Below are 63,349 nucleotides of genomic sequence, written 5' to 3'. Positions count from 1 at the left end.
TGTCGTTGGTTGATGTGGTTCATAATTGTTTCTCGTTTCTCGTTTTTTTATATAGATTAGACCGTTGTCCTATTTGAATGGTTTTACACTAGTCATTTTTGGAGCCCTTTATAGCTTGCTGTTCGGTGTGAGCCAAGACTCCGTGTTGAAGGCCGTACTTTGACCTTTAATGGTTTACTTTTTACAAATTGTGACTTGGATTGAGAGTTGTCTCATTGGCACTCATACCACATCTTCTTATATCTATAAATAATGACATTTATAAGAACACATACATGTAGTTATCGATAGGTACAATGTGATAAACATCAAATCAGATAAGCAGATTATTATACAAGTGACACCCATATAAGATATTGTATTTCATCTACGTTCAAGGAGATTTTATGTCATCGGATGATACTTTAATAAAACAATCATTCTCCAACGTTGATTATAGACGATTAAAAGAGTCCCTTTATCAAGATTTTGATCAACTTTATAGCATTGTATACAATGTGTAAATCACCCTAACCTTTGTAGACACATAATTCTTTTGAATATACAACGAGTATATGCTCCAAATTGTAATAGTCAAGTGCTGGAACAAATGACAAAAACCTTTCATTATTAATTCTTTGATGTATTCGATCGGAAATTGAATTCATGCATGTGAAGGAAAGTTTCACGCGATCACATGGTTACAATAACTGTGAATCCTTTTATTTTTACCACACTCGACTCCAATCTTAATTGACTAGGATTGCGAGTTTTCCTACCTAAGGTTGGTTGTTATCTCCGGGCACTCCGGCTTTCTTCATCAATAAAAACCATCCGCCACGAAATAGCACGAAATGAGTGTTGAAAGTGGCGTTAAACACCATCCAATCATCAATTTTATTTTCATGCGTAGTTATATCTAAATATGGTGGAATCATGATTGAACTACAGCAAATAAGTTCATCGTATTTAGATAGACAGTTGATTTACGGAATGGTATGTACATAAATATTTTCATATAAAATCGTTTTAAAACAATTGAATCTCACAGTTGATTATGACTGACTGTTTTATAGTGTCAAATGTAACAAGTGGTAATCGTGAAAAGACGTTTTGTATTTGCTTTATTGAACCTTAAAAGTAATTGAAAATAACACTTGATGTAATTATTTCTTCCAACTAGTTAATTTAAATGTAATCCGATTGATATGTACAGGTGTAATACACAAAACAATTTAAATGTTATCCGATTGATATGTGCAAGACAAATACACAAATAAATTTAAATGTCATCTGATTGATATGTGCAGGTGGAAGAAACACATCAATTTAAATGTAATTTGATTGATATGTGCAGATGTAATAATCGCATCCGTCGATTTTAGTATTTATTTTTGAAGCTGAGAGATTCAATATAAAAAAAAACATCTCTTGAAAGACTAATGGCGTAATAATTACGTTAGTGTTAAAATTTATTACAAAATGAAACAATTTTAAACCGCGTCAAGACTTATTCTACTGGTTGAACTTGTGAACTTGCATACTGTAGTTAAACAATTCACTGTTGTTGATAGTTTCATGACCATTATCAATAGAAATCAAGGCCGTATACATAAAGCTACTTAAGTTAAGATTTGTTCCGAACGGAAGGATTTTTCTACATGTCCAACGATAAATTAGTGTTACGATTGGATTTCTTTACTAAAATGGTTTTATGCATACGGGCCCTGGCTGATAGTTTTCTCATTTGAAATGTTTTGCATTTGTCATCTCGGAGCAATGTATTGCTCACTATGCAGAAAGGGTTTATTCTCATTGTTGAAGGCCGTACGGTGACCTATAGTTATTAATTTGTATGTCAGTTAGTCTCTGGTGGAGAGTTGTCTCATTGCAATCATACCCCATCTTCTTATTTTTATGTTGACGTTTCTGTTATCCTGGTTATTATGGATGAAATATGTCAAAATCCAGGAACAACAAAATAAAATTAAAACACGATTTTAAAAACTATCGTCAAACATTTGATGGGGTAAGAATTGAATGCTTCTTTTTGTAAATGTATTGGGGTGTAAAAGCGTTGACCTGAAGTTAATTTTGTATGAAGCGCGGAGTTTCTGATAGTTGAAAAAAACAGAAACAAATATAAAGACTTGTAATATATTTAACTGATTTCTGAATACCATTCGCTAAAATTTAGAAATTCAGGTGAAAATTGCAGTGTAAAACGGCCATGTTCTTTGCATATATTACACAAATTATCAATAAATAGAAGAAAAAACACTCATCCTGTGCTAACATTGAATTTGAGATTTTTTTGTAGAATGATTGTCATAGAAAAGGAGGATTCTTGCTAAAAATGACAATACTGTTGGTTCTTGAAATCTTTAAGTTCAGATCGTAAGTACTATATAAGATAATAGTAACCAGTATTTATATATCCCTATTGATCACAAATTCAGTTTTGCAGTAAATTATCTATGTTTCCTAGTACAGATTTGTATTTTGTATAATTATTGTTATCGTGTTGTGATTTTATATTAGTTTAAAAAAAAACTACAAACTGAACATGGCCAGCTGACGCCCGCCTCCGGGTGTGGGATTTTCTCGCTGTGTTGAAGACCCATTGGTGGCCTTCGGCTGTTTTCTGCTCTTTGGTCGGGTTGTCTTCTCTTTGACACATTACCCATTTCCATTCTCAATTTTATGCTAAAATTTATAGCATTTATCAAAACTAGGGATTAAGCAAATCACAGTTCAAAGGAACCTCTTCTTGTAATTCAATAACAGCCTGGCTTAACGTCATGTGATTGGGTATATATGAGTTAATATATGATATAGCCTTTTAAAACCGTCATAATCATGATAATTATTTGGACTAGCATTGTGAAAATAATTATATGAATTTCAAGATTATATATTCGTCACAAAAACATCACTGTTTGTGATGTCCTATGCTGTCGTCAATGGAGGATGTTCGTTGCTATTCTGCGGTTTACATGTTTTTACATAATATGATATTATTATTGTGCGTTTCTCTGTGCTGAGTGTTCTTGCGTTTGTTCGTGCTGTATTCCAGTCACGTAGTGTCGTCATTTAGGCGATATACTGTTTGATATTGCCGTAAAACGGGAGGTTTGGCTAGTCATAAAACCAGGTTCAACCCACCATTTTTTCTTAAAATGTCCTGTACCAAGTCAGGAATTTGGCAGTTGTTATCGAATAGTGCGTTTCTATGTATGTTGGCGTTTGTTTTTGTTGAACTTCAGTGTTTCTGTTGTTTCGTTGATTTCTTTTATAGTTGATGTGTTTCCCTTGGTTTCAGTTTGTAACCAGGATTTGTAATCTCTCAATCGATTTATGACTTTTGAACAGCTGTATACTACTGTTGCCTTTATTTAATAATATAAGCGGTTTCATACCCTTGAAACATATTGGAGTTTTGAAAAAATATCAGTCCAATTGAAAATAAAAAAAATCATAGAAAATTCAAAAATAACATAAAAGTAGGAGAAGATACCCAGGGGGCAATTAAAAACCAAAAACAAAAGTTCAGACAAACACATCCAATAATACAATAAAACACTTCTAAGAAAAGAATTACACACTAGGCAACACTAAACCAAAAGTTAGACAAACACAGACAATAATACAATAAAACACTTCTAAGAAGATCACACACTAGACAACAAAAAAACAAATGTCGGACAAACACAGACAATAATACGACAAAACACTTCTAAGAGAACTACACATTAGGCAACACAAAAACAAAGGTATGACAAACACAGACAATAATACAATAAAACACTTCTTAGAAAACTACACACTAAGCAACATAAAACCAAAGGTCAGACAAACAAAGACAATGATACAATAAAATACTTCGAAGAGAATTGCACACTAGGCAACACAAAACCAAAGGTCGGACAAACACAGACAATAATACAATAAAACACTTCTAAGAGAACTACACACTAGGCAACACAAAACCAAATATTAGACAAACACAGACAATAATACAATAAAACACTTCTAAGAAGACTACACACTAGGCAACAAAAAACCAAAGGTCGGACAAACACAGACAATAATACAATAAAACACTTCTAAGAGAACTACACACTAGGAAACACTTAACCAAAAGTGAGACAAACACAGACAATAATACAATAAAACACTTCTAAGAAGACTACACACTAGGCAACACAAAACCAAAGGTCTGACAAACACAGACAAAAATACAATAAACAATCCTAAGAAGACTACACACTAGGCAACAAAAAACCAAAGGTCGGACAAACACAGACAATAATACAATAAAACACTTCGAAGAGAACTACACACTAGGCAACACTTAACCAAAAGTTAGACAAACACAGACAATAATACAATAAAACACTTCTAAGAAGACTACACACTAGGCAACACAAAACCAAAGGTATGACAAACACAGACAAAAATACAATAAACAGTTCTAAGAAGATTACACACTAGGCAACAAAAAACAAAATGTCGGACAAACACAGACAATAATACAATAAAACACTTCTAAGAGAACTACACATTAGGCAACACAAAACCAAATGTCGGACAAACACAGACAATAATACAATAAAACACTTCTAAGAGAACTACACACTAGGCATAACAAAACCAAAGGTCAGACAAACATAGACAATAATACAATAAAACTACACACTGGGCAACACAAAACCAAAGGTCAAACAAACACAGACAATAATACTAATACAATAAAACACTTCTAAGAAAACCACACACTAGGCAACACAAAACCAAAGGTCAGACAAACAAAGACAATAATACACTAAAAACTTCTATGAAAACTACATACTATGTAGCACAACTCCAAAGATCAGACAAACACAGACAATAATACAATAAAACACTTCTACGAAGACTACATACTAGGAACACAAAACCAACAAACAACACGTATGATATCTGGTAATTCAGAAGGGTAAGAAGTTCCTGCTACAATATGTACGAAAATTGGTTTTGTGCTGTTGTAATATATTTTCAACGTCTTCTATTATTTTAAATTTCTTATGCACGGAAAAATAATAAAAAAGTAACGTACCAATGATATTCCATGTCACCACAGGAGAATTGACTGCTGATGTACGAAATTCATTAGATGTTATTTTCGTTGAATTGTGACACTCTCGGGGAAGACACGTCCACCAGCAGTGGCAACAACCCAATCGTTTTAAAAATCATTAAAGATACCAGCCTCATAATTGTGTACACTAGATGCGCCCTCCGACTCACCAATTGAACTTGATTCAAACCAGATAGAAGACCAAATTACAATTGTTGCACATTATCAATACATGATTCGATTCTTTCGACTCAAAATATTTATTCTCGGACATATTTTATGATACAATCTAAAATTTATTATTTTTCTTGCGAAAAAAGAGAAAATGTCTGTAACAAATGAATGAATTTTGCCAGTACATAAACATGTAGTTGTTGAAATTAACAAGGGGATAAATATCAAGAAGGAAGTCTTGCCTCATTCTTATACAAGTGACTGTTATAAAAGATATCGTATTTAATCAATGTTCAAGAAGATTGTATGTAATCGGATGATTTTAAGACAGTATTTTAACCTGGTTACAGTGAAATGATACAATCTTACTTCAACGTTAATTATGAACAATTAAAATATTTTGATCAAACTTACAGTATTGTATTTAATTTGTATATCATCCTAAACATTCTACACACACTGTGCTCACTAAGAGACAACAAGTCTGTGCTCCAAATCTTAAGTGTCTTATGCTTGGAACGAAGGATTAAACACATTGCACTTTAAAGATATTTATTTGTTTGATCAAAAATCGAATTTACGTAGTACATGGAAAGTATCACGCGACATTGACAGGCTTACTCTAACCCAAATTAAACCAAGTTTATCTTCATATAAGAGGGACGAAAGATACCAGAGGGACAGTCAAACTCATAGATCGAAAACAAACTGACAACGCAATGGCCAAAAATAAAAAGACAAACAGACAAATAATAGTACAGATGACACAACATAGAAAACCAAAGACTAGGCTACACGAACCCCACCAAAAACTGGGGGTGATATCAGGTGCTCCGGAAGGGTAAGCAAATTATGCTCTACATGTGTAAAGTGTAGAAAAGTCAAATGTTTTAATACTATTGCAAGATGAGAGAGTCTTAGATTGTATGTACTCTAAAAGATCTTTGGAATTTTCTAGTATCCACATCTGATTCACGCCACCTCTAGAATATGCAGTTCCACAATAACTTTGGAGCCCGGCAATAAATGGTCGCGATACAGAATAAAGTTTTTAAAAAGTCCATAACATTAAGAGACACTCTCTTATTAATATATTTGATCTGGTATGAATAATCTATTATCATGAGCTTGTATTTAAATGGTTATTCAGAACAAATCTTCAGGAATATGATCTTGTTTTTGAAGACCTACGATATAAGGTTATTTTGAACAGCATAATTAGTAGCAGAGAAACAGTATTACTTTAATCCTATTTTATTTTAAGACGCCTTATTTAGTGTATACATAATCGTTGTTTAGCGTTTGATAATTGCACATTTATAACAATTTTTAATGCCTTCAGTTAATGTTTTGCTGAATCAAACTCTTATATATTCGTTGTTCTTCTCGTTTATCTTTTGATCTTTGCACCTTTATAACATTTTATAGTGTCCTCATATAAAGCTTCATTATCTTCGCAATTCAACGAAAACAATACATGTTTGTGTTATAGATACGCTTAAACACCAATCTGATATGAACATTAATTTGTGCCCTTTTTATAATTTGGATATTTCAGTTTCACATGGATTATTCTACGTTAAATTTCCTTTTTTTACGTTAATCCTTACAATGAGGATATTTTCATCTTAGTTTGCGATGCCTATATCTGTAGTGACGTTATAGATTGCAACGAACATGATGTTTGCATAACTGGTCACCACACATTACTGAACCCCTTTTATGCTGAGCCTGACTCAGCTAGTTTAACCAAGGGTAAATCGCAATCTCGGCAAATTATAAAAATAACAACTTGTGTTTGAAGATTGTATATTATAATTCCACCGGAAGGGATTCAGCAGTTTTTACAGAGTGTGTATCTGTTTGGTAAACTGAAAGAAATAAAAATACAATATTTTACAATATGTACGAAAGAAATATATGAACGTTAAATGCAAATATTAAAAATCGAGTCAAAAACGAAAGTAGAATTTGCAGTTCAATTCAAAGAAATAAACAATTACAGTTCGTATTTGTTGAATAAACGTGTAAGTCATGTTAACGGAATTATAAGAATATATATTTAACAGTTTATAATCGATTCGGAACGTACTTGACGGTGATTTGTCACAATATCCTCAGGATCAAATTTGTCGTGTCATCTGGCTTTCTTGTCCCGGGTAAACGGGAGAAACGTTCCAAAAAGGCTATTGCTCGCACAAGTGGTGTCCAGTTGGAGAATCGATTAAATCTATTAGTTCCGATACCTTTACATTCTGCTTTTGCACATGTCTTTGCAACATTGACAGTTGCACGGATTTCTCTATCGTCCTCTGGATCGATTAGTTGATATTTGTCCTTGGAATTTTCTTTCTGTTCTGAGGAAAGAAGTTGTCTCGGTCCCAATAACCACTCACTACTATGAATTTCGTGGGCTGGTACGGACCTTGTTCCTGAATCGGCGGGATTACGGTTAGTTGTGACATAATTCCATTGACTTGGAGAGTTAAACTTCCTTATTCTTTCTACTCTATTAGCAACGTAGATAAAGAATCTTCTCGTCTCACTACTGATGTAACCAAATACCATTTTACTGTCTGTATAGCATTTCACGGTGTCTATATGTAAATCTAAATTATCCATGATGGTTTGTGTGATCTCAACTGCTAATACGACAGCAGATAGTTCAAGTCGTGGAATAGTGTGACCACTTGTTGGTGCAACTTTTGCTTTCCCAAGAATGAACCCAATTTTGGTTCACCACTACTGTCGGTCGTGCGTAGATATGCAACAGTTGCTATGGCTTTTTCTAACGCATCGGAGAAGACATGTAACTCCTTTGTGGCAGTCTTGCTGAGATATGGCACGTAGGTACGTGGAATGCGTAACGTTTCAATAGCAATTAGAGTATCTCTCCAAGATTTCCATTCAGTTGCTGTTTCTTCAGAGAGAGGTTGGTCCCAATCGACGGTTTCCGATACTATTTTCCTAAGTAGTAGCTTTCCTTGTATAATCACTTGAGCCAAAATCCAAGAGGATCGTAGATGTTGTTTATTAATGATAAAATCCCTCTCCGAGTGATCGGTTTATATTCAGATGACAATTGAAATAAGAAGTTGTCAATGTTCACGTCCCAGATGAGTCTTAGGCTACGTTGCAAGGGTTTGGTGTCGGGCTTCTAAGTCTAAATCCTTAAGATTTGAAGCCAAATTACTGGCTTGAAATGCAGACATAACTTCCGCACAATTAGAGGCGAACTTGTAAAGCCTTAAGTTTCCATATTTTGCTAATGCTTGTTGTGTGTCCTTTATGAGCTTAACTGCTTCCTCTTTTGTAGGACATGACGTAAGACCATCGTCAACATAGAAGTTTCTTGTCACAAAGGTAGTCATATGACTGCCGAACTCTTGTTCTGATGCATGAGCTGCCTTTCTGAGTCCAAGCGTAGCAACAGCAGGTGACGGAGTATTTCCGAAAACATGAACACTCATGCGGTATTCGACAATCTCGTTTAGATCGTTGTCTTTATGCCATAAAAATCTCAGATAATTTAGGTGGTCTTTTCTGACATCAAAATAGTGAAACATGTGTTGAACGTCAGCAGTTACTGCGACCATTTCTTTCCTGAAACGCAACAGTACTCCCAAGAGATCATTGGTCAAGTCTGGACCTGTTAGCAGGACGCTGTTAAGTGAGACTCCGTTACATTTGGCGGCAGAATCAAACACATCCCTGATCTGATCGGGTTTCTTCGGGTGATAATCACCAAATAATGGCAAATACCAGCGCTCGTCATGGTCGTCCAACGGTGGAGCAAGCTCTGCGTGATTATTGTCTAGAATCTTACTAATGAATGTGAGAAAGTGTTCCCGTTTTACTGGGTTCCTACTCAGACTGGCATCTAACAGAATAGCACGATGAAGAGCTTGTGATCTGTTGCTTGGCAATGGCTGTCTTGGCACTCGGAACGGTAACGGTGCTACCCAACTTCCCTTCGTTGTCCATCTGCTTTATGAACCTTTTGTCTTCATATGACATTCCAGACTTATCATTTTCACTTGTATTTTCAAAGAGTGGCGATTGTAAATCTTCTTAACGGGGTCTGTGTAATTTTCCCGGATGTCAAACTTGCTTGTTCATGGTTGAAACGTTGACGGTTGTCCTGTAGGTAAAATGTTGGTAATTTTGACGTTTAATTCAAAAGGTACGTGCTGCTTGTTAAGGCAAGTCTCTCCTATCACTACCCAACCCAGTTTCAATTGTTGTGCATATGGAGTTCTTGGAGGTCCTATTTGCTGGTCTAGGACGTGGTGCGCCTCTATAAGATCTCTTCCAATTAAGAGTAGAATTTGGCAATGTTCCTTTATTGGTGGAATGCTTCCTCTGAGTTCTTTTAAATGAGGATGATGCATTGTGACTTCAGGAGTAGGAATTTTGTCCCTATTATTGGGAATATGATCACATTCTATCAGTACAGGCAGGTCAAATTTGTCATTACCATATATATTGATTCCATGACGAAACCTCTTCCTCTATTCCCGGAAGTAACTACTCTGCCGGAGCATGTTGATAGGGTATAGTTTTCCGGTTTATCTTGTTCGTCAAAAAGACTTCAGTATTCAGGCGAGGCAAGAGACCGGTTGCTTTGGTCGTCAATGATAGCGTACATCCGGATAACTTTGTCCTGGTTATCCTTGTGATAAACATTCACAGGTAGTATTTTAGCACAAGATTTTCCGCTATATGTATCCTTGCAAATCTCGGTGCAGGTAGAATTAACTGAGGTTGACTTAGTTTCAGCCGATTCTGTTGGCACCCCGCCGTAGCCTGGTTTAGGCGAGCTAGACTGAGAACTTGCAGTTGGTTGTGGTCTAGAGATGTGAAGTGCGGTGGTGTGTTGTTTACTTCCACATTCTTTACAACTTATGCGTGCATTGCATTCTCGACTTCTATGTGTGGTGGAATCGCAACACTTGTAACAGACATTGTGTTGTTTCAATAGACCTTTGCGTTCCTATATTGATTTGGCTCGGAACGCTCGACATTCATTAAAGGAATGCCTGGTATTGTGCAGAATACAAAGACCTTGTTTACTGGCGTCTCCAGATTGCTGCTCAACCGCTGTTTTATGGGCACCAACTTTAGCCTTAGGGTGAGACGTAAACCTTGGCGCAGCACCTTTTGTATTTAGTGTGACTTTTGACCCAAAGATGAACCCAGGATCGTTCTTAATTTTGCTAATTTCCCTGATAAATGCAGATAACTCTGTGAAAGGCTGAAAGGTAACGTCATTGTTCAATTTGTATCTAGATGCCCTTGTTATCCACTTTTCCTGAAGTCCAAAGAGTAGTTTTTCAATGATAGGGTTAATTCCAGACGGTGAGTCAAAATAGGCCAGTAGACATCCCAGCTTCGGATTTTCCTTGTGATATTCTATTTCTAATAGAATATCAGACAATTCGTGAAGACGTGCGTTGTCCTTGTTTGTCAAAGTAGGAAAGTTGACAATTTTACTAGTGAGAGACGCTTCCAACATTTCTGGAGCACCATATCGCTCGTCAGGTCTCTGCCATAACCTCTGTAAACCTTTTGTAGGGTTATTGGCGTTCGATGCTCTTATGCTAATGGCATGTCTAGCAGACTCTGGCCACTTGATCAGTAGATCTATTTGTTCCGAGTCTGAAACTTGTAACTCGTCTGTAACGTTTTTGAAGCTTGCTTTCCATGTATGGGAGGATTCTGCCCGGTCGTTAAAGCTTGTTAACCGGGAGAACAGCAGGTCCTTACGTAGGAGAAATCTGGTTATCTCCGATGTAGGATTGATTTGATGCGGATATGCAGCAGGGATCTCTTCCGAAACGCCTTGTTTTTGTGTGCAATAGGGATCTCTTCTATAACGCCTTGTTTTTGGTGTGCAAAAGGGATCTCTTCTATAACGCCTTCTTTTTGGTGTACAACAGGAATCTCGTCTGAAACGCCCTGTTTTCCTATGCCAGTTGTCGTTCCTAGATCTGGGAATAAAGTAATTTCTGTTGACTTAGCATGTGTAGTCAAGACAGCAGGTGTTTGTGATGGTAAGTTTAGTGCCACGGATGGCACGAACTCAGGTGCTACATGACTAAGCTCTATCTTAACAGGAGTTTGTTTTTTTTCTTTTGAGGGTCTATCACTTCCTGTACGGCAGTTGGTTCGGGGGGTTTATTGACAAAATCTTGCCCACGTTGGAGCGGGTCTTCCTTCTCGTCTGGGAGATTGCCTTACGCTTGGCTGTCGGCGTACTCGTAGGATACGAGCCTCGGCTTCTGCGGCTGCAGCCTCTCTCTGTGCTTCGAGAAGGTTCAAATTGGCCTTTAATTCAGCTTTTTCCCGGCTTACACGTGCAGCCTCTTGTTCCAATTGAGCTCACTAGTAACTCGAATTTAACTTGAACGGACAAAAACGCATTAACGACATTTAAAAATGATTAATGAAAATTGAATAAAGATTGACAAAAATTAAAAATTATTTTTAATGCATTTCAATCCATATCAAATCATTTTAATACCAGTCAAATAGTTTCCCTTGCGGTCATTCAAGTTAATTTGAGATGTGGTTAAACTGCGTCAAACTAATTAGCCACGCCCCCGTTAAACGGAATCAAACTGATGTTAAGTCCTTTTAAACTTTAAAGTGTCCGCCTTTTTGTAAGGTAAATCACTCAAGCAGAACAGCATCCTCGTGTATCTATCATTAATCCGCTCCGAGCGTTATCGATTTAAGATATTTTACTGGTGGTTAGTTTTATATATGTTTTCCAATATTTATGTTATACGTAATGTTTTATATGTATATTGGAATGTATAATGTTATACAAGCGGTGAGACTTTTTAATAAAAAAAATAAACATGCTTCACAATTAAGATAAACGAATGAACAATAGATATATAATAAATTTTTAAATATTGATGCACGATTTAAAAAGTACAAAGTGTTAATCTGTTAAAAATAAAATAGCTCTTTATATCAAATTATTTGTTTTCAATATTGCTTACTAATATGAAAACTCGTGGCATGTAAGTAAGGTATGGTCTTTTAAATATATCTGCGAAAAAATAAAAACCGGAAAGATAATAAGAAGGTCGTAATTGTGCTCATTACAAACCTAGAAGGGAAAGATGTTTTTTTAATCAATAGACAATAAGTTTTAATAGATGCATATTATATTTTTGGCAAGAAAAAAACATTAACATTTATACCGACATTTAAAATAGCTTGTAATTAAAAACATTTTTTTGTTAAATAATAAAATTGATCTAGATGAGCTTGACATTTGTTGAATTCATTTAGTAAACAGTTTCGTCTTGCTAAAACTTGTAATTAAAGTAACAGCTCAATGAACTTTTAAATCTGTGTAAAATTGTAATACCGGTCACTGGTTAAAAATGTGTGTTATTTGTGTAAAAGCAGCAAACGACAAATGTAATTTGAAGTGGGTTTACGAAGGGATTATCGTTATGTCCGCATGTAAAATAATTCTTGCAAGAAATGAACATTTGACGAACTGGACTGGCTATTAAGCCCTCGCACGGTCGGCCCTGGCCCAAAAGGAATATTTAAAAAAAACCCTTATTTTCATATTTGCGGCTTTCAAAAACGTTTTTAAGACCAAAAGGTAACTTAAACATTGTAAAGCACGTCGGATAAAATGTTTCTGTCATATAATTGTGTAAGGCATATTTTAGCGGTAATGCATATTTTAGCGGTAATTACTAGATAAAAAAAAATAATTGGCTATTCTAACTTCCCAAGTTTAATCTAGGTGCTCTCGTAGGCCACGTTTAATATTCAAATAAATTTCATTGGTCGGGATTTCATAATTTGTTATATGAAATTATCTTGAAAATAATTGCGGGAAAGGGCTGTTAAAGTCCGAGAAGAAAACTCTTTTTCTTTTTGCGGAAACGTGAACGAAGGAACGTGCTACAAATAAAGACCTGCGATTGTTTGTCAATAACTCAAATTTACAAAATAGTAAAATATAACTAATGATCAATGTCAAAATTATTGGAAGTTTTGTGATCATGACATCACCTATGTTATGTAGTATAATTACTCGAATTTGTCAATTATACCACATCTTCTTATTTGTATATTAATCATGTCAAAATACGAAAATGGAAATGTAGTGAAGTATTGTGTCCATGCATGACGATATCAAAGTCGCGTACATATACGAAGAGAAGATGTGATAAAGACGTAAAAGAGACAGCAACTCAACCACACAACATAACAGAATGTGTACAGTTAGCTCTTGTGTGCATCCTTTCCTTAGGATTTGACTTTAAAAGATATTACTACTTTTGCCTGAACATACCGGAATTGTACTATTTTCTCGGAAAAGTAAGGTATTTATTTCCGGAAGCGTAGACTTTAATTGTGGAAACGTATTCTTTTTCCCGGGAAAGTAATGACAAATTTTATATGAGCAGTATATTTGTTTCAATGTCAGTATATAAAGCATTAACTAGTGTTAATGTCTATGGGCGTATTAGTTACAGTTGCATACTAATTGAGAGATCGTCCTTTTTGATGTTCTCTGTGTGGAAATTATTCTTCCTTCAGCATGCATCTTTACTTTGTTCCTCTAATGAGATCCTCATTTACCCTTACATTATAATAGTTTGTGGACCCGTATGTATTTAGGAAATGGCACTCTCCGTGTATCGTACGTAAAAAAAAAAAAACTTTCGTATATTTTACGTTTCAGAGTCCTACATGTATGTTGAATTTTACTCAGAACTTAGAAAGTTGATATCAGCGCGGGTTATGCTTAAAGGTAACCTTTTATTCTATTTGTCAGATAACCTACTTGTTTTTATGTAGGATTGCTGTCTGATTGACGAATAGCCGTAATTTTATCTCTTTATTTTTATTTTTTTTTAGGGATGCATCCAATTGCACCTTTTCATTTGAAATATATTTCCGTGACGTAACCTCAAAAGATTAGTCACTTCAATAAAAAATAATGTAAGCGAAAATGAAACCTCTTCTCGCATGTTGCACTTTGTGTAATTGTTCTCTTCGACAAAATTAAATATAAAGAAGCCACAATTTGGTTCCTAAATGGATATTGTTTAAAACCCGGGGCCTAAAGCTAGGCAAAGCCTATCTCTTGATAAAGTTTCTTAAATTCGGCAAATTTTAGAGACCGACCGTGCGAGGGCTCAGTCTGTATAGCCATTCAAGGTCGTTAAAACTTTGATCATCCTTGTAAAGATTTTTTGAAAATACGATGGTTGATGCCTTTTTCGAAACTAAAACATGATCAAATATAATTGGTGGCCTTCTGTTTTCATGTTGTTGTCTCTTTTACATATTCCCCATTTCCATTCTTAATTTTAGATAAAGTAAAAAATTATGATAAACAAATGTATTCTTGTTGTCAAATCAAAATACATTTAACAAGCCAGTGCGATAAAATTCCATTCGTTACTATTACGTAAAATATATATCACGATATCTCAGTAGCATGGGTTCGAATCCCGGCGAGGGAAGAACAAAAAATTGCGAAAGCAAATTTACAGATCTAACATTGTTGGGTTGATGTTTAGACGAGTTGTATATATATATATATATATATATAAGTTCTGTGTCCAAGTGAGAAATAACTACATGTGGTTTGTATATCAGGGGAGAATTGACAACGGGTGGTATGTATACTAAAATGTTTATCGTCTTCCATTATACATGACGTTGTGGATGAAAATTATTGACAAAAGAATAAAGAAAACAGAAAATAACCAGACAAATACATAGAAAAGAAAATGATGAGGTTCTAGAATACATGGAATAAAGAATGATCGGCAAAAGGTATAACGAATAGAAAAAATTGCCTAAAATTATAGAATACAGAAATAATGAATCCCGATTCAGACCCTCACAATCTGACGATGACATTTAGCTTTAGGGCAATTATGGGCAAACGACCAACAACACTGTTTTTTTTTATGAAAGTTCACATACAAGCTTATTTTTACAAAATCAACTTGAATATGTAATAAAAACTATATCTATATCTTCATGTGTTGAATTTTAAAGATAAACGGGTTTGAAGTTTTCGACATTTACTAAAAATTTCGGTTTCTTGAACATTTCTGTCTCCTTAAATTTTGTTTCCAAAGATAAACGTATGCGGATTTCGGTAAAGAGATAAGGAATATCTTCGTTACAAAATTTGGCTACACATTTGTGTAACAATCCTTATCAAAAATCCTTTTTGTTAAAGAAATAAATTGATTTTAGAAGAAAAAAAACGGCATTTTTGTTGTTTATTTATCTAGTTGAAAAAAGTCGGTTATTTCTTCTTAAACCATTGTGGTGACGTCAGCCTATTCATTTACCGTGGATTCTTTTTCTAGAATCAACGCTTCCTAAATCTGCCGCTGAAATTGACTCACCAAATTATATTCAATTGTTTCCTTTGTGTGCCTAATTTCATTAAGTTTGAATTGGCTAATTTACTGATTTCTGTTCACTAATGGAATTAATTTAAAAACTTACCTTTAATTTTTTGTAATTTTTATATCCCTTCACTGGGAATCGAACCCTTCCTTGAAATCTGTTATGTGTAACTGATATCAACACACCGACGAAACCTCTCGGCTACCAATGGGTTACACTATAGATGTTCATTTTATATATTTAAATGATCATCTGATATACATCGGTTCATCGGACACACAGGGCTTGTACCTTTATATAGACACAATAGGCAGTCGTATAGTATGAGTTGGTAGCCGCGAGGTTAGCATGGTTAAAATCAATGAGTTAAAGATCGGGATTTGTCGGTTTAGGTTCGAATCCCTGTATTCTCTCTGTTGTTCCAATTCTTAAGTTATCCTGTTTTTTTTTCTAATTTTGCAAGTTATAGTGGATATTTTTGTAATAATAGCGAGTTTTATCGGTTTTTTTTATTATTATTATTGGCTATTTCACATGTTTGAAACAAAAATGATTACATTCTATTTGTCAATTTTTGTTTTATAAATATAGTATGATTTCATCTGTTTTACTACATAATTTTACAAAGGTTTGTTCGCAAATTCCTATGCGAGAAAATCGTGATGTGCCTAGAGTGCTAGAAAAATTTCGATAACATACTTATTATATATACTTTATTTATGCTTTTTGGTCGGGTTGTTGTCTCTTTGACACGTTCCCCATTTCCATTTTCAATTTTATTAGAAATAATTTCGAATATGTCTTATTTTGTATAAACAGATAATATTCATATGCCTGGTAATATAAAGATCTTTAAAGGTAGAAGTGTTATATTTGTATTTTGTTAACCAATTAATTGTGATCTGAGATTTATCAATGCATCGTTGGACACGATAACATGGTTATTTAAACTCACTTACAATACCTTCTAATTAAGAAAAGGCTTTTATTTTGAAAAGAAATTAACACAATAGTTTAAGTTATAGATACAATGGATAAGCGTAGATTCATGAAAAACAAACCATTCGCCCTCCGGGCTCATGGTTTCTTTTACAAGAATCCACGCTTATCCATTGTATCTATATAACATAAAAGTTGGAACGAATAATCTTCATCAGAGACATACAGTAATTGTATGGGTGTATAAAGTTTCCGCATTTTTAGCAAAAACCCAGTTCACGTTTCCACATTTTCGTGCATTACTTTTCCGAAATAAATAGATACCACTTTTCAGCATTTTTACCTGTATTTCACCTGTAAAAAATGGTAATAATGATATATCGGTATAAGACTTTATTATCAAATATGGTCATCTCCTCCCGACACAGATACCAAAAGAACCATAACTGGGCCGGAATCGTTTCTCCCAGTTCTATCCATGTCACACAATTATATTTATTTTTATGGACGTTTTGCAGAAGATCCAAACAACAACTTACATCAAAATTCGGTCTTTATCAGCAATAGCATCAGTTCGTAAAAATGATCGCGAACGTGCTGAATTCGTATCCGAACAGTTTGTCAAGTATGGTAGAGAATAGAATACGAGGTTGACTTTATAAAGTCAGTTGGCTACAAGTTTACCGCTTTAAACTGTGCTACATGTACTGTATAATAGTATACTGACGCTTAAAATATATATAAACTTTTAGTGCTGAACATTGACTTTTAATTGATATATGACCATGTGTGATTTTTATCATTTTAAGTTGATACATTTGTAGTTTCATTTTAGTCATAAAGACTTATCCTGCTCGAAGTCCTACTTCCACCCAACTGGTGAGTAAAAAGGGGGGGGGGGGGATACATTAAAGATTTAAATGCGGAAACGTAAATAACCTTTAATAAAATCAAACGCCATTTTTAAAAAGAGGGGGTCCATGTTCTCGTTTTTAAGCTAATGGTTAAATCTCGAAAAGATGCATTTTTTCCCGATATTTCACAGTTTGACGTCGCGAAAAATATCTTTTTACGGAAGCAAATAATCAATTAATGTGTCGATAAAAAGAACGAATTCTACAATATATAAAATTCTGTCAAAAATCATTTCCTGGGTCAATATTATAAAGTTCATCCGAAAAAGTGATAAAACTGATAATAACATACTAATTCAATTTCATGCAATTAGGTTTTAATGCTAAAAGTTTTAGAAGAAAGAGTTAAATGTCTTCTTTAAAATATTTAGATTAATTCTGCGAAAACATCAGAGAGAGACAAAACAAAAATGCATGCAACCAATTGAATAAAATGGAGAATGGAAATAGAAAATGTGTCCGACAACAATCCGACCAGAGAGCAGAAAAGGTATATAAGGCACAACATTTGCACTAAATTGAGTTACCTTGTTTTGTAACCCCCATTGACATAATGGTTACATTGGCTACAATGGTTACACTCATACAAACTATCATAAATCATATTATTCAGAAATTCTTTTTGGGGATCATTAATGTACGTCCAGTGGCATATATATAACATGCATGTCGGAACAGGAAAATTGACATAATTTAAGGTACTATTAGAACCATGTTCACATTATTATACATTAGACATATGTCTCTGATTATACCACTACAAACCAGAAAAAGTCTGAAATGGCCTATATCTGTACTCGACTGTACTGATTTTTACTCGACCAGTCTGAATTGGTCTGAATTTTACTTGACATTACTCGACCCTAGTCTTAACCATACTCGACCGTACTGATTTGTACTTGACCCTTATCTTTGCCATTGAAAATAGTCTGAACTATTACTCGACCAGTCTGAAACAGTCTTAACCCATTCTCGACCTATACTCGACCAATTTTTTCAGTCTTAACCATACTCGACCAAAGGTCTGAACAATACTCGACCAGTCTGAACCATACTTGACCAAAAAACCTATACTTTTTTTTAATTTTAGCTGTTAAAATTAATTTCTTTTTTTCTGACATGACAACAGCCACAAAAAAATAAAGATATATATAAAAACATATTTTTACATCCTTACATGATTCTCAGATTTATCAAATAGAGATAGTTAAATTAAATTATCTTATATAATAATTTAATTATATTAATTTTAAAGTTATAGAGTTTTTGTTAAAAAAAAAGATTTTCTTTTAACTAAAAACCACACCTTTACTGAGGGTAATAAAACCTTATTAAGGTGCTTCTTGTTTGGCATGTGTTTTTTTTTTTTTTTTAAACTTAATTTTCCTAAATTCCTAAAGAAAAACTATATAGGTTTCATGGTTACATACAATAGTTATATAATTATCTTTTTAATGAGGTAACAACAGCCAAAAAATCACTGAAATTGTTTAACCTTATATTAGAAATATATCTATTCTTATTATAATTTGGGATATATTATATAAAATATATATCAAAAAGGGATAAAAAAATTAAAGAAATAGATAAAATTTTTCTTCTGATTAGTGGTAAAGTATAAAGTAATACCTCCTGCTTGGGGCAAACTCATTAAAAAGATCACACCTGGTCAGAGAGTATTAATTTCTAATAAGCATTCATTAAAAATTGCAACATCCTGTAAAACTTAAATCGCAAGGCCTTTTGAATTCACTAGATTAGTAATACACGAGTTTAAGAAAAATAGGGCTTTCTTTTTACCTGTAAAACACACATGTACTGAGGTAATTAAACCTTATTAAAGTGCTTCTTGTATGCCATGTCTTTAATTTTGACAAACGTTATTTAAATTTAATTGAAACAAATTTTTTCTGCAACTTTGGAACACATTTCCTTTTTTAAATGGTTATCAAGGATTGCTATGGAAGTTCTATCATGATTATATTAAATTCTTGGTTTTACAAAACAAAGGTGTGATTTTTAAAATTTATTAAGTTGCTTTATATACTATTTTAAATATATTTTAATAAAAAAAATGTTCACTGCATTATTAACTAAACTCAACTGTCACCATAAATCTATACAAGGCTTAAGTAAATGGTGAAAATTGTCCAGTAACCATAAATTATATCTGAAACATTCAAAAAAATTTGAATAACATTGCAAATATTAGTCACAATTCAGTTTTGAGATTACTTGATCAGCTTGTTTTATTTTTATTTTAAAGGTGATATATATATGTAAGTGTTGATAAATATGGTGTTGAAATATATTATGTTTATTGTGAAATTTTGGTTTCAATGCCATATTGAATACATTTTAAATTTCAAATTATTGTTCAAATTTCTAGCCAGGGGAAATAGCTGTTAAAAACAGTTCCTAAATTGATGAAATACAATAGATAGATACAAAAATTAGGTCTAGGTTGGTTAAGACTTGGTCGAGTATGGTTCAGACTAGGTCGAGAATGGTTCAGACTAGGTCGAGTATGGTTCAGACTAGGTCGAGCATGGTTCAGACGAAAATAAAACGGTTAAGTACTGGTCGAGTACAAGTTCAGACTGTTAAGTATGGTTCAGAGTACAGTCGAGTATTATCAAGTAAATTTCAGGCCAATTCAGACTGGTCGAGTAAAAATCAGTACAGTCGAGTACAAATATAGGCCATTTCAGACTTTTACTGGTTTGTAGTGTACCCAACAATTGTGATGATGACGAATTTCTTAAACTGTTCGAAATAATCTAACCGAAAGATATATCTGTAATTTTACTTTGTCCATAACTTCGACGAACCAAATTAAAGCGAGTAATACTTCGACCTGTTTTAAAATCAGATTGGTTTTGAATGTTTCTCTCATATATTCAATATGTATATACATGTATATATTCTTAATTGAGACTATCTATTATTATTATAGTTCCATAACATTCTTTCAAGCCGTATAAACCAATGATCGACAAGTGCGTACATTTTGTGAAATCATATATAATGTGTATGTTTCAAATGTCCATATCTATTGACAACGAGTATATACCCTTGGAAAATATGTAAATAGATTTTTATTTTATCAGATCTTTTTTGGGGAATTATTAAGATTTTCATAAATATCAATCTTAACACCAGAAACGTTATTTATAAACAAGCGTATAAGTAATGACTATAGTATATCACTATCGGACACGCAAGACAAAGATGTATATTACACCTGATATTTTCAAAATGGAAAGTTACATGTTATCGGCCGTGTACACTGATCAATACCCTCAGAGGTCAAGTGATGCACCAACTTGCTTTATGTAATTGTGTAATAAGAGTTTTAAAGTCCGACAGGAAATCGCTTGAATACCTGGACGTGTCACCTCACAATACATCTGGGAACAATTTCTTCAGCCATGCTGGTGATCAGATGAGGGAAGATCCGAATTTATTTAAAGAAGTTTACAAAACCGTTTTACATAGAGAAATTATGAACAAACTAGACTTTCGAAAACATTTCTACACGGAACACTTCTTTATGACTTTGAACTTTGACTTTTTAACTAATTTCCATTAATATGACTTTTTTCAAACACTTAATAAAAATTAGTTTCAAAACGATTCCTTAGTTTAAAATTTAAAAAAATATGTTATTATTTTAATGTGGCACGCGCTCTTCTTTGTGTAATGTCTAATCACCTTGTTAATTGATCCAATAAACCTTTAAGAAATAACTTCAAACTAAAAAAAAATAATTCTTGTGTTTTCGTAATTAGAAGAGATAAAGAGGTATTGATCTTAAAGTCATATGAAACCTCAAATTAAAAAAAATATGCATATGTTTTTTATAACAAAATGGATAGTTGTCATTATTAAACTTATGTACAAGTGTTATACAAGTGCTCAATATCCATGCTTCTTTGTTGATTGATTTGTTTGACAAACAACATCAGATAATAAAATATCTTGTGGAAAAACTACATTTGACGGTACGTTTATTTTTTATTCATAACACTATCCCATCATGGGCTTGGTCCAGTTAAAGGAGCTTAGTGCACAAAGGCGGCCTAGGTGGTGTTTAGAAGCTCTCGTTAATTCAGTCTCCTAATTTAAAGGGGTTGGAGGGGTCCTGATCCCGAAATCCCGGGCTTAAAAACATGAAATCCCGAAGTCCCGAATTTAAAAAAAGTTAAATCCCGACATCCCGAAATTCGAAAAACCTTGACCGTTTAGAATCCACTTTGTATACTGATTAAACATGTAAAATTGAAGATGAGAAACATATTATATTAGACTGTCCTTTATATGCAGATTTACGTGAAAGTTTATTTTATGAAGTTAAAAGAAGTAATGGTGATTTTAATATTTTATCTGATGATGATAAGTTTATACATCTTTTTAAAAGTACTGTTTTTTGGTGTGGTTGACAAGACCTGCTGTAATATTCTAAGTAGAAGAAATTGTTTTTTTATATGCTTGATAGATAGTGATGTTTTTGCAGACCTGAAATATCTTATAAACATGATAAATGCAGTTATATGGTGCTTTTTGTATTTCTGTCTGTTATATTTTTTACTTCTATGTAATATCGTATTTTCTACTCTTATTTTTAGCTCATCTTGCGTCCGTCGTCGTTAGCTTTTACAAAAAATCTTCTCCTCTGAAATCACTGGGCCAAATTTTAGTTATAGAACGGTAATTTTGTTCAACCGAAATACTTTTAATGGGTACACATACTAGATTTACTAAGGATAAGATTATAAGAGTTTTATTTAGGAGCAAGAATATATGGTTTACATTATTTTTTTAAATGCATCAGTGTTATATTAATAACATAATTAAATTTTATAATTATAAAAATACACATATGGCGGAGAATGACAATAAAAACACAATGACATCCGTAATAAAGGTAACTTTCATAGAAAACAATTTAATATGATTATTCTCTTTTTGAAAATAATATTGATCTCTTGAAGTCTTTCTATATCACTTCTATAATCGGGTTTTGAAGAATATGTTTTACTCTCAAATGTCTTTCAAGGTATAATGATAGTATGTAAACTATAGAGTTGTAAATGTGGAAATGAAATCTCAGAAGCATTTTTTTTCTCAATTTCTATCTCAAAACAGGTTTCTAAAAAAAAAAATTTACTAAAGCAATGTCCTTCAAAACAAAATAAAACAAAGGCAAAGTAAACATAAAATTCAGTTTTTAATTTTTCTTTCATCATCTTCAAATTATAACATCCTAAACCGTTAGGTTTATTCAACAATTATCATTAATTAATCAATTAGTAACGATCAAAAGACGATTGTTATTTGGATATGGTTGATTGAACTTAATGATTGGGAATTTGCAATAAGCCGTTGGTCACGTACCGAGTGGCACGCGCTGATTAAAAAGTCATTTTACTTCAAAATTACAATATCTATTGATACCAAACTTTATATTTATGAGTTATATACTTAATATATCCATGTTCTTTGTGATCTTAAAACATCGTTTTTGTGTCCTTAGTGCACTAAGAAGTCCTTTGCGGTATTTCTACACACCGTTTCATTTTAAAGATACTATATAATATGTTTTCGCATTGTTTGCACATTGAACACAAACAAATCTAAAAAAATAAGGAGATGTGGTATAATCTCTCGCCAAGAGACCAAATAACACAGAAATTAACAACTAAGCGTTTTTTGCCTTTTTACTATATATACATCTGACGGTGACTTTTAGCTTTAGGGCACTGAATTTAGTGACCAGAGAGATGATATACAACCTTCTGTAGAAAAATCATTTGAAAGGTAAATATTATTAGGGTCATCCGGAAAGCTGATGAAAATACTTTAGATACACAATGTATTTCTTTTTAATTTATGCAATTCAATTTTGATACTACAAGTTTTTAAATCAGTAATATCTTACGATTCAAATTAGCGTTAGGCAAACTATAAGCAATGTGTCAGTATTTCAATTAGTTATAAGTCCTAATGAGTGACATTGGCCTGAACTGAGCTGTGATACTTCTTACTTAGTTTGATTTTTAGATGATCTGTTATAATACTTAAAGTGTTTTTGACATTTGAAATAATAATAATTCGAACTTAACTATTCATTTTCTTACTAGCGTCAACAACTGGTAATTGCCAAATTTGTTGGTAATTCGTATACTAGTAAAATTAGAAGATACGGGGATGTCGTGTGACTCGTGTCTGTGGATTGGATATTAGGAAGTGATAATGCAATGATATCTTCCTGGGCCTATACCATGTTATATACACGTGATTTGCGTTATCGTTATATCCGAGACAGTCCATGAAAAAAGGTACAAAAAGTCTCGTTGAACTTTACAGATTACGATATCAAAGTTCGATAAAATATTTTCAAATAAACAGCTGCGCCATGAGCGCATGATACGCCCGTCGTCTTGTGTGTGAATTGTTATTCAATAATCGTAAATAGTTTCTGACATACGGCCTGACATGCGAAAACCCCCTTTTTTACAAAAAACACAATATCTCAAAAATAAACTTTTGAATCAAAACCAAAAAGTATACAGATCTTAAGATTAATATAACTAAGAAGTGTGTAAAATTTTAGGCAATAATCATAAATCGTTTTTGAGATACAGCGCGACATGTGGAAAAACCCCTCCCCCTTTTTTAACAAAATACTCAATATCTCTAAAATAAAATTTTGAATCATCACCAAAAAGTATACAGATCTTAAGATTAACATAACTAAGAAGTGTGTAAAGTTTCAAGCAATAATCATAAATTGTTTTTGAGATACGGCGCGACATGTGAAAAAAAAAACACACACCTGGTTTAGTTACTAAGTCCCGTAACTCAAAAAATTTTAATCTTATTTTCACCAAAAAGTATACAGATCGTTTGACTATCATAAGAAACAACTATGTTAAGTTTCATAAAATTTGGATAAGTCGTTCTGATGTTACGGTGCGACATGTTTACGCCGGACAGACAGACGGACGGACGGACGGACACCGGACATTTGTATACCACAATACGTCCCGTCAAAAATTGACGGGCGTATAAAAACTATTTCTATCAATGTCAACATTCATAAAATTTTGAATTTATGTAGTAATCGTAGATCAGCGGAATATAACGACTGAATTATTCGGGTTACACCACCTCTATATTCTGTTATCTAGTTTTTTTTTGCCTCGCTTCTTATTAACTTAGTTTCCTCATAATTCTCAAATCTGTAAACCCCATTCATATACTTATAAATGGTGGTCCCATTTATAGCCTCATACATGTAAATGATAATTGAAACAACTTGAAACAAAAAACACACAAATATTAGTGTATGCATGGGCTTTTAGAGAAATATTAGTCCCCGAATCTGTTAAAATGTAGATCTTAATAAGAATATAATAGCAGTTTATCTATGATTTTACATTTATTTTTAATAAAATGTCAATTCATTCTTTTCTGGATTTAAAGGGGGAGGCGGGTTGTGAAGAGAAGGATGGGCGGAGTTTTTTTTTTTTTTACAAATTGTTTATTTCTCTTGAATATAAGGGACGAAAAAATACTTCATTTCGTTAAAAAAATCTTGTTTCATTGTATTAATAATAAATAGATTAATTTGTTGCTGAATAATTTCACAAAAAAAGACAATTCGAAAAAAAAAATATGAATATGTTTAACCTCGCCGCATTTTTGCGCCTGTCACAATTCAGGAGCCTCTGGCCTTTGTTAGTCTTGTATACTTTTAATTTTAGTTTCTTTTATATATTTCGGAGTTGAGTATGACGTCAATAATCCCCATATTCATTCCCAATTTCATTTACAAGAAAATTAAATGTGAGTACTATATTTTGGTATGAAGACATGTTCCATATATTAATACAGCATCAACATTCTTAAAACTAATGTTTAGGCACTTGCTGATTTTCTTTGATTTTGCCGAAAATTGGTGACCCGTAAGATACGTGTCAAAGAACATATCTGATAACACTATTATCTTGAAAAAATGAAAAAATAATTATTTTGCATGAGAAAATAACCCTTTAGATATGTTTGCCATAAAAATACATTGGGACTTATTATTGTTTTTTTTTAATTCAACATCTATAGTTGAAAATCTTAGGTGTACATCGGTTAATTGAATAATAGAATATAGAAATTGTTTTATTTTTTTTTTTCAATAAAAAAAAATGTTCCCCCTTTCGAGATTTGTCATTACATAAGTGTGTGCTAAAGTTTGGAGACCGAGGACTAACAGACTACAAACAGCAAAAAGTGGATAAACATTTGATATGCATGAAAGAACGTTGGACACACAATACTGATTTCACTGAAAAATTTCAACGAGCACATGATACCCTATGAATTTATTTACATACTTGAACTCTTCTAAGGAATATAATTCTGGACAAAAACGAATTCAGTTTATGTTAAATGGATAAACAAACAACAGCACTCATTGATGGATACACTTGCGGCTTAATTCATTTTAAAAGCACAATTTGAATGATTGATTAATGGTTGTTTAACGTCCAGTGGCAAACATTTCATACATGTTCAAGGCGAGAAGTCGTTTCAGAAATAGATTATGAATTATAAGGTATTCCAAAATGTTAAAATGTTATCATCGTTTAGCAAAAGGAAATTTTCTTAGCTATTAGAATTGGTACGTCAATATTTTCTTACAAACTTATATCTTTTGCTTTAAAATTAACACATATAAGGTTCTGATCTTATTAAAACAATGTCACTTAAGTCTCGAGAATTATTCGTGTATTTGGGCTTTTGAACTCCGCTGCATTTGTTTGCATCTGCCCTAACCTGCTGTTTAGTGGTTGTTGTTTGATTATATATTTCAAAAGTCGAATATATAGACCGTTAGTTTTTCCGTTTGAATGGTTCTACACTGGTCATTTTGGGGCACCGTATAGCTTGCTGTTCGGTGTTAGCCAAGACTTTGTGTTGAAGGCAGATGAGTAAAATTGTATAGTTTTACACGTATGAATTTAGAAATGACTAGCAGAGCACTATCAGACTCAAGACAAACAGTGTTCATGTATATTTGGTATCCGGTATACGAGTACGGGGCGCATTCAAAACTGTTTAAGCTAAACGAAATTTTAATTTTCCAGGCGAATTAGACAAAAAAAAAAAGATATGTTTTAATGTGAATTTTTAAAAGTTCGGGACGGAATTGGTTCAATTAAATTTGCTTAATGTACCGTGGCAAATATTATTGCATATTCTCGACGAAATTACACTTTTGATCAGACGATACCTTCATAGAGATTAATGTTTGCGTACAATATCCATTGGCATTCATCAAACATGCTCATTTTGGTCCCTTTAATGGCTATTAAATAACTACCAGCTTTCTCGTTTTATTTCAAGCAAAATAATATTTTTTTTTTATCACAGTCACTTTTTTTTTTATCTCAAGAGCTGCTGCGTGTTTACAAATAAAAAAAGAACTAATTATAATTTTCGATGCATTTTGAAAATCTGGCATCATTAACTATAAAAAACTTAGTTTACACATGTATTTGTCATTATTTAATTTTAATGTGAATATTTGTAAGAGGTACTTTTCTGACTAAAATCGATAACGCTCGGAACGGTTAAACGATAGATACACGAGGATGCTGTACCGCTTGAGTGATTTACCTTACAAAAAGGCGGACACTTTAAATTTAAAAGGACTTAACATCAGCTAATTAGTTTGACGCAGTTTAACCACATCTCAAATTAACTTGAATGACCGCAAGGGAAACTATTTGACTGGTATTAAAATGATTTGATATGGATTGAAATGCATTAAAAATAATTTTTAATTTTTGTCAATCTTTATTTAATTATCATTAATCTTTTTTAAATGCCGTTAATGCGTATTTGTTCGTTCAAGCTAAATTCGAGTTACTAGTGGCTTTCCTGTGTATTACCTCCTGTTCAAATTGAGCTTTTCTTTGAGCGGCTTCCTGTTCTGATTGAGCTTTTCTTTGAGCGGCCTCCTGTTCTGCTCGGATGGCTTCTTGCTCCATTTCGGCTTTGACTTCCGTTTGTCTGAACAGAGCTTGTTCCTATAATAAGGCCTCATGTGTAAGAATCAGGGCATGTTTTTCGGCAAATGCTATTTGATATTTAGCAGCCTCTGCTTTGTCACGCTTCCTGCGTGCTAGACTTGACATGTCAGAGGCGTCCGAACTTCTGCTGTGTGAGGTTTTCTTACCCTTTGAAGTCCTCGTTTTAGTGGATTTAGCCTTTGTCAGGGCGAGGCGATGCTCGTGTAATGTTTCCATGACCAGGTCCACTTTGAACAGACGAATATCTGTTGAAAGGTTACATGTATCAATGTCTTTAAGACTGTCCAACGTTCTGGTATTCTTCAGAAATATCAAGTACTCGTCTATAAGCCTGCGATAATTAGTACAAGCTTGTTCAATTTTGTCCTGTGCTGTTAGCAGTTGCTGGAGCTCGCTAGGAGGCGTGGGCACTTCCAATAACTGGAATTCAATACTTGACCAGAGGGCCTCTAGTTCTTGATAGAACTTGTCACGTTTTTCTGTGTATACTCCTTTACCTTTTTCCGTGAGTTCGTGTATTCGCCTAGTATCGGGAAATTCCTCTATGTGTGCAACGTCAGACGGAGTTTCGACAGGCCGTTCAGCATCTTTATGCAGTTTCGCTTTTGCTTGGAGTTCTGTTTCTTGACACTCAGGGTCGTCTTGGTGTTCTGCGTGTTCAGGATCCATATTTTTTAATCAACTAACGGATAGAAAGATTAAAATAAACTGTTGCCAACATTGGTAGTTTGCTGCCTGATTCACACAAGCTGTGTTGCGTACTGTCGATGTAACAGTTACGAACGATGCTACTTTGTAGTTCCTTGTCTGGATATGTATAGATAGGTTGTCGTCAATTTACTATGCTGAGCCTGACTCAGCTAGTTAAACAAAGGGCTAATCACAATCTCGGCAAATTATTAAAATAACAACTTGTGTTTGAACGTTGTAGATTATAATTCCACCAGAAGGGATACAGCAGTTTTTACAGAGTGTGTATTTGTTTGGTTAACTAAAAGAAATAAAAATACAACATTTGACAATATGTACGAAAGAAATATATGAACGTTAAATGCAAATACTAAAAATCGAGTCAAAAGCGAAAGTATAATTTGCAGTTCAATTCAACGAAATAAACAGTTACAGTTCGTTTTTGTTTAGTAAACGTGTAATTCATGTTAATGGAATTATAAGAATATATATTTAACAGTGTATAATCGAGTTGGAACGTACTTGACGGTGATTTGTCACAATATCCTCAAGATCAAATTTGTCGTGTCATCCATTTGCAATTGAAAGGCAAGGAAAAGCAAGTAAACGGCAGTTCACACGGTTAAGTCCAGATTCAATTCCGTGAAATATGAATGTCTGAAAATCCAATCCAATAAACGTTATAACTAATATAATTGCGAACGTGATCCAGCATACCTTTTGTAAATTATATCACGGACACGAAGATCTAATTGGATTGGTCTACATTTTGTCATCCCCGGCCTTTCGGAGTTAACTGCACTGTTTTGGTAAATGTCAAATGCAGTACCATAAATTGTTCACAGAGTTGTTTGTTTTTCAGTCATGGATAGTGTAGTATTACCAGTAAGCATAAAACATCGCCTCATTTCTATATTTGATTAATTATTGATGTACTTGACAAATGTTTAATTGATGAAATGTAAATTTCACATGAGTATTTTATTCGCTATTCGAGTGCTGTTAAACGAATTGAAAATGCGAGATAAAACTTCAGAGAAATACAAACTACCGTCGAATTACGTGATGTAACGTTCGCCTCTGCCAAAACGGAAATACTTTCATTACAAAAATACAAAAAGAAATTCCTTAAATAAAAAGAAAGTGTCGTAAAGTCAAAATTGGAATATATCAAAATACAAAAAACAAAAACAAAAATATTGTAGAATTAATACTAATAGAAAAACATTAAATTATGAGTCTGGTGAAGAGGAACCTTGAGGGGTCCTGTACTGGAAATCAACTATAAGTAACTATAAGTAAGTAATTAACATGTGTCTGGCGTACCAAACTATAAGCCTGGTCTCTTTGATGAGTTTTAACACCTTCCGCATCAATAGATCACTTTTGGATATTCACGTTACATTTTCACCTGTTCATTAATGTATGTGTTTGATCACGTGACCAAATACATAAAGACTTGTATTTATGTATGTATTCGATCACATGACGTAATACACAAGAACTCATATTGGTGTACTCCTCTTTTTATAAATAAACAGAGCGTTTTTACGTACAGTTAATATTATTTTTCAAATAATTTGTCACAATATTGTTTAAAATTGATTAAAATGATAATTTGGTAAGCCATACGCCCGTTTTGTCTACATTAAACTCATCACTGGAGCTCGAATGTGAACAGTTGGAATACCAAATCCACTACGAATGTGAAGGACAAGTAATACCAAAAAAAAAAAAAATCAAAACAGTTATTTCAAGAACCAAAGCGATCATTGAAATCTAGGATTATAAACAAATAAGTATTTCGAATAATTCAACAATATATTATCTATATTTTTTTCAGTAAAAATATTCATATATCATTTATAGTGGTCGAAATTGCTAGTCAACTTGTAATTTGAGTTATTTCCCTTAAATGGCGGTTTGTTTCCAATTTTGCGTTATATTCTTAAACTACAGCGGATAAAGGAAATTAGTAAATGACATACATGTAATAACATCAACAAATAGGTCAAAATGATAGAAATTATCGGTCGGCTCTCTACAAGTTGCCCTAAAATGATGATTTGAGTGTTTTTATCTAATATCTTGAAACTATATTGTATCAACTCAAACTTAAAACACGACATGTAACCCCTAGATTCATCAATGTTTTTTGCTTTTAGCAAAAGAGAGGCGAAAGATATTAAAGGGATATTCAAACTCATAAGTCGAAAATAAACTGACAACGCCATCGCTAAAAAAGAACAAGACCAACAGACACTACAAAAGTCCAAAAGTCTGAAAAGACCAATTTTGTCTGAGTTTGCATGAATTTTTACTTGACATTCTCTTTTTGTCTGAATTTTTTTGTAAAAGTTCTTGACAACGTCTTAGTTGGTCTTAAAAAAGTACATAGATTATAGACATTGCTCTTGACTACTATGGGTTCATTATTATTCGTTGGATACCAATTTTCGTGGGTTTCGTGGGTACAGGTGAACCACGAATTTAAATGTTCAACGAATTACAAATTTTCTATAGGCTTTGTATGCACAGATTGTCAAAACCACGAAATCAAATATCCACGAAAATGCAAATTTTCCTCAATCCACGAAAAATTGATACCCACAAAAAAAAAAGAATCCAAAGTATCTGTATCATTACTTGATTTTACTCGACATATGTCTTGACAGTATTCACATTGTCTAAAAATTTCTAAAAATGTTGAAAAGAATATATCTTGACACATTCTTGATGATCTTAAAAATGTCTTAATATTACATGTATAACTCGACACTACCTCGACAGTATACATATTTTATTTAACCCAGCCGCATTTTTTGCGCCTGTCCCAAGTCAGGAGCCTCTTGCCTTTGTTAGTCTTGTTCGATTTCTAATTTTAGTTCATTTATATGTTTTGGAGTTTAGTATGGCCTCCATTATCACTGAACTAGTACACATTTTTGTTTAGTGGCCAGCTGAAGCACGCCTTCGGGTGCGGGATTTTCTCGCTGTGTTGAAGACCCATTGGTGGCCTTTGGTTTTTTTTGCTCCTCGGTCGGGTTGTTTTCTCTTTGACACATTCCCCATTTCCATTCTCAATTTTATGTTGTCTGGATTGTGTATCGAAACATTCCTGACAGTCTAAACACTTTCTTATTCTGTTTTAAACTCATTTCTCCAATTTTTGTGCTATTTTCACATTTCTTGAGCGGTGTGAGAAAAATATTTCTCATCATTAGTGAAATATCTGTTCTCAGCAAATGATTGGTCGAAATTTAATTATGACGTTACGTTTTCTTGATTTCTTCTGAATTCGTCATGAAAAAAGGCGACCATGTCTAATGACGTCACATATCAAGAACACAACTTTCTGCAAATCTTTGAAAAGGCAGGATAAAAATCATTCAAACAGATTCCACCACTATCACTCGTGCATAACGATATTTTTCCATGCCAAGCAGTTAAATTTTAATCATTTAAAAAGCTCGGCAAGCATCGCGCTTTAAATATTAAAATTTAACTGTCTCGAGTGGATAAATATCGTAACACACTTGTTGCATTGATGGAATCTATATTTCTATTACCTATAAAAAAAAAGAAACATCCGGAGGCGGGCTTCAGCCAGTTTGTGAACAATAATGTATAATAGACCAGCGAAATGGATCCCACAAAAGAGTAGCAAACACTTGAGGTTTGTGACTGTCTCATTTTATAAACCAAAGTGTTATCCGGATGAACAATTGATTTGACTGTCTTGTTGGTGTCGTGGTAGCGTGCTTGCCTCGAGTGCGATAGGTTGTAAATTCGAACCTCGACCGGATTAAACCAAATACTTTGAAATTGAAATTTGTTGTATCGTTGCTGAGCACGCGGCTATTAGGAGATTGGTCGGTTCGCAGTCCGGATTCTATATCTGGGTTGGGGGACAGGTTCAACATCCACCCATCGTCATCATGATACAATGCATATAAGATAAGAGATGGAACTTGTTTTTTTTTATTTATCTCCCGTTAATCAGACAACAATTTTCGTTAGAAGATAATGAATGAAATGAAATGCAACGTGTGAATTTATTCATAAGTATGAGGATATGTAGATACTTCAGAAAAGTGTGATTATTGTCGCTATTCTGGACGTCCCTTTTGAGAACTAATTGAGAAAAGTTTAACTATTCATCATAATGAATATAATTACACGTTTTTAGATAAATAACGTAAATAAAATGTGCCATTTATCTGAAGCAACACAAGCAATTTAATGTGATATGATTTGATCTGCTATCTTCTGTCTAAGAACACGTTTTAAAATAGAAAATTATAATGTACTACAATTTAGTACACAGCTTTTAAAAACAGTTCAAGTACATACACTGTCAACTTGAACTAAATTTAATATGTACACCTGTTTGACATTTGTCGCCATCAAGGCCTTTACTTCCAATTGAACCCACGCCAACGTTAATACTCTAATCGCCATGATTACCATTTAAACCAGGAAGCCATTAACTCCATTTAGCAAAAATCAAAACAAAACAAAAAATGTGAGAATGACTAACAAAATGTTGTCTTGTTTGAATTGTTATAGATTATGTGATTTGTCTTGTTTTAAATTGTTATAGATTTTGTCATAGCGGTTTTTTTATGTCTTGCTGAGCGGTTTTGGTTGTGCACATCGTGGAAAGCAGTAAAGTTTACATAAAACTGCTAACATCTACGTTATTTGTTCGCTGATATGTAGTTGTCTCATCAGCAGTTATACCACATCCTTTTATTTTTAAATCAAATATCATGCGATTGTTAGTGTTAATTTTTTTGGCGAATCATAAGTCCTTCATGGCTTCAATGATCATTACATTGAACAGCAAATCGGAGGACTTACCTTGTTTGTATTGGATACCTAAGCTTCACAAAATTCCGTACAAACAACGGTACATAGCCGGCTCATCTGCATGTTCGACTAAAGAATTGTCCATTAGATTGACAAAGATTCTGTTCGCAGTGAAAGAGGGTCTTCAGAAATACTGCGAAACTGTTTACTCGCGTAGTGGAATTAACCATATGTGGATTCTAAAAAACTCTAAAGAACTTCTGGATAATTTTAAATCTCGATCTCTCTCTGAAATTAGTTCTATCAAATTTTTTGATTTTTCAACACTGTATACCACCATTCCCCATGTGAAATTGAAAAATTGTCTAAAAGAAATAATCCACAATGCTTTTCAACATAAAAATGGTATCATACGCTATAAATTTATTACTTTGGGATACCAAACGGCATATTTTGTTAATAGTGAACAAAAAGGTAAAACATGCTACACAGAGGAGCAAGTGATCAGTATGCTGGAGTTTTTTATTGACAACATACTTGTTGAATTTTGAGGTAGATTTTTTCAACAAACTGTCGGCATTCCTATGAGAACGAACTGTGCGCCTCTACTTGTCGACCTCTTCTTATTTTCATATGAGTCGGAGTTCCTTCAGACACTTCAGTCAAAAACAAGAAGATCAAAGAAGCAAGATCATTTAATTTCACATTCAGATATATTGATGATGTTCTTTCCATTAACAATCCAAACTTTTCTGATTTGGTTCCATTAATATATCCTCCAGAACTAGAAATTAAAGAAACAACAGACACGGCTTCCTCTGCCATATTTCTAGACTTATACCTTGAATTTGACCTTAGCGGTCATCTCCGTACCAGAATCTATGACAAACGAGACGATTTTAATTTTTAAATTATCAATTTTCCCCACCTTAGTAGCAATATACCAACTTCACCTGCATATGGAATATACATTTCCCAACTCATTTGGTATTCAAGAGCTTGCAGCTGCTACTCAGACTTTGTAAACCGTCACCAGCGTCTGAGCAGAAAGTTGATGAACCAAGGGTATGTCAAAGAACGTCTCGTCCTTTTTACTAAAAAACTCCATCGGAAGATACCAAGACCTTGTTGATAAATATTCCGTATCAACTTCACAAATAATACACGATGGTCTTGAAGTATAGATTCTAGGTACTGACGTTGTCTATCATCTTAATAACGTGTAATAGTATTCTTTTAGGCCAAGTAAATTTAATTAGTAGATTTTCATCCAAATTTTTGAAAAAAAATGGGGTGGGTGGGAGGATTTTATTTTTTATTTTTTATTAGATATGAAACGCTCTTGTGACGTGTTCTTCATATATGCAAGTGTAATAATAAGGTTCTATCATGTATATACATGTATAACGAATCAAACATACAAAGAAATGCAAAAACCAAAATTTGAAACAGGATGTTATTAATGAAACGAAATTATCGACAGTTACCGGTAACGAAAATGAACAAAATCCGGAAATCGTAAATTTTTCAAAATAAAAAAAATTGGGGCGGAACGATTTCAGAGGGGCGGACGGGGATGAAAATCTATCAATTAATTTTAATTGGCCTTATTTGTCTTTTTATTTTATTACTTTTACTGTTTTGCCTATTTATGGCAGTATCCATTTGACGTGGCTCGGTATTTGTACATCCTGTCATTGTGGTGTTGTGCAATGGTAAATTTGTGTATTCTTGTCTTTCGTTTTTGCTTATGTGCTTTGTCTATATGCCTTTGTGTTCGTCTTTGTTGACGTTTTTGTAGTGATTAAGATTATAACACAATGTTGACTGCTATACCCTTATTTTTGACATTTTTATCTATTATGTCTGTTTGTTTTGTTCACACATCGTTGTCAATATAATGGAATTTTATGCGACTGTCATACAAGTGAGAGGTTTAGCTAGCTATAAAACCAGGTTTAATCCTACATTTTCCACATAAATGTCTGTACACTGTTAGGAATATGACAATTGTTTTCCATTCGTTTGATGTGTTTGAGCTTTTGATTTTACCATTTGCTTAGGGACTTTCCGTTTAGAATTTTCCTCGGAGTTCGGTATTTTTGTTATTTTTACTTTTTACCTAATTGATTTGACAACTGAACTTGTCTTTCTAAACCGGGAGTATTCAATTTCAGGTTTTGTATCCATTTTACTATTACCGAAGTCTTTTACATCTAGTACGCTAAAGTAAAGAACTTTCAACATTTCTTTTACGGTAAAAAATTTAACGAAATCGTTGTAGACAAGATAAAAATAAAACGGGTAGAAAAACACGTTATACCCTAACATGAGGATGCTCTAAGACATATATGACACAAAGTTTTAAATTGTTTGATCTCAAAAGTTTTTGGAGACAATAACTATTGCATGGCACTTATTTTATGGTTAAGGGCTATTAAATCCATTAAACTTGTTTATACGACTACGCAGTATAAATTTATAGCGAAATGTGAATCTTTTTATTCAATGAACTTTCTGTTAACGTTTCATTAGAATATAATGTTGATCTCACGTAATCTATGTTATAATGTAAAGATGTCAATTGAGGATTCTCAGATGTCTTATAAGAGGTGTATGAGGGTGGGATTGAGGTACTCGATTTGACAATTATCGGTAATCCTCTTTTGGTAAAAAACGTTAATGCTCAACGTTATTTCATCGTTTAACGCTTACGCTGCGCAACAAGTACCATGTGACAAGAAGCTATGTATTGTTACTCTTATTTGACGACAAAAAAATTAAAAGAGAGCGTTTGACGAATGACGGTATGATCCTATCCTATCCTCATATATGTCACTTGACGAAAGAAAATTTCCTTATTAGTCCAATGGAAAATAGTTTTGTTTAGACAGCCGTAAATAAGAAACAACCTATATTTCAATTTCTATATCAAAGAAATTTTCAAATCTACTGCTTAAAATTTACTGCCTACCATTTAAAATATTCTTTAAAAAATATTTAAAACGGACTAAAGACTCAACATTGTAGTTGAAAATGAGTGAACAAATTCAACAGGTTAACATTGCAAAGGATGAAGACCGGAATAAATCAGAAATTCAAAGTAGAGAAAGTATTGAAACAAATTCGTGGAATGATAAATTTGCTGAAATTCGGAAAGCAAGTAGAAAAAAAGATAAAATAATTTTAGCCCTTGTTGTGATGCTGTTGATATGTTCTTTACTCGCAATTACGGTCGTTGTCATGTACTTGAAACATGTAAAAGGTAAGCGTTTTAATTTTCTGTAAATTACATAATTAGAGGCGGACGGATTTTTTTCCAGAAAATCGAGATTGGATTGTTTAATTCTCCAGAATTCGGGATGGAACTGTAAAATTCTCAGGATTTCGGGAATAGCAAATTATTTCTTCGGAAATTTTGAAATATAGGATTTGATGATATCGCGATGCGGGAATGGGTATATTTTTTTAAAGGAAATTCGGGTCTTTTTGTGCTTTTCTTTTTCGCCATGGCGTTGTCAGTTTATTTTCGACTAATACCTTTGAATGTCCCTTTGATATCTTTTGTCTTTCTTTTTGAAGAAACCAGTTACTTGATTTAAATAAAAAAAAATGAATCTTTCCCTTCCTTAAAACATACATTAGATATAACGTTTATATAAACTCTTTTTCTTTATATTTCAGAATATTTGGAAAAGAGTTCGGAACTAGAAAAGCAGATACAACAACTGGCATTGAATCATTCCGGTTTGGAAAGACAATTGTATTTGTCTAATCGATTAGGTAATTAGAACACATAATCATTCGAATCATAATTTGATTTTTTTAAATATAATAATTATCTTAATGTACCATAGGCTTGATATGTATATATGTGTGTTTGTAAATTAAGGCGAGTTTGAGTTTACACGATAAATTAAATATGTGCATTCTTTTTGGTTGCCATATATTTTGATCTCAATAAAGAATCAATTTAACAGCACTGGGTAATCATTAAGTTAATATTGGTGTTGTCAACGATTAACCGCATATCGAATACCAAAAACGATAACCGATTTACCGGAACTTTTTTTCGATTTTAATAGATTCAATATAAATGTGTATTGGACTCATTAATAAATTTTGTTGAATTTTCAAATGATTGTCGTAGTAATAAGTTTGACAGATCAATTGTCCACTAAAGTGATTGCTATTTTTAACCTTGAAAACATTTCAATTTTATAAAATTAATTAGCAAAACGACAACTTGTGTATTAGCTCGGGGCAAGATCTAAAGTTATTTTTTGGGCCCTTTATAGCTTTCTTTTTGGTGTGAGGCAAGGCTCCGTGTTTAAGGCCGTACTGTGACATATAATGGTTTACATTTACAAATTGTGACTTGGATAGAGAGTCATACCACATCTTCTTTTATCTATAAACATAGTTAGCCTACATGAATTTAAAATGGTGTCTTCAACCTATGCCAACATGCGATAAATATATATTCAACCTATGCCTACAAACAAAATACAATAGGTGTTGTTATGACAATTACTAATTAATAACAGTTAAAATTCATTCAGCATTTTTAATTATGTAAGCACTAAATATAACTTTTTTAAAAATTATAAACAATAATAAAAATTTCGACGAGATCAAAATTTTTTCTATCTTCTCAATCTGAAGTTATTTCAAACGTCATAGTAGATACTGTAGTAAGGTAGTGTTGAATTATTAAAACTAAAACTTCACCAGGAATGCTCAAAGTCAAGCCTTATTATGCCAAAGGATAAACTTCAATTTATCGTAATACCATGAAAACGAACATTTGTAGGATAATGTAAATAAGGCCGTTAAACGTCAACTTAACTACCGGTTAATCGGTGGAAAGATATTCCGAGTAACCGATTAAGCAAAGCTGTTCGATTTTACGACACTAGTTAATATACAAATTATTCAAGGTTTTTTTGCCTTAATTAGTGTGTAAATGTATCTCCATTTCGCTTAAGGATGTTCGTTCTCTTGTTTTTAAATTTTTGCCAGATATTCGGAAACCTCTGATTTTATTCATGTAGTGCCATTAAAATTGTTTGCCCGCTAACCCCTACTTTTCTTTTCTTAATTTTATTACATATAGTTTAAAAAGCCATATTTGAAAATCTTATGAAAACTTTGTTATTTATTATTGTTTTTGAAAGAAAAAAGTTGCCAATGTTAAATATATAAAAAATCTAGAGAGAATCATTTCCCGCCAAATTTTCAATGGCTGATATCTCGAAAACAAGCACACGAACTCTTCATTTTTTTCTGCTTTTTTAGTTCCTTTATTTATATACTATCAATTTATAACAGTTTTTTAAAATGCTTGTTATTTTGAAACAGAGTTGCGAACATCCTTAAATTTGAATATGCTAATTATATATTCAATTTACTGCTTCATTGATAGTTAAATGACATGGCAGCCAAAAAGATACATTAAAGGTATGTTTACGAATTCTCTTCTTAAGGGTCCTTACATAACATTTAGTGAAATTTAGGATGTCATCCGATTTTTTAAGAATAAATGCAAAAATGTGACAGTATGAAGCTATAAAACTATAAGAATATTTGGTATGATTGTCAATGAGACAACCATCCACATCAGTTTAAATGAGGAATATAAACGTAAACATATGTCAACGTACGACCTTAAAGTTTTAAAATAACTCATACCGTCTAGTTAGTTTTTTGATTTACTAAACAATTCAAACAAGGTAACTAACGGCATAATTAATACAGTGCAATATGCGAAAAAGAGATATAACAGATATTAACTAGCCAACGAAAACGACGACATAACAGGCTTTTGACATGAACCATTGACTAACACGGGATATAGTGTGCTAGATATATTATAGCATTAACATTCGTTTAATTTCGTGCACTACATCAAACTTAAATTGTATTATCTAAAGAGGTGGGGTGAATAATAGGTAAATGTGCAGGTTTGTCATCAATTTATTGCATCTTCGTAGAAGATTCTGAAATATTTGCAAAGTTTAGCGATCTCAAATATTGAATTATTGACTTTGCCTAAACAGAATTGCTTCATTAAAAATTTGTGAAAGAACGGCACCTTATTACTGTATTAGTGTCTGTTATAAATTTAATTTTGATAATCTGGCTCTCCTCTTCCTTCATGTAATGTGAAACGTGCTTATCATTCTGCGGAGAGCTTTGAAAATCTGGAGTTTTTTCTGTATATAATATTCTAGTGTTAAGTTTTCATAACAAAAAAAAAACGTTACCGTATAGACATATGTTAATTTTAATAGCATATGTCAATTCGTTGTACATCCAACGTGAATTTTGAAATCAAAGCTCCATTCAGAGATACCTGTGTGTGTGTGTGTTGCAAAATCTTTATTTTTCGTGTACTGTTTTTTTTTCCATTTGTTACGTAGTTATTCTTTTGGTCTTGATGTTGTCCTTTTTAATAGCTTCTTTTATGATTTGCAAATGTCAACTTGGTATCTCTTCTTTCTTTTTAAAATTTGAAACGTTCTAAACAAAATGAAACTACGGTATCAGATCAGGATATACCTATGATATGAGTGGTCAACCTTTCTAAAAAAGACGTTAGAATTTGTATAGATATGTAATGCATCATTGATCAGTTTGAGATATGCAGAAGAACGTCATAAACATGATAGAAGTGGCTTATATTCATCAACCCACAGACAATTCTAGTAAACCCAGTTAATGTGGCAAGTATAATGACGCGTACCCAGCATGTGAAAACCTCTTAAACGATAAATTGACGAGATATTGCTGCTGTACAAACTGCGATTGATAAATAGTTTAAAAATAATACCACATTAAAACAGGTAAAACAACTCATCAGCATAAAAAAAAGAGGCGACAGACACCAAGGTGATATTCTAACTCATAAGTCAAAACAAAATTACAAAGTCATGGCAAAAACCCTAAAAAAAAATACGAAAAGACAAACACAATTCGACATAGAAAAAACTGAGCAACATTTATACTTACGTGACTTATTTACAATTAGTTTTTCAGCTTGCAGAAAAATAATGTGTTCGTTTTTTTATTGACGTATACCCTACATATTTTTATTCCTAAAAAATAACATAATATTATAATTCAAAGGGTCCAAGATAAACATATCACACTATAGCCAAATTAAAATAAGACAAATCCAATGAACATTACAGAATACACTATACAGACAGTTCATGATGGAGCAACAAATACTTAATAAAACACTGGCCTTAAAGTAGATGCTCATAAAGAGACAGCATTTACTGTTAATGTTGTGGGACCGGTTATATTTCACGATGATAAAAAGTTAAATCTACATATAGATAACATAGGTATTTCTAAATTAATCATATAATGAAATGCTCTACATATTTATAAAAGGTAGCAGTGACCATGGGAATCTCTCTAAAGGCGAAAAAGATTCGCGAGGCGAAAGGGATCCTGGTGGTCATAAGGACATTGCTGGTGTTAGGGGAAGACAAGGCGAAAAGATTAATAACGGTGAATACGGGTTAAAAGGTGAAACTGGAGACAAAGGTTCAGCTGGTAAGGGACAACTCGGAGATATAGGTCTAATAGGGGGAAATAGACAAAATGGTACGAAAGGATCAAATGAAGAAAAGGGTGCAATAGGTTCAAAAGGTTTGGCTGACAACAAAGGTACCATCGGAGATGAAGGTCCAAGTGGAAGAAAAGGCGAAGTCGGAGAGAAAGGCGCAGTTGGTGCGAATGGTTCACAAGGAAAGAAGGGTGTCGATGGTGAAAATGGCATAACTGGTATGGTTGGACCTACCGGGAGAAGAGGTTTGACTGGAGAAAATGGATCAACTGGCGATAAAGGGCTGAAATGAGAAATATGAGACAAAGGCTCAACTGGCAGTAAAGGACAACTCGGCGATATAGGCCCAATTGGAGGAATAGGACAAAATGATACGAAAGGATCAAAAGGAGAAAAGGGTGAAATAGGTTCAACAGGTTTGGCAGGTGACAAAGGTAGCCTCGGAGATGAAGGTCCAAGTGGAAGAAAAGGGGAAGTCGGAGAGAAAGGCGCAGTTGGTGCAAAAGGTCCAAATGGAAATAAAGGTGTGGATGGTGAAAATGGCATAACTGGTATGGTTGGACCTACCGGGAGAAGAGGTTTGACTAGAGAAAAAGGACCAACTGGCGATAAAGAACTGAAAGGAGATATTGGAGACAAAGGCTCAACTGGCAGTAAGGGACAACTCGGAGATATAGGCCCAATTAGAGGAATAGGAAAAACTGGTACGAAAGGATCAATTGGAGAAAAGGGCATGCATGGCGATAAAAGATCAATGGGAGTAAAGGGTGCAACAGGTGCAAAATGTTCGGCTGGCGAAAAAAATTAATATCGGAGATATAGGTCCAAGTGGACGAAAAGGGGAAGTTGGAGAGAAAGGCGCAATTGGTGTTTAAGGTCCAAATGGAAACAGAGAAGTGGATGGTGAAAATGGCAAAAAGCGGGAAATAGGCCAGGCTGGTATAGTTGGAACTGCCGGAAGCAGAGGTTTGACAGGTAAAAAAAAACAACTGGCGATAACGGATCGAAGGGAGAAAAAAGACTTCATGGCCTAAATGGTGAACATGGCGAAAAGGGTATCAAAGGTGAAAAAGGAATAATGGGAAATAATGGTCCAGTTGGCAACACAGGACAAAGGAGTGAAAACATTAAAATCACGTTAAATTGAAGATAACAAGGATGTGTTTTGTTTTCCATGTTTCAAAAGTTATATACTAAATACTAGAAGTATTATTAATATTTAAAAGTTTTTTTTAAAGGTCTCATATGATAAAAAAAAATGTCTTCAATATTCCATCATTATCAAATGAAAGATCATTGTCTTTTTTCTTTGACACAAAAGACACATATCTAACAAACAATGTATTTTTCTTGAATGAATGACAAAGATGAATACAATTATCAATACCAGTGTTCAATATTATGAACATTCTTGGCAATTCTAATTAGTCTTTGTTTATTTTTAATGACAGTTGACGTAATAGAAATCCACATTATGAAACCGAAGAATATCAATGACTTGCACTTACTGTTATATATTAAAAATTGTTAATTAAAATTAACCGTTAACAACACTTTGAATTTTTCGAAATACTAAGGATTTTCTTCTCCAATAACAGTTTACTTCAGTTGTATTTGGCCAACCTTTCGAAATTGTGGGTCCTCGATTCTCTTCAACTTCGATTTTTTTTAGTCTGTTCTATTTTGTTTATTCGAGCGTCACTGATTAATTAGTCTTTTGCAGACGAATCGCGCGTCTGGCGTTCAAAGTTTTATGCCTGGTATCTATGATTAGTTTGTTAACTGCTGAATAATACATTGCAATGAATGCTTAGCAAATAATGGTACCAGGTCTCATGCAGATTGTAGTCATGATATTCCTTATAATATTATAATATTATCTTCCCTTCGTCTTTCTTCCAGTAGAACCATTAATCAACACCATAAGTACTTACATAAGCAACATGACGGGTGCCACAAGTGGAGGAAGATCTGCAAACTTTTCCCGAGCACCTGAAATTTTGATGGTTTGTGTTGTTCAGTCATTATTGCTCTATGATGTGTTTTGTATACTGTAGTTTGTCTTTTGGTCGTTGTTTGCCATGCCGTTGTCAATTCGTTTTTGAAATTATGAGTTTCCTAATTTCTGTGGTATCTTTCGCCTCTCATTTATATAAATGACTTCGTTGTTTGCAATGCCGTTGTCAATTCGTTTTTAAAATTATGAGTTTCCTTATTTCTGTGGTATCTTTCGCCTCTCATTTATATAAATGACTGAAGATAATTACGATGGATGTAACATTTTCTCCGTTTTGAATAATTTGTATTATCATTTACACCAAGATGTCGTTAAATGAAATTGGATACTCTGCATTTATCATGCTTTTCAATAGCATATTGTCAAATTGCTGAAAGACCCCCTCCTAAATTATTGAAAACTTTCATTCTCCATTGACAATAATTATCTTAGTGTTAATTAGAAAAAAAAAACATTTGTGCTAACGCCCTCAAGGTGTATATACTACTTGTCTTCATTTCAAATTACAGGAGCACGAGGACAAACTGGTGAAAGGGGACAACCAGGCGAATCAGGTATCAAAATACATTGTAGATAATCATTGCAAAGTTTTCTTTCCGAAATGATGTGATAATGAACTTTCAGAGCTAAATATGTTGAAAGTTAAACAACAATATAATGGAAACGAATTTAACCGAACAAAACTCGTTCATAACAATGTCGTTGAAAAAGACAGACCGTAAACAAAATAATAAGGAAAGCAATGTCACTGTATTTAAGTAGAATTCCTTTAGTGTTCGTATTAAATTTTGTCATTTTATTAACCAAGGAAAGAAATAACTTTGAAATGTTGCAGTTATTCAAATCATATACGATTAATTGAACAAAATTTAGAAATCATCTAGCTCAATGCAATTTAAGGAAGAGATTTAATCAAGTACGTCCGCTTTTCATACTGATATTTACTGCACATCCTGTTTCCGTCCTAAAAGCTTGTATCCGACAATAACCTGTTGTGATCATTTATTTTTTTAAATTTCAAAAAGTAATTCAAACTATTAGTTTCATCCTATTCTTGCAAACAATATATTCTGGTTTTAAATGCTATTTCATAGATACATGTTTAATTGCTCTAAAACAATGTCTTTGACGCTGTTCTTTAAACTATATGACAATTACCTGAGTGTTGGAATAATATATGCTTTAGAGTAGTGCAAACTATTACATGCAGTTTCATCCTATTCTTGCGAAAAATATATTCTTCTTTGTAAATACTAATTCATAAAGACATGTTTTAATTCTCTAAATCAATGTCTTTAAGTACCAAGTCAGGAATATGACAGTTGTTTTCCATTCGTTTAATGTGTTTGAGCTTTCGATTTTGCCATTTTATAAAGGTTTTTCCGTTTTGAATATTCCTTGAAGATAGGTATTTTTGCTATTTAACCTTTTAAACCAAATGAAGTTCAAATATTTGTGTGTTTTTTTTTCAGGCAAGACGATAACCTGTGGAACAGTTTATGGGGATATGTTAGTACTTTCAATTAAGGTCCAAAAAGACATGGAATGATGCAAAAGTGAGATGATTAGTATACAAAGTGCATTGCTTTACGTTTCTGTATATTGACTATTGACGTCTGCGTCGTAATCAATAGTTTATTCAGTGATATGTTCTATTGCAATTCAAATGTAATCCGATTGATATGTGCAGATGATATAAACACATCCATCGATTTTAACTGTTCAAGCTAAGAGATTCAATGTAAAAACAATCGATTGAAAGACTTATGGCGGAATCATTACATGAGTGTTAAAAAATTACAACAAAATTACACAATTTTAAAAACTATCATAACAAATTGATGGAATTCAATTGAATGTACTTGACAGTATTTTGCCTCTTAATAAGATTTTTGGGACATCGGAAAATAAATATGAAAGCCATTACTTTTAAATTTTTTAACATAATTGGGATGTTACACAGTAAAAAAAAGTTATGGGTAATAAACGAATAGAAGAACTAAACAAATAGCGATCTGAAAAAAATCAAACTTTTTACCATCAAAATGCTGTATATATGGTCAAATAAGGATGGTTTAGTTTTTTTTAGTTGACAACAAATCCTGATAAAATAAATAATTAGCTGATATCTGAGTAAATTCTTTCCTTTATAGTATAGCTGGAAGTAATTGCGTGTACCATCCGCTAAAATGTAGAAATATAGGTCAAATTTGCAGTGGAAACTTTAGGCGGCCATGTTGAAATCATTGTTTGCATATGTTACACAACTTATCAATAAATAGGAAAATTTAATTTGAAAAGCTTTTTGAATTATTGAAAATATTAAACACTCGTCCAATACTAACATTGCATTTGAGAATTTTTTTGTAGAATGATTGTCATAGAATGGGAGGATTCCTTGTAAAACTTGACAACACTATTGAGAGTTGGTTCCTCAATTTTGTTTAGAACAGCCGGTAAGTTCAAAATAAACAAACTACTAACTTGTACTTATCTACCCCTAGTGATCACTAATTTAATTTTGCATTAATTTATCTATTTTGTCTAGTAAAAAAAAATGATAATTATTGTTATCTTAGAGTGAATATATATTGATTCTTAACAACTTAAAATCGAAAACGAATAAAATTTATCAAAACTATGGAGTAAAAAAAAGAGCAAAGAATTCGCTGCGTGTAACAGCCCGGCTTAACGTCACTTAACTTGGTAGAAATGAGTTAATAACATAAGTGTGTTCTCACAATGGATATTATATACATGGAAGTTTTGAGACTTATTTACATCAAAACAAATGTTCTTATGTAATGCAAACATAGCAGAAAAGATAGAGAGCAATTAAAATACCCCCTAAAATGTAGGACAAACACAAACAATACCTTTATTATCAAAGACAAAAAACACACACAAGTCCATAAAACTCTTCTAAGAAAACTATCCACTTGGCAATACAAAACCAACAAAATTCTGGTGTGATTTCTGGTGATTCGGAAGGGTAAGTAGTTAATCTGCTACTAGTCACGAATATGGTTTTGTGCTGTTGGGAAATATTTGCAACTGCTTCTATATAAAAGGTGCAGAAACATCATAAAGAGATTTTGATGATACAGACTATAACTATGACTGTATCTACGCCGATAAACGAAGATAACAAAAAGAGGAAAAAGATATCAAAGGGACATTCAAATCTACGAAGGGATGATTTCAACTTCACCACTTGGAACACTTGGTTTAATAGCTTCCTAGTGAGCAGCTACCCTCTATTAAGGAAATCACGATAGGAAATACACGCCCTGAAATAAAGTTTAACTGGGAGGTATATACTCCGTATGAAAAAATGCGTTCATTGAGTTGCAGAAATAGGCATTTGGAAATGAAAAAAAAAGTATTTTCATAAAACATATTCCTTTTAGGTTTGTATAATATTATTTTCGTTTAAAAGAGATTTAAATTTTGATATTAAGTAAAATCTGAATGTTTGATTGTGCTAATGTAGAACATAATTGCCTTCCAAAATATTGTTGTGATGCAAAAAACAAAGAATAACACAATACTACACCCGTAATAGATAATTAAGTAACAAATGCATAACTTTGATCTATCGAAAACTGAATTCTTCAGTCTTGTTTCATTTCAATACGTTATTCTCAAATTCTAGAAAAGGTTGATGTTTTCCCTTTTTATAAGAACACAGGTCACGTATGGATCGGAGCACATGATTTTGTAATAGAATCTCGTTTTATCTGGGAGTCAGATAATACAAATCTAACCTATACTGACTGGAACCCAGGCGAACCTAATTATGCTGGTGGTCAAGAAGACTGTGTGCATATGAATAATAAATCTGCATTTAAGTGGAATGACATTCAATGTTCACATGTTTTTTCATATATTTTTGAGAAACATTAAAACACATTGTGCTTTAATTCTCTCGTTTTTTAATGTCTGTTATGTAACAGTTGTCAATAATAATAATTGTTCCTTATTGATTTAATGTTTTTCCGTTTTTCCCAGTTATCTAGACAATCAAACACAATCTTTGTAATTCTTTATTTCTTTCTTATATCTACACTTGACGTGTGTATAATATTTTGGTTCTGACATATATTTGGTTATTCTTGTAAGGTTCCTTTTGGTCAAATACCTCCTTAAGTGTTTTGGAAGTTATAAATCCTGGCTTTTAAATGTATGGGTTTGTGCATTCCTGCCCTAGATAAGCCCGAAAAGCTCTTCTGACGCACAAATCTATCATTTGTTTTTGTCATGTTTTTATTCCTACATCTCTATCATAAGTAGGAATACATTCAAACATTAACATATCAATTACTCAGCATACCACCAAGTTGAACATGCAAAATTAAACATTGACATAACGAGCCAAATGTTTTCTATATTTGACAATGGAGTAAACTGTATTTAGTTAAAGTTCTAAATTGCCTCAAGTCATGCAAACAGTGAATAAATACCAGAACATCGAGAGGACATCAAGGAACACTAAGGTATACATATCAAAACAATGATAGAATATCTATCTCACATATGATCTAAAAACTGTTCGTTTTTTTTTTATAATCCATTGGTTTTTATCCTCTCCTTGTTTAAGACATCAATGTCATGTTAAACGTGCGAACTGCTGGATCCCTGGTTATGCAAAGGGTTTTATTCTTGTCATAGGAGGATGTGTGTTGCTCCATCTTTAGTTTTCTGTTTAATGATTTTTTGTTTGTCTTTACGACTTGAGCTTTTCCGTAATGGTCTCATTTTATAATTTTTACAATATCTTCATATCTCATTTACCTCATTAATCCGAGTGAAAACTAAATAAATGATGGAATTGTGAAAAGGCGTCCATATTTCAGATTTTATATTTCCGATTTGTTAGATCAATGACGTACAGTCCGCACCAATATGGTCAATTTTAGCTCACCTTGCCCGAAAGGCAAAGTGAGCTTTTCTCATCATTTGGCGTCCGTTGTCCGTCGTCGTAGTCATCCGTCGTCGTCGTTAACTTTTTACATTTTGAACTTCTTCTAGAGAACCACAGAATGGAATGAAACCAAACATGGCATGAATATTCCTTATGAGGTGCTGACCAAGTCTTGTTACTTTGTAGCTGATCCATCAACCAAGATGGCCGCCGGGACTTCGTTTAACATAGGACCATATGGACAATACATGCAATGTCTTCTTTTAGAGAACCACTGAATGGAATGAACCAAACATGGCATGAATGTTTCTTATGAGGTGCTGACCAAGTGTTGTTACTTTGTAGGCGATCAATCATCCAAGAGGTCCGCCGGGACTTCGTTTAACATAGGACCATATGGACAAAACATACAAATGTCTTCTTTTAGAGAACCACTTATCGGAATGAAATAAAATATGGCATGAATGTTTCATATGAGGTGCTGACCAAGTGTTGTAACTTTGCAGGCGATCAATCATCCAAGATGGCCGCCAGCGGGGACTTAGTTTAACATAGGACGCTATGGGAAATACATACAAATGTTTTCTTATAGAGAACCACTGAATGGAATGAAACCAAACATGGCATGAATGTTCCTAATAAGGTTCTGGCCAAGTTTTGTTACTTTGTAGCTAATCAATCATACAAGATGGCTGCCAGCGGGGAACTTAGTTTAACAAAGGATCCTTTGTGAAATACAAAAAGCTTTTTTTGAAGAACCACTGAATGGAATGAAACCAAAGATAGCATGAATGTTCCTTATGAGGTGCTGACCAAGTGCTGTTACTTTGTAGCAAATCCATTAACCAACATGGCTGCCAACGGGGGACTTAGTTTAACAAAGGACCCTATGGTAAATATATACAAATGTCTTCTTCTAGAAAACCGCTTAATGGATTGAAACCAAACATGGTTTGAATGTTTCTTTTGAGGTGCTGACCAAGTGTTGTTACTTTGTTGCTGATTTGTCATCCAATATGGCTGCCAGCAGGGGGGTAAGTTTAACATAGGACACTATGGGAAATACAATGTTTTCTTCTAGAGAATCACTGAATGGAATGAAACCAAACATGGCATGAATGTTCCTAATGAGGTGCTGACCAAGTGTCGTTACTTTGTAGCCGAACCATTATCCAAGATGGTCGCCAGCAGGGGACTTAGTTTGACATAAGACCCTATGGGAAATACATACAAATGCTTCTTCTAGTAGAGCACTGAATGGAATGAAACCAAACATGGCATAAATGTTCCGTATGAGATGCTAATGAAGTTCTCAATACATGTATCTTTATAGATTGAGATAAACTGTAAACTGCAAAAATATTAAGAAAAGAAGATCTACACATAAGTCAACATGAGCAAAATTGTCAATTGACATCTTGTTGAAGTTATTGTCCTTATAAAGTCATGTTCTACAATTTCAATGAATTTATTGGTAATTTCTGTTAACTTTACAAAAGTCTTCTGCTTTTGATTAAATTACGGGGCCAATATTAAACCAAAGTTTGCCTCAATAATTATTAGGGTATCTGTTATGATTTTAATCTATTTTTACATGATTTCCCAAACTAAAGTAGAATCAGGTGAACGACACAGGCTCTTGAGAGCCTCTAGGTGTGTTTCAAAATAAATAGATCGAATATTTTCATTAAGAAAACGTCATTTGTTAAGGTTTTTTGACAAAATGTTGAGCAAAGATCTGATCGTTTTTTAAGCGATCAAGTCTTGCTCCTTTTTGCGTTCATGCCACTTTGTAAGTATTTCCCATGATTTGGGTCTTCTAAAAATATAACTGATATTTTAATGTTAGTAAAACCTAATCAAAAATACGAGTTTTTTTAAATTTTTTACGGCATGTGACGTATAGTCTACACACAACTCATCAGTAACACTCGAGTCAAAACAACTGGGAAAACAACATCAATTATGAATTTGAAGAGTACTCAAAACCAAAAGTTCCAAAAAGTAGTGAACTCTGGCTATCTATGCCTAGGGAAAACCCTTTGTATTTCGGCTGATTTTAAAGTTTTATGAACATGCGAAAAGTTGCCAAAAAAATTGAGCTATCAATGATATGTCATGTCACCACAGGAGAATTTACTACTTGACGCAAAAAATATAAAGTGTTGTTTTCATTGACTTGTGATATTATCGGGGATACCAGAAGTGGGATCAACCCAAACGCATCAAAGATACACCAGTCTCAATACTTTCTACACTATTCCCGCTTTTTGACTCGTCATGGGAGCTCGAGCCAAACCAGTTAGAAGACCAATGTTCAACAGTTGCCCCTGATTTCACATGATTCGATTCTATCGACCCATGAAATCTTGTTAACGTATTTCGCACATACTTTCTGAAGTACTAGTAATCTGAAATTTATTATTCTTCAGGCAAAACAGAGATAATGGCTATAAATAATATATAAATAATGACATTTATATGTACATATGCATGTAGTAATCGGTATTTTATGTGTTAAACATCAAGGAAGATGTTCACATATTTTTATCCAAGTGATTCTTATATAATATTTCGTATTTCATCAACGTTCAAGTAGGTTTCATGTAATCGCATGTTATCAAAAGACCAAAAGACAGTTCTTTAACCTCGTTTACAGTTAAATGAAACCATCATACTCCAACGTTGATTATAAACAAGATAAAAGGTTCCCATAATCAAGATTTCGGCATTGTATTCAACATGTAAATCAGACTATCATTTTTTTACTCATAATTCTCACTAAGAGACATTATGTATATTGTCTAAATTTTACGTGTCAAATACTGAAACGAATGACCAAAACATTTCATTATTAGGTTTTTCATTTATTCGATCGGAAATGGAATTCATTCATTTGAAGGACAGTTTCACGCGATCACATTGACATGGCTATAGTTAATTTGAACCATCTCATTTTCCTGCGTAGTTAATTTTCAATATGGTGGAATGATGGTTGAACTACCGCAAATAAGTCCATTATGTTTCGATAGGCATGCAGTTGATCTAAGAGATGGTCATCACATACCTATTTTCTATAAAAGTCGTTTTAAAAACAATTCAATCTCAGTCGATGAAGGTTATTAAAGAGCACTTGCCATGAACATTAAAATTTGCATTTTACATTTTTTATATAGATATCAATTGTCATAGGATTGGTACAGTTATTGCCGACTGACTACTATAGTATTACTGGTGACAAGCAGTAGTCGTGAAAAGAAGTTTTGCATTTGCAGATTTGTATTATAAGTAACAAAAATAACACCTGATATAATAATTGATTCCGAATATTACTTTATATTCCTTACATATTGAAAGCCAATGCTGTTTGAATACCTATCATGTTAAGAGCTGTATTACCAAAAAAGAACATTACAAAGAAACAAATCAATCTAACGTCAAATTTGACACTGAGGGAGTAAATACCATAGTTTCAATTTGTCGCGCCTGCGATATAATTCTCAGAAGGCGAGACATATGTGTTGCTTTTACGGCATCGTCTTCGTTAGCGGCGTACACAATTGTTAACTTTTCTGCTTAACGCAGTTTGATATGAATTACTTGTCAAACATCAATGATATTTTCTTCAAAGTTGAATTACTATCAGTACATATCAGTTTAACGACTATTTTTGAGGCCCTGTCCCCGAGGTCATGGTCCAGCAACTTTCAATTAATAAGCTATTTTCACTGTTAAGTTTTCTGCTTAAATTAGTTTGATAGAGAATACTTGTGATAGATCAATAATTTATATAAAGTTGCATTAATATCAGGATTGGTCAGTCTGATGACCATTTCGAGGCCCTGTCTCCTAGGTCACGGTCCAGTGACTGAATTAATTAGCAATTTTCAAAATTAAGTTTTCTGCTTAAATCAGTTTGATAGAAACTACTTGTGATAGATCAATGATATTTTGTATGAAGTTGCGTTACTGTCAATACTTATCAGTTTGACGACTATTTTGATGCCCTTCTCCCGTAGTTCACGATCCAATGGCTTTCAATTAATTACCAATTTTCAATGTTAGTTTGATAAGATCTACTTAATTATGATAGACAATGATATGTTCTTTAACATGTGTTTAAAGTTGTATTACTATCAGTACATCTCAGTTTGTCGATCGTTTTGAAGCGCTGTTCTCTATGTTACACAAATGTTGCTGTCAACCGGATTTTTTCTTCTAAATTTTCTGCCAACAGGCGAGACATATCTCTGTGTCAAAATTTTTTTTATAATATTTCAGTTTATCAACGGAGAAAATAATTACGAAAAAAATGTTATAAATTGTGTCAGAATTTGCCCCGGTATTTGTTCTATTTAGTACCACTAGTAAACCAGTTTTGATCTGAACAGCACTTTAAAGATGGAACAATAAATAATTTTTCAGTTTTTCGGTCCTTTTCCATACCTATCCACCGCGGTAAATTCAGTACTGTTCAGACATTTCTCTTGCAGTCAATAAAGACCTGTTCAATCCATATTAAGACTGTTCAGTAGTGATATGTACCCAACAAACTTGTTTGAAGCGCTACTGAACAGTACTGAATTATCTGGAAGCGAATTGTTTGAACAGTACTGAATTAACCACTTTTGATAAGTCTGGAAATTGACTGAAAAACCTAATTTGACCAAATAATGTAGTGTTCAGACTAATCCGATGTTGTTGAGATCAAAATCACCGTTCAAGACTAAAATTCATTTACTAGTGTACAGACCTTGAAATTTCTATCAATGTGCAAATGATAAAGTATAAACGTTATCATATTAAATACAGATGCTTGTGGGGTTTAATGAAAGTAGTTAAAGTGTATCTAAAGTGCACTTACACAATTTGATAAAATGTAATTTCATGTTGGTATCGACAAACATTAACTCAAATACATAGATATCAATAGTGAATCATAACTCATTTCGCTGTCTACGATTTTGGCTGCAACATTTGTGTCTATTTGATTATAGGATTCCATAATAGCATTTGACTTTTTTTGTGATAGCTGTAACATGTTAACTCTGATGCACTGTTTCAACCCAGTTTCTGAACAGTATATTGGACTCCGATCTAAATAAACTAGAACTACTATGTGCACTTCCAAAAGTCGGGGTTCTCTCTAGGAACCCGGCTTCTTCAATCAATAAAAACTGGCTGTTCTGCTATAGCAAACTGTGCCGATATGAGGTTTCTTCAATTTTAAAGGCCGTACGTTGTTGATATAAAGTTGCTCACAAATACGTCATTTGGTAACAGGTGTATAGTTTTCTCATTGGTAATCATGCATTTTTTTTTTGTGATTGACACAATCAATCACTGTTTGATGCAGCTTTTATTTATCTGAGTTTTGATGTCCCCTTGGTATCTTCCACCTTTTTTTTTGTAATATTCAATTTTTTAACATTAAATAAAATGTCATTAACACATAAAATAAGGACTTTTTAAAGTAGTTTGCTTTCAGTAATTTGAGGTGTATTCATTCGCTGTTCATACAATCCAGTAAAATTGCCTGGTTATAATATTAATTTAACAGTCCAGATTACTAGCACCGCCGAAAACAATAGATTATCCTTCTATTGATCATATATTGAGTCACAATATTTCCAAACTCACATATCTTAATTTTAGATCTGTATGGTGGATGTTAATGCCAGTAGGTGATATATGAAATAGATATCTGGAATCACAAAAAATAATAAAATTTCTGTTTGAATTGTTTTACAGTTGTCATGTCGCCCCTTTTATAGCTTGCTATGCGGTATGGTTTTTGCTTATTGTTGAAAACCGTGCGGTAACCTATAGGTGCTAATTTCTATGTCGTTTACATTGGTCTCTGGTGGAGAATTGTCTCCATGGCAATCATACCGCATCTTTTTATTTGAATACTACCCAATATAAGATAAGAAAATGTGTTATTTTCAGTCGTTTTTCTGATCAGATTGACATACCTGACGATTTTGCCAATGTAGCTGCCAATAATGTGACATCCGAATGGGTATGCTATTAATAGAATATCAAGCGTTTATTATTTATAGCGCATGAGTATTTATACCTCATGTTTGTTTTCAAATTACTATCAAACCTCTGCATTACATAGCATTGTATCAAATTTATTTTCAATGTAAGAGGATAGAGTAAAAAAACAACCAGATAATTAATATTTGTGATATTCAAGACATGATACAGATACTATTATGTACGTGTAGTCGACAACGAGAATATGGCATAATGGATTTCATTGATTCTCACAAATATATGAAAATAACAGTGACCATGGCACATTATTCTATCTGTTATTACGTATTTTTGCATAAATGCACAATCCTCGTTTGATTCATTGTTAGGTTCGCCAGGATTCCAGTCAGTATAGGAAAGAGATGAATTGCCGGATTCCCACACAAAATTAGATTCTCGTTCAGAATCATGTGCTCCAATCCAAACGTTATTTGTGTTGTTATCTATAAAAAGAATATTAACCTTTTCTTATATATTCTGATTAATTGTAAAGACAAACCACAAGTTTAATTGATATATATATTGACATTCTGAACATGAATGGTATGTCAATTATCTCTATAACATATTTTTTTTATAAATAATCGACAAAACATGTATTTTTTCTTTATGTCCTGATGTTAACAATGACGGTCACATTGGTAGGCCAGCGGATTCATCAGTCACAAATTGGTATCTATTTACTCTTCACATATAGTTGTTCCAAAATTCGGTTGAAATTGTCTTAGTTGTTTTAGAGAAATGTTAAAACAAACGGTTAAAGTAAAGTAACCATAACAGACGACAGACGAAGGAGGATGCATTACATTTTCCGGACTCCACCTGATGGCAAAAGCTCACACAGACCTTTGGGGGAGATGAGCGAATGTCGATACGGGTCGTTCCTGTATAGAATTGTCCTTTTAAAAATAATGAAAAAATAAGGTTTCAACTCCCTCAAGCAAAGTTGACCTTAGATGGATTTGGCTATTTTTTAGGTCTTTTTTGATCATATGGTTCTTCAACTGTTTCGGTTCTTATACATCATTGGCTATCAAATCTTCTGCTTTGAGCGTTCCTGATGAAGGTTAACACAGAAAGGCGCTTCAGACGCATGAAATTTATAAGGTGTTGTTTTTTCCTTTTTCCATAAAAATATTCACCTCTGGCTTTTTAAACTCACCAGTTTGTATGTAAGATTTTAAGAACAAATATATTAGATATTTTTAAAAGTAAGTTTTATTTTATATCTGGCATTTTTAGTGCGTTTTGACAACCACTGGGTTGATGCCAATGACGATGAAAGTTTCGTCTCAGAGGGTTTCAACAGCTCAATTGTCAGGAAAACGCGTTTTTGTAAATGTATAGTTTATTTATTTTTAAAGAACAGGTTTCAACAGCCTTTTCAGTATTTAAAACAACTTTTGATTTTTGTTTTCTTTACTTTTTTAGGCCATTTTACTCTATTCTTTATACATTTTGCCCATTATCCTCTGTTCTTTTTTTAGGTCCATTTTTCTCTATTCTTTATATTTTTTGCCGATTATTCTCTATGTGCGCCTTTCAACATTGAAACTCGGGTTCAGTAATGGTGAACAAGTGTCCTATTCTCTAAATAAATCCTAGCGCTTATCATCTATTATCCAGCATTAAGTAAATGACTACCCAAAAGCAAACATTAAATCAATTATATATATGAATGACGACTGGGAAGAGTGTACTATGAACATTTTTTATTCATTTATTTCATACAATGTTATTTTATTTTTATGGTATAACATTCAGCAGGCCTATATGGGAATATCATTCAGCGGTAGTCTCTCAATTCATTCCATTTGAACTTTATTTTTTACTTTTATTGGCATGATAATTTAATCTTGCTATTTATTATTATTATATTATGATTTAGAAATGTGTCTGACTACATGAACATTAACCATTTTGTTAAAACTTAAGATTACATTGATAAATGCAATTGTAATTTCCGGTTCATGAAAAGCTACCAAACTGTGTGAGAAGTATTTTAAACACTTCTTACAAATGTTCCAGAATCACAGGGTATGCGTTCAAAAATCAGTATTATTTCTTTTTTTTTGCTAATATGTTAATCCCAAACCTTGCCCTAAATCTTACCCCTAATCCAACCCAAACCTTAACTCTGATCTTAACCCTAACTCTATCCATAAACTTGAAACCTAATCCTAACCATAGGTTTATCCTACTCCCAACTTTTAAACAAATACAGGGATGCTAATTGCGACCTTTCATCTTGATCAAGAGTATTTTGTTGACTTACGTAATGAATGAAATTGTCTCTCAAGATTCGAAACGTTTACCATCAATTGTTGTAACTGTCTTTCCAGTCTTGTACCTCTTTCTATATAAGCTGAAATATTTTTCTGATATTAAACAAATTTAAGATGTTAAATGAATGAATCGAATCAGAATCAAACGCTATAGATATTTGAAGTGAAACCTCTCAGTGTAATGTTAGCGTGATGGTCAAGATTTTAAAAACAATGTTTACTTTTTTCTACATTTCACACAGAAGGTAACAGTAACAGTAACAACAGGTGTGTTTGTAGTAAAAATTATTTTGTCCTCGTTTTATGACATGTTCCTCTGCTAATTAAATTTGTGGATTAGAAATTGAAAAAAAAAACGACTAGGCGTTTTTGTCTTAGATTAAACATGAGGTTTTAATAACCACATTAACATATTCTTAACCACATAAAAATGTTTATAACCACATTATCATGTGCATAACCCCATTAACATGTTCATAACCTAACATGTTCATAACCTAACATGTTCATAACCACATTAAAACGTCTAGTAGTTGACATGCATGTAACATTTATTAATAATTAGTATACTACCTGCCAAAGAAATAATTTCTTGAATGTAACATAAATGGACCCCATTAGAAATAAGCCTTAAGGCTTTTATAGACATCAAGATTGAGTATCAACATTTGCTTATAATTCCCTGATTTAGTATGTTTTTGACATGGGTGCTATTGCTTTATATTATTGCATTTGAAATATTTGTATTGATATCTGATCAAATAAAACTATCTATCTATCTAAATAACAAAAGGCAAAATATGTCATTCTTCGCATAACATTTACTCCTTTCTTGGGAGCTGCTGAAAGAAGGGACGGAAGATACCAAGCTAAACTCATAATCCGTGGAAAACTTTCAACATCATTTATTTTTAGTTCCTCGCCTTCATCAGAGCATTTAACACTTGTTTAAAACACTTAGACAAGTGTTAAATGCTCTGATGAAGGCGAGGAACTAAAAATACTTGTTTAAAACACTTAAAAGACGTTCAGCGTACATTGTAATTGTTAACGTTTTTTGTTTTTGCCTTTACCAATAAATTTACATAGACAGCAACTATACGAAATAATTATACCAATACATTTTATATTATTCTTCTGTCTTCATTTTTTTGTAAAATATTCCTTCAAGGACATGTTAAATTACAGATTATGGCAAAATGGCAATGAAATCTTTTTTAGATTGATGATTACTTTCTGATACTACTGTGTTAAAATGTAATTAAACTTATTTTGTAAATATATTTATGCAATTTTTGTCATGAAATTTATCAGTACAGTTCAAAATGAGGGTTAATACAGAACTCATCATCAAAACTATATTTTTAGAATTTTCGATAGAAATGCATCTCAATTTTGCATTTCAATTTGCCTTTAAACTGTTTTGGATGGAGCGCCACTAATGAGTCTATTGTATACAAATCGCGCGTCTGGTGTACCAAATTATATGCTTGTAAATTGTATGAGTTTTTACGACTTGATGTTTAAAATATAGAATCTAAAGTATTGACTATGATATATTCAGATTTTAGTCTCAACAAACAGTTTATGGTAAACTAACATCGTCGCCAACAATTAACATTTCTATGGTACGAAAATGAATATTCCCTGAAAGTAAATCAATACGGATAAAGGTAATCAATAATGTTCCTACTAAATCTCCAAGATTTTTTTTTCGCATATTTGTCATTTTTGGTCCTACAATCAATACATTTAAATCAAAACCCGCATTTTCATAAAACATCTACTCTTTTTTACAATAAGAACATAAACAAAAATACTATTTTCCCATTAGTAACCATTTTGATATTCAGAAATGAAATATGAGATACCAAAATTGAAAAAAAAGACGACGTCAACGAAGGATAGACAATATGGTATCTAACAGCTAGGACAGAAAACATCCAAAAGTAAAAAAAAAATACGTAAACACGATAAACAGACCCAATCACAACAGTCCTTTAATTATTTTCAATCTTTGTCAGGGGTTAAAAAAATTTGTTACAGCTCACTAGCCCAGGACTTATTGGTAGCAGGATTTTACTAGCCCTGTTGAAAGAGCTGCTAGCCCATCAAAACTGACCTGCTAGCCCGAGTTTACCTTTCAAATTTAGAGTGGGTGTCCCTTGTTTTGAATGCGGCATTGTACACGGTATTTGATAAAATAAATCAAATAAATTTTTGTTTTATTAATTATAACAAGGATCTCAAGACATCTTTTTGGATATCCCTTGTACTATGGGTTGTTAAATATTTCGGGCACAGAAAACATGTTCATTGATATTGTCATGTTAAACCAGTGGTTCAATTCGTATATTTGTTGTTCCCACATACAAAGCAGACTTTTTTATCAGCGAGATCGGGAAAATAACGGCAATATTCACAAAACATCATCTCTTGTTTATCATCAGTAAGAGTCGACCTTGCCCATGAGGAATCTTTCTGTCCAGACACTATAAATGTTTTTTTTCGCTTTTCCTGGTCGTATTTGGCATTTTTTGGGATAAATTTTCAGCCTCATTACCCCCTTCATCTACCGTTTTTCGTTTTAAAACTGACAAAGTTCCTGTGGTGGCCGTACTAAAATGTTTAGAAATAATTTGTGCATGGTTTCAAGCTCAAATTAACAGCTGTCCGACAAGACAGGTCAATATCGATCATTATATCATACACCCAAGTACCATTAATTGAAAATCTCGGCATAAATGTACAATACCCCCTGTACTGAGTATTGATATTGAAAGTACGTGAATTGCGATCAATACATGATACCAGTCCACCCAGAGTTAGTTGTTCTATTTTTAAAACATGTACAAAATCGGTTCAAATTCTTGGAATCCCGGATGACGTACGTAATTGAATCTGATTGGCTAAGATAAAATAGTGATGAGGGGATTTTCCACTTACTATTTTGGAAATGCCAAGAATTGTTTGTTACTAGTCCGTCGGGCATATTCGGTTACAAGTTTTAATTGCCCGAAGTGTAAAAGTCTAGTCCCGGGCGTCGGGCAAGTGGTTTTTTTAACCCCTGCTTTGTATGTATAATCTAACCTTATTGTATATTTATTCTGAATTGATGGTATATGGTACAATTCAGTAAAATAGATGCAGTTGTAAACAATAAGGAAGGGTTGCGAGTTCTTGACAAAACTCTCAAAAACTAGTCATTCACACTTACTTAATTGTTCTAAACATGTTTTCACTTCCGTAACTCCCATGTTACACACAAAGAACAAATATATATATATGAAATTCAAGTTTTATTCGATAAGATCATACAGGAAAAACATAAAATTCCTCTAATTATGTCCCGATTCTTAAATATCTACAATACAAAAACAAAATAACAATGTGTTTTTCACTTTCTAGCAGTTAGTATATACCGCTGCTTTTGAAAAAAAGTAAAATAACAAAAATACCGAGCTCCAAGGAAAATTCAGAACGGAAAGTCCCTTAACAAATGACACAATCAAAATCTCAAACACATCAAACAAATGGGAAACAGCTGTCATATTTCTGACTTGGTACAGGCATTTCCTTATGTAGACAAATGGTGGATAAAAGCTGGTTTTATAGCAAGCTTAACCTCTCACTTGTATGACAGCAATGTGTGAGCAAAACAAACAGACATAAAAGGTAAAAAATGTAAAATACCGGGTTATAGCATTCAACATTATGTTATTATCTAAATCACTATAAAAACAAACAACTGTGTCAACAAAGGAAAATAAAATGGCATGTAGACACTCTGTAGACAAAGCACATAAGCAAAAATGAAAGACAAGAATACAAGAAATGACAAAAGCACAATAACACAATGGCGGGATGTATAATGCCGAGCCACGCCAAAAATATACAAAAACAAATAAAAAGAACACTATAACACATAATTAGGATGATAAACAACGTCAAAACATAGAACCTAACTATCAACAAGGTCTTGGAAAAACTAGTTCCCAATGAAAAAATGGTCCATACTATATCCATCTGGAAGTCATTGTTTTTGTATTTGAATGATTGAGATGAATCTTTGAGTGTGAATTTCTATTTATATCATGGAAATTCCATTGCATGTTATAATTATGAATATAATTGGGAAAAATAAATCGATAAACACCAACATAATTATATCAGTAATACCGATTTGAAAAATATTTAGTATTGGTATCCTTTAGGTGAATGCAATACTGAGTCATTTTTTTAAAAGAAAATAAAGGCCTCAAACCAAAATTGAAAAAGATAACATTAATTTAGTAGTAAAAAGATAAATTTCAAACAATTACTGTGAACGCATTGGAGAACCTGTATTCTAGATTTATTGCTTCACCGATCATTGTTTACTATATGTATGTTTAAGTAGACATCTGGTTTGGTTTTTGTTTATTGTTTTGTACATACATCAGGCAGTAAGTTTTCTTGTTTGAAATGTTTTATATTTGTCATTTTGGGGTCTTTAATACCCTGTGCAGTATCGGTTTTGCCAATTGTTAAAGGCCGTACTGTGACCTATAGGTGTTAACTTCTAGGTCTTTTGGTCTCTGATGGAGATTTGTCTCATTAGCAATGGTACCGCATGCTCTTATTTATATATATTTTCAAGTTACTTTTGTCGGTCCCGTAAATATACGCAAATTTGTAGTCATAAATTGTGGTCAAGTCAAAGATACAATGACTTCCTGCATATATCTACATTGTTTATGTTGCAAACAATAGCTTTCATCATCATCGTAGCAAAAAATACGTTCTAAATTGTACAAACCTTTGGTATATAGCGACGGAGATTTTTATCAATTTCGATTTTTATCAATTTAAATGTATCAGATTAAACTTGTTACTCTTCAGAAATCTTATTAAAAAAGGTATATTGTCTTCTAAATGTTGTTTTCGTATCTGTATGATTTCCTGTCAGAATTTTTTCTTTGAACTTTTGGATTCTTAATTAAAAAAGGGAAATTTTACAAATGAATTAAGTACAGATGTTAGTTGATATAAAGGAATATAAGGTATGGCATGTATAACTATAAAGACAATAAGTTGTATTCATAGTGTCGTCATTTGTCAAAATAGAGGTTAACAAGTGATTTCCATTTTTTTATCAGTAATTCTTTATCACTTTTGTTTGATATTAACGAGATTACCAAAAGGTGTAGTTTCATCTACACAAATATTTTTATTTTCTTTTGGCATGATTTTTTCTCTCTCTCTACCGTCAAAATATACTAAAGATACTGCTATGTATATCAATCAAAGATAATAAATGTAAAGCGTTTTACCTGATTATCAGTAAATAGTCACCAATTATATAACTACGGTGAACAGATATATACTTTGTTATATAAAACAAAAGATAGAGAGTTTCAAAATTCTGTCCAGGCGTTCATTTGAATGACATACTTCATTTCAGATAGGAATGCAGGTCACGCTTGGATCGGAGCATATGATTCAGCACGAGAATATCGTTTTGCGTGGGAGGCTGACAATACACTTGTTACGTTTACCGACTGGGGATCTCGCCAACCTGATAATGGGCGGAGTGGTGAAGATTGTGTTCATTTTGACCAAGGCATGTCAAACAGATGGAATGATGTAAGCTGTTTAAAAAGATTAGGATACATTTGTGAAAAAAAATAAATACATTGACAATCAAGCTGAAAAGTTGGAAGAAAAACAATCGAAATAACGGTCGGCGGTCACGAAAATTTTTGATTCGTTCTATTTTTCTGCAATATGAACGAGCATTCATATAGTTAAAATACACATGACTCTCAAAAAAAGCCTTAGACTAATTGTAAACTCTTTAAACAGTATCTGTCAAATGAGATTTATTAAAAATATATGTTCACATCACACCAACGGAAATTTAAATTACAAGAGTTTACTTTAAATTTTTACAGTCACTTACATGTAATATTTGTCGGCGAATAGATACTTTATTACAAGTGTCCTTATAAAATTTACTGTTAAATATTGGCAATAGTAGTCTACCGATGTTCAAATCATCTCAGTAATCGATTAAGAAGATACAATTTAAAGTAACAGACACAATCTGTTACTACCATTGTTCTAAAAACCTAGTTATTTCATGTTAAACATGAAGTAGTACATATTATGAAATTACTCTCTGAATTCATAAAGTGTTATTTTCGTTTACAACTTCTGCAAAGTTCAGGATTTCAACAAAATATAAATATTTTTTAAACGCAGATGTAGGGTGCTTATTCATTTATTTATTCGATGTCCCTAACTCTTTAGGAGAGTCATAAACTTCATTTGACAGGATGTTTAGTTTTTTAAGATAGCTTATAATTTAGCAGACGATGTATAATTATATCTGTTCATCTATATCTTCAAATAATGTATCGTTTACAATGAGCTGCCTCAAATCACTATAGAAAAGTCTATACAAGATTCCTACCCTACGATGTCAAAAAAAAATATATGTCTTTGCATCGTATTTACATATTGCCGGATAATATTACAATACTCTTATTATGAGAAAATACGTTTTACATTTCACTGTCTCTTGGTTGGCTACATATAGTAATAACTTTAGTATTTTTAGACAGAATAGAGAAAAAATGTGATTTCAAAAGGAAATATAAGACTATTGTTCTATTGAAACCTTCCCATGTTGTTAGTATCAAACAAAAGAAATGATAAGTTACTGATAAAACAGTGGAAAACCCTTGTTTTCATAAAGCAAACACTCTTTAGAATATATATAAAAGTCACTGCATTGTTAATTCGTTCTGAAGAAAATTTTTAAATGAAAATGGGTGAACAAGTTGAATATGTATATGCTATACCGATGGAATACCAGAATACATCAAACCACGAGTATAGTACCTTAACTAAAGTATGGAATGATAAACATGCTGAAATTTGTAAATTAAGTAGGAACAGAGATAAATTAATGATGGTTCTGATAGTTATGCAGTTGATTTGTTTATCAGTGACAGTTGCATTCATTATCATGCATTTCAATGGTAAGCATGTTTCAATTTTAAACTTATTTGCAATGTAGGGAACATTTTTAAGTCCAAGTATTCACAAAATACAAAACAACAATGGCTTTAAAAAAAGAGTGTAGATTAAATAAAAACAAAAGAAAAGATTATATCTTAATTCACGAGTCTCTTCAGAAATCGTGTTTTCTGACATGCTGATAGATTCAAATTCAGAAAAAACTAATTGATATCAAATAGTACTCTTTTCACTTAGTTGAAATGTAAATGAAGCTCTTTTCAAATTATTTTTATCTTAGACATAATAATAAAGGTATCGATAAATATCCTATAGATGTCTTTAAAATGGATATATTTA

The 63,349-nt window shown here is 32.8% G+C and overlaps 1 protein-coding gene across 1 annotated transcript; it reads left to right on the top strand.

The window, feature by feature from the left end:
- The first annotated feature begins 36,341 nt into the window (after positions 1 to 36,341).
- LOC127722296 (otolin-1-like) lies at positions 36,342 to 41,011 on the top strand. Its single transcript, XM_052229186.1, has 4 exons — positions 36,342 to 36,405; positions 36,825 to 36,923; positions 40,542 to 40,784; positions 40,839 to 41,011. Exons 1-4 carry the CDS (start codon positions 36,342 to 36,344, stop codon positions 41,009 to 41,011), a joined length of 579 nt encoding a protein of 192 aa, XP_052085146.1.
- Positions 41,012 to 63,349: the final 22,338 nt, after the last annotated feature.

The sequence above is a fragment of the Mytilus californianus genome, unplaced genomic scaffold, assembly GCF_021869535.1.
Source record: "Mytilus californianus isolate M0D057914Y unplaced genomic scaffold, xbMytCali1.0.p SCAF_12, whole genome shotgun sequence".
NCBI classification, from domain to species: Eukaryota; Metazoa; Mollusca; class Bivalvia; order Mytilida; family Mytilidae; genus Mytilus; species Mytilus californianus.
This window is presented reverse-complemented; position numbering and strand designations above follow the sequence as displayed.

What these genes read in the sequence shown, in the direction of transcription:
- LOC127722296 (XM_052229186.1), top strand. Translation starts at nt 36,342, where the DNA reads ATGCTGTTGATATGTTCTTTACTCGCAATTACGGTCGTTGTCATGTAC. An exon ending in GTACTTGAAACATGTAAAAG is followed by an intron (nt 36,406 to 36,824) that starts GTAAGCGTTTTA and finishes TTTATATTTCAG; the next exon opens with AATATTTGGAAAAGAGTTCG. An exon ending in GTATTTGTCTAATCGATTAG is followed by an intron (nt 36,924 to 40,541) that starts GTAATTAGAACA and finishes TATTTATAAAAG; the next exon opens with GTAGCAGTGACCATGGGAAT.